Source organism: Pinus tabuliformis, chromosome X (genome assembly GCF_031772625.1).
Source record: "Pinus tabuliformis cultivar Carrire ecotype Pingquan chromosome X, CPIR1, whole genome shotgun sequence".
Taxonomy (NCBI): domain Eukaryota; kingdom Viridiplantae; phylum Streptophyta; class Pinopsida; order Pinales; family Pinaceae; genus Pinus; species Pinus tabuliformis.
Window position 1 is genome coordinate 874769775 of NC_142308.1, and position 72089 is coordinate 874841863.

Sequence of the window (72089 nt, forward strand, 5' to 3'; positions counted from 1 at the left end):
AATCTTCGTATAAAAGTAAGGTTCAATCAGTCTTGTTGAGATTAATTATATGGTGAATTTAACAACATAGTAGGGCACTCGTGATAGATATCACATATAGCAATTTTTTTTAGTAGACTTTTTTCTGAACTCTAGCCTGAGAAAAGACAAGATATGGTGAATTGTATTGAAATGAACACAGATGAAAGGTTATGAGCATTGAAATAGTAATCAGGGGGGATTACAAAAGTATATTTCAAGATAGATGAATTGAAAAGCACATGCAAAACCACATAATAACGATAACATGAAGGAGATTACAGAAGACCTAGATATAACAATGGATATGACATTTTACGGCCTTAAGTAGTAGAAAACAAAATTGAAATGTTTTTCTCTTTTAAATTAGGCAAATGGATGCCAAATATTTTGATGTTTATGCTAGTTGAGATAGTAATTGTCCAATTAGTGGTATAGTTAAGTCATCATATATAAGTCGGGGACTTGACACTAGATGCACTCGGTCTCTAGTCAGGGAATTGGAGGATCACTTCAGTTGGGACTTGTTTAAGAATAAGTGAATTGTTGAAGGTTGAAACAAAGGTCATGGAGATTGATAACTCTTTTTATATGTTGTAAAGAGATGGGGTCGTGCCAAAGGGGCACTCACTTGAATATTGGTGTTTTCACTTTGTAAAGAGACGGGGTCATGCTAAAGGGCTCGAATTTAGGTGTTTGCACATTATAAAGAGGGGAAATCACACTAGAGAGCCATCCTACCAAATTTTGGTTTCATGATATAAATTTTTGTGTTTTCACTCATTTGATAATAAATAAGGTTGCGAGTGGTTTCATGCAAAAAACCAAATTTTGATGTTGTGATATAAATTTTTGTGTTAACAGTCATTTGATAATAAATAAGGTTGCAAGTTTTTTCATGCAAAAAAATGATGTTTGGTTTAATTTTTGAAGTATTAAAGAAGATGATGAATGTGACAATACTTTACTTGGTTCTATAGTGTTGTTATGATGATCAAAGGCCTTAATTGCTTTTGGAGTCCAAGAAAATGCATATTTTGTAAGTAATGTTGTTAGAGGTGTTGGTATTCTCCCATAGTTCTTAAAAAACTTGTGATAATACCCTATCAACCCAAGAAATCCTCAAATATGCTTTATGGTTGTGGGGATTTTCCATTCCTTAATGACTTTAATTTTTCTAGGGTCTACCTTAACAACATTATGAGATACAATATGACCCAAATATTTGACCTACTGTACTCCAAAGAAACATTTGGAGGTTTTCGCATATAATTGTTTCTCCTCCACTAGTTTGAGCACCCTGTTAACATGTTGAACATGATCCTTCCAAGACTTGTTGCAAATTAGTATATCATCAAAAAATACTAACACATTTTTTTAAGGAAGGGTTTGAAAATGGAATTCATCAAACCTTGAAATGTCGAAGGTGCATTAGTAAGGCCAAAAGGCATGACCAAAAATTCATAATGACCCTCATGAGTTCTGAATGTTGTTTTAACATGACTTCAGTCTTCATTCTAATTTGATGACATCCTGAATGAAGATCCAACCTGGTGAAGTAAATTTCTCCATGTAATTAATCCAACAATTCATTAATGACAAGAATGTGAAATTTACCTTTAATAGTGAGCTTGTTGAGATCCCTATAATCCAGCCACATACTCTATGATCCATCCTTCTTGCGCATCGATATTACAGGAGTAGAGAAAGAACTTTGACTAGGTTGAATTATGCCAACCTCTAGAATTTCTGCAACCATGCGTTCAATTTCACTCTTTTGGGAATAGGGGTATCTGTAAGGTTTGATGTTTGGAGGAACACATCCTGGAATCAAATTAATATCATTATCATGATCACGAATAGGTTGGAGGGCTTTGGGAGTCTCAAATACCTTGGAATGACTGTCTAAGACTTTTCAGAGATCTAGAGAAATAGATGATTTTGATGTTTGAACCTCTAGTGAGAATAATTGTGCAATTACACCTTGTTGTTCTTTATTCAGAAGTTTTTTCATGCCATTAGAGTTGATTATCTTCTTGGTTTCCCCATGATACCCCTTAATTAAACTTCCTTTTCTTCCCAAAAAAATTTCAAGAAAGGTTCTTGAAAATTAAAAGTGATCGCCCCCAAAGATTGTAACCATTGGATTCCTAGTACAACATTAACACCATCCATTGGTATGGAAAGAATTGGACTATAAAATACATATTCCCCCATGGTTAGCTTGATATTATGGCATTTTCCAGAGAAATTTATAGTTCCTCCATTTGCCACCATCACATGAAACTTTGGTGTTGGATATAGGAGGCAATTCAATTCCTTGGATATCTTAACATGAATTATATTATGATTACAACATGAATCAATCAACACTATTACCTTTTTCATTGCAAGATATGGTCAAATACTTTTTTTCTTTATCAGGGGTTGGTTCTTGGTGTATATCCTCCTCTTTTGATATTTCTTGTTCCTTTTCTTCCTCCTCTTCACAATCTATGTAGAATAATTTCTTCTCAACACACTTATGACGTTTAGTGTATTTTCTATCACAACTATAACAAATCCCTTTTGCTCTTTCTTCCTCTAATTGTTGCGGCATAAACCATATAGGTTGTGGAAGGCTAGGAGTAGCAACACTTCCATATTTATAGTTGTGAGTGGTAGACTTCCTTGTTGCCATAATTTTGCTTTCAACTTTTCTTGCCACCATGAATGCCTTCTCCATTGAATAAGGTTCCCAAAGGCAAACTTCATGTTGTATGATATCCTTAAAAGTTCCTATGAAGACATCAATCGTATGCTGTTATGGAATATCAGTTACCCTGATATTTAATTTTTGGCATTCCTCAATGTGCTCCACCATTGAACCATTTTGTTTGAGATTTATCAATTGGCTAAAGAAGGTGTTTCTCTTTGTATCCTCATAATGTGCTATCATTTCCTTCATGAAAATTGACCAAGTGGCAAGTGGTTTATGAGAACAAAGCCATTGATACCATACAAACTGATTGGGTTCTAAATATAAAGTTGTAATGTGTACCTTTTGTGTGTGTTGCACGTCATGGAGATCAAAATATTTCTCCATCTATAGTATCCATATTACTAGATCCTTGCCATCAAACCTCCTCATATCGATCTTTGGAAAGTGGTGGTTCTTAAACCAAACATTGGAGTCGCTAAAATAATAATTCATATTCCTTTTGTACTTATCATGATTTTCATGGATTACCTTGTCACCACTGGGAAGCCTTTCTTCTAGCAACTTTTCCAAACCTTCCTTCAACTCCTCTATCTTAACATTCATCATTGCTTCCATGTCTTCTTTTAAACCATCATTCAAAACTCCCATGTACCTTTTTGTACCATCTATATTAACTCCCATGTCCATTTTTATACCATCTATCTTAACATTTAGCATGATTTCCAATTTATTTTTTGTTACTTTTTATGAGAGCGAAATTTGTTGCACTTGGTCTCGTAAATTTGATATATCATGCTGCATTTCTTCCTCTTCTTCATGCGAAATAGAATATATTTTTGGTTTCTTACTAGGTGTGTCCATTTTTTTTGTTTGTTTTGAGGCGTTTTGGAATCAAACAATGATATCTATGCTTCATTATTCCCTTTGAAACACTTCACACTGATTTTTCAAACAAAAGTTATGCAAAATTTAAAAACATGCACACCTTTTTCTTGATTTTTAGGAGCTCGATATTGAAACTGTTGTATCTCTGTAATTTCAGATCTTCAAGATCTGAAATTTTGTCTTGTGGTATCCCTTTGAGTCTTCTTTCCAAACCCACAAGTCAAACCGAGATTGGATTCTTCAAGGAATAATTATTCCCTATCTCCCACGATGAATTAAATATAGGTTGGTTCAATAGAGCGAACTTGTACGGAGTGCCATGTGTCACTATTTCAACTTTCAACCCTGAAAATGATACTTGAAAAACTACAGTCCATCTACTTTCAGTCACTTTTTATGAAATTAAAATCCGATGCTCGGAGAGAAAGTTACGATGATACCAAATGTTATGGAACCAACTCAAAGAAAAAAATAAAATATAGATCAACGACTAGTATGATAGGGGCCTAACAATGACATCCTATTTTCTTGCTCCTAATGTGGTTTACTTGACTTGGGGTCCAATGTCACTTCAATGGCCTTTTTCTAGGGCTCTATACTTCACACCCTTTATCTATTGTTCCTGAGTGATTCATCATTTCCCCTGCATGACAACATTCAAGTTACATGAGATATTCTCACAAAAATTTCAATCATAAATTTTATTTGACAAACTTGCTCCATATATAATCTATTTCTCACAAACATGAGACTCTTTTCATAGTGCTTAGCTATTTGTAGGTGGTGATATTTTCATATTTCATTGTGGGCTTACATTCCATGCCATGCACAAGGCATTCTACTTACAAATTGCATTCTTATCTAATCACAACATGTTAGTTTCTTAAGAATAAAATCCCTTTTAATATATCATTTACAAGAGCCACAAAATTTGTTTCGAAACCATCGCATAATCAATCATTTAATCATATTCACTCGCATACAAAGTAAACTAAAAGAAACATCACTAATATACATAATCACTCCATATCAAAACACTCATTTTAGAAAAATCATATGGGAATTAGAATTTTCATGTCAACAAATAAAATTGCTTGAAGCTGTGAGTTTCATATTTTAACTCTCCTTCACATACAAGGTTCAATATTCTACATTTCAAGTGTTGATTTGGGGCCTATTGACACAACAAAATATGACCTTCAAGACCTACACATCACAAAATGGATCCTTTAACTAATCTAAAAGTCCCTTGGTGCTTCTCGTTCTCTCAGCGCCTTACATGCTTATGTTGTACCTTTCATTTGAAGGTAAATCATTTGTTATTTTTTTTCAATTCTTTGATATGTATGTACAAATTACTCACTGCTCATATGCAACATTAGTTTCCTTTGAATAGAGTTCATATTTTCTTTTGAAACCAAGTTTAACATTACTTGATTAAGTAAAGATTGAGGATTCAACATAGTATTGTTGCAAGTCTTTAATCCACCAAGGGACTAGGATAAAGACACGAGGCAACGAAGTTTCTACCAGCAGAGACCCTAATGTATGCATGATAAACCAATTAGACTTCAATTACTTGTGTTGTTCGATTTGTTTTAGAATAGTTTTTCTTTCAAGCATGTGTGGTTAAAAATTTATTTATTTATTATTATTATTATTTATTTATTTATTTTTATTTATTTTATTTTTTTTGCAGTTAATAATATACATCTGTGAAAAGAAATTTGTTGTATGGGCCTTTATCAAGGCATAAAATCACACAACCTGATTTTATGCTCGTATAAACTTTTGTAGCATAGATCAAAGAAGATTAGTTCCTTTTCTGCCTTGAAAAATACATTATTAGTTCCATATTTATCTTAAAGTGTAGAAACCTTGAAATATCTTACTTATTCTTAAAATGCAAAGAATAAAATATTTAGTGATATTTTGTAAAAATATTCAAATTGTTAAGGATTCTATATAGAAAATTTTAATGATGTTTGAATTAAAATAATTATATCCTATAGAATTCAGGGTGAATCATTTTAGAGAAAAAAGGGAAATTAGAAAATCCCCTTTTTTGGGCGGGAAAAAATGAAAAACAAGTCCATGGGTGAAATTTAGCTCTTAAATTTTTTCCTTACATATCATTGGTACCAAAACCTATGATTAGGGATGTTATAGAGTTATACAATCTTGATTTCAATGGAGTCGGATTAAAACTCTCTTCTTCCACCAAATCTACACAATACTTAGGAGATTCATAGCTTGACAATGTGTTCTCCTACTATTTTGAGGCTGCAAAAAAAATGACATCATATCGCTCGAGCCTTCATCATTTTTTGCATTTTCTCATTGGGCTTTTCGATATTTTATCATGCCATTATGGGACCAACCATTTACTTTGGCCTCATTACATGAAATATTTCCATTTCCGAAAGGATCTGACCACATTTTTGGTAAATTTTTTGTTGTTGTCAATGAAATATTATCGTAAATTATGTTGAATGGTGACATAATTGTCATTTTCATGATATTTTTTTGCTTAAAAAGTGTCAAAACCGATGAAATGGTGTTCACAATTATGCCATTTTCAACAAAACTGACACACCAACCAATGTGTAAGTTTGTTAAATTGATGGCTAGTGAAGTTGTTAAATCGATGGGATGGGATGGGAGGAAGAGCACAGATCGATGGGATGGGATGTGAGAAAGAGCACAGATGATGATAAGCAGTGAGTATTAATGGATCACTCGTAAGTATTAGGGAAAGACATTTAATTTATTAATAGAATAAAGGAAAGATTTGGTAAGTTTTGGGGAATGAATTTATTAATAGATAGCAAGTGAGTGATAGGGAACGACACTATTAAAAATGGAAGGAAGGAAGATGGGTTAAGTTTTGAGGAAGAGAGAGGATTGAAGAATGCAGAGAAATTTATTTGAATTTAAATAAGTGGTGGGTTGTATGGATGGAATATTAATGGGAGTGGGTAGAAGAATAAATGTGGGAGGAGAATCGATTGACGGCAGACACAAGAAGAATAGCAATAAAGGATGAGAATGGTTGCAAAATATACTTTTGTGTGTGTTTCACATCATTGGGATCAAAATATTGCTCCATCTATAGTATCCATGTTACTGGATCCTTGCCATCAAACTTCCTGATATCGATCTTTGGAAAGTGGTGGTTCTTAAACTAAATATTGGAGTCTTTAAAATAATAATTCATATTCCTTTTGTACTCATCATGATTTTCATGGATTACCTTGTCACCACTGGGAAGCCTTTCTTCTAGCAACTTTTCCAAACCTTCCTTCAACCCCTCTATCTTGACATTCATCATTGCTTCCATGTCTGCTTTTAAACCATCATTCAAAACTCCCATGTCCCTTTTTATACCATCTATATTAACTCCCATGTCCATTTTTATACCATCTATCTTAACATTCATCATGATTTCCAATTCATTTTTTGTTACTTTTTGCGAGAGCGAAGTTTGTTGCACTTGGTCTCGCAAATTTGATATATCATGCTACATTTCTTCCTCTTCTTCATGTGCCATAGAAGAGATTTCTGGTTGCTTACTAGGTGTGTCCATTTTTTTTTTGTTTCGAAGCATTTTGGAATCAAACAATGATATATATGCTTCATTATTCCCTTTGAAACACTTCACATTGATTTTTCAAACAAAAGTTATGCAAAATTTAAAAAAATGCACACCTTTTTCTTTCTTTTTAGGAGCTCGATATTGAAACTATTGTATCTCTGTAATTTTAGATCTTCAAGATCTAAAATTTTGTCCTGTGGTATCCCTTTGAGTCTTCTTTCCAAACCCACAAGTCAAACCGAGATTGGATTCTTCAAGGAATAATTATTCCCAATCTTCCACGATGAATTAATTATAGGTTGGTTCAATAGAGCGAACTTGTACGGAGTGCCACGTGTCACTGTTTCAACCTTCAACCCTGAAAATGATACTCGAAAAACTACAGTCCATCTACTTTCAGTCACTTTTTATGAAATTAAAATCCGATGCTCGAAGAGAAAGTTACGATGATACCAAATGTTATGGAACCAACTCAAAGAACAAAAGAAAAGATAGATCAACGATTAGTATGATAGGGGCCTAACAATGACATCCTATTTGCTTGCTCCTAACGTGGTTTACTTGACTTGGGGTCCAATGTCACTTCAATGGCCTTTTTCTAGGGCTCTATACTTCACACCCTTTATCTATTGTTCCTGAGTGATTCATCATTTCACCTGCATGACAACATTCAAGTTACATGAGATATACTCACAAAAATTTCAATCATAAATTTTATTTGACAAACTTGCTTCATATATGATCTATTTCTCACAAACATGAGACTCTTTTCATAGTGCTTAGCTATTTGTAGGTTGTGATATTTTCATATTTCATTGTGGGCTTACATGCCATGCCATACACAAGGAATTCTACTTACAAATTGCATTCTTATTTAATCGCAACATGTTAGTTTCTTAAGAATAAAATCCCTTTTGATATATCATTTACAAGAGCCACAAAATTTGTTTCGAAACCATCACATAATCAATCATTTAATCATATTCACTCGCATACAAAGTAAATTAAAAGAAACATCACTAATATACATAATCACTCCATATCAACACACTCATTTTAGAAAAATCATATGGGAATTAGAATTTTCATGTCAACAAATAAAATTGCTTGAAGCTGTGAGTTTCATTTTTTAATTCTCCTTCACATACAAGGTTCAATATTCTACATTTCAAGTGTTGATTTGGGGCCTATTGACACAACAAAATATGACACCCAAGGCCTACACATCACAAAATGGATCCTTTAACTAATCTAAAAGTCCCTTGGTGCTTCTCGTTCTCTCAGCACCTTACATGCTTATGTTGTACCTTTCATTTGAAGGTAAATCATTTGTTATTTTTTTTTCAATTCTTTGATATGTATGTACAAATTACTCACTGCTCATATGCAACATTAGTTTCCTTTGAATAGAGTTCATATTTTCTTTTTAAACCAAGTTTAACATTATTTGATTGAGGAGTCAACATAGTATTGTTGCAAGTCTTTAATCCACTAAGGGACTAGGATAAAGACACGGGCCATCAGAGTTTCTATGAGTAGAGATCCTAATGTATGCATGATAAACCAATTAGACTTTAGCTACTTGTATTCTTTGATTTGTTTTAGAATAGTTTTTCTTTCAAGCATGTGTGGTTAAAATTTCTTTTTTAGTTAATAATATACATATGTGAAAAGATATTTGTTGTATGGGCCTTTATCGAGGCATCAAATCACACAACCTGATTTTATGCTTGTATAAAATTTTGTAGCATAGATCAAAGAAGATTAGTTCCTTTTCTGCCTTGAAAAATACATTATTAGTTGAGAAATTTGTTTTACAGTGCAATATTTTAAGTGTAGATAACATTTATTTTTGAAATTTTCAAGATAAGAAATTGTCAACTTGTATATGTATGTATATATATATATATATATATATATATATATATATATATATATATATATATATATATAGAGAGAGAGAGAGAGAGAGAGAGAGAGAGAGAGAGAGAGTACAATGGTGGATTTTATCTCCTCGCATTTTACTTCTTATGTAGATGTGCTTTTTATTGCCACCTCTATGCACATATAGTGAAGGATAATCTTAAGGATCCATATTTATCTTAAAGTGTAGAAACCTTGAAAAATCTTACTTATTCTTAAAATGCAAAGAATAAAATATTTAGTGATATTTTGTAAAAATATTCAAACTGTTAAGGATTCTATATAGAAAATTTTAATGATGTTTGAATTAAAATAATTATATCCTATAGAATTCAGGGGGAATCATTTTAGAGAAAAAATGGAAATTAGAAAATCCCCTTTTTTGGGGGGAAAAAATGGAAAACAATTCCGTGGGTGAAATTTAGCTCTTAAATTTTTTCCTTACATATCATTGGTACCAAAACCTATGATTAGGGATGTTATAGAGTTATACACTCTTGATTTCAATGGAGTCGGATTAAAACTCTCATCTTCCACAAAATCTACACAATACTTAGGAGATTCATAGCTTGACAATGTGTTCTCCTACTATTTTGAGGCTGCAAAACAATGACATTGTATCGCTCGAGCCTCCATCATTTTTTGCATTTTCTCAGTGGGCTTTTCAATAGTTTATCATGCAATTGTGGGACCAACCATTTACATGACACCATATGTACACAACACCACATGCACGACATGTACACATCACCAACTGCACACAACACCACTTGTACACATCACCACTTGTACAATTGTTCACATCACACCATATGTACATAGTACCAATGTAAAACATGCATGCAACACCACTTGTAAATAGAACTGCATATCTAACATGCACATAACATCATCTGTAAACAACACTGCATATCCAACATGTGCACAACACCATATTCACACAACACCACATGTCCATCATGCACACAGTACAATATGTGCACAACACCATATATCCAACATGTACATAACACCATCTATACCCAACACTAAATATGCAACATTCATACAACACTATTTGTACTAACACCCTGTACATAGCTTTGCATAAACAACACATACACACACTATATATACACAATACCGCATGCGCACAACATCACATATGAAACATGTACAACATATGCACAACAGTAGTACCACACATCGAAAACCACACTATCTCTACCAAACAACCTTGCTTCCAATTTCTTACCCATGTTTGTCCCAACATGACGCAAACAACACTGCTTTCATTTCATCGATGTATCCCTCGGCATAACATGTCCGCAACATAGACATAATATAATCACATAATATCAAATCATAACCATATGATACTGACCTTATATATTTGTCAAGACTACACTTCCCACTTGATTCTTCATAAGACCAAAAACCTCTTCATGCCATTTGCTTGCATAAGCAATCATTCCTCCACATAATAATCCATGACAACCCTATCAGACACTGACATACACACATACATATAAATATTAGCATTAAATAATCATGATTCATTATGACCCTGTCAAACACAACATGCATACATACATACATGTATACATATATAATATCAGCATAATCATGTTCAAAAAATAATTACTAGATAGCATAAGTTCCAGGTTAAGAGAAATTCCTTATTTTTTCACAACATGCACAACATTGAGAACAACAGTTCCCAACATAGCCAAGGCATATGAAGCCTCAAGTCCATTCACCTTACCTTTTCTGGTTACCTTTCTCATGACTATTCTGCCATCGTCCATTTATACCAATGGACCCAACCATTCCAACCGACTGTCATAGTCTTACCTTTCGCTATGCTTACTCATGTACCGAGCTTCATCCATGTCGTACATTACTTGTGGAGTACCACACAACTCTCCCCGAGCTCCATTAACTTTCGTCCTTCCCAACCAATTCCCATGACACTTAAAACATAAAATGTAAGACAAAAAACAAACAAGAAGAAAACCATGAAAACCAATAACAATATGACACCACAAACAAAGTGGCATGATCATGCACTATACATAATAAAGCTACAAATCAAATGCAAGAAAATCATAAAAGACTGAAAGCACAAGACTAATAATAGACACCATGACTTAATCCTTGGTTCCCAGTGCTCCCAAAGGAAAGCTCAACCAGAGCCTTCTTCAAGATTTCATGGAAACCTCTCTTGCCATGCAACTCCCTGCATCATACTGCCATAAACACACAACTGCCAGTGCATAATTAAACATAACAATACACCAGTTACCTTAATTTTTTGTGCCAAGCACGCTGCTTGCAACTGAACACATCCATGTCATCTCGCAAGGGACTCCAATTCCCTTGATGGATCCAATTGTAACTAGAGACTAGCTAATATACCTCTCAAGTACATGTTCATGAATCTAGCACATATCCACATAATGTCAGACAATGTTAAGGTTAATAAGGCTTCTTGTATGCAAAGCACTCATTTGTTTGGAATTAGGGTTTCCAAACATAGCCAAAGGAATTCTTGCCCAATTCCTTTATTTTACCTTTTTAACTTGTTGCAATCGAGGCTTACTATGCGTTGTCACATCACCCAACTGTTAGTTATATAAACACGCCAACTATTACCTTGTCACACTAATACCAAGCATGTTTCCTGCAACTTCTCACACATGTCAACCACATGTTCAAAAATATCAAGACAATCATATCTATTACTTTGAAATCAACCTTTACCAAGACTATCAATCATGTCATAATCCATAGTCAACTCGTAGTCCTTAGACACAATGCTACAACTGTCACCTACTATACTCAAGTACATATTAACTGTCTCAACACCTAGGTACTAGTACAACCATCTTAAAACAAGATCATTGGAACACATATTCATATTATGCAACTCATCAAACATTCAACCAACTTGCAAATAGACCATGTTAAATAAATCAACTAGATGACATAATAGACACCAAACACTCAACACCAAATAGACGACATAATCAAGAATTAAGCACCAAGTATGCTACATAATAAAACTAAAACCTTAGTGTACCTCAGGGTAGGCTTTCTTGTCTGCACAATCAATCTAGTTAGCAAGATATAAATTTACAACATGTCAACTCAAACATAAATAAGATCATGATATCCATCACACTAACTAACTAACAACCACGTGTGCAAAGTCATCACAAATATGTCGACTCATACCTGAACATCGTAACCAAAACCATCTGCATAGTCCAATCCAATTTAGCATGATACATATGACATCAAGATATTAATGTTATAAACCTAATCATCAAGTTAACTAACATATAACAACAATTAGTTAACATATAACATGGTCATTAACAACATATAACATGATCATCAAGTTATCTAACATAAATAACAAAAATAACAATGCATACAACCATAGGTTACTATCATTCATGACTATCCGAGACATGTGCATGTGACTATACTAATCAACTATCATCTATCATGTATGTAACCATAACATCGAAAACATGTAAAACCTAATGTATATAAACCTAATGCATATGACAATCTTTAAATTACATACCTGCATGCCCAATCATACAAACCTGTATGATGATCTGCTCTTGACTCAAGGTCCAATGCTGCAACTTCCCTTTGACGATATCCATCTCCTTCTCTATCTTAGCCAACACATTAACATCATAACAACCAATAACACCATGTTGACCTAAATTACATACCACGACTTCATAGGCATGTTTGACCTACTATTCATGCATAACTATAACCAAGACCATACATGCATAACAAATGCATATAGACATATAACACATGAGTATGAAACAATATACACATCATTATAGCTAGAGTTCAGTCATCAATGCATGACCATATGAACTACACAAACCATGACCTCATGTATGAAAATAATACCACATAAACTGCATTTGATAACATGTGAACATTGATGTGCATAACAATGCCTAATTAACCATACACACATGAAGACATACTCCACGGCAACACCTTCAACCTTCACATCGTGACATCACTACAACCATGCTCAACACCATGAAAATACAACAAGCACATGGACTACAACACAAGAAACACATATGCAACTGACATGAATGCATGACCAACACATAATCCATCCAGTTTGAGGGGTGAACCATGCTTTGATACCACTCTGTAACACCCTCATCCACATCTACCCAAGCATCCATCCAGCTGGGGTAAACATGCGATGAGAGGCCACTATGATATGATTCAACCTCCTAAGTCATGTTAAGGAAGTGGAACCGACAGAGACTCTCCATACAGACATTCAACATCTACAGGACCCTCAAGAACCAATCCAACACTTTAGACAACTTGCCTTTAGGTCCCACTGAACTTTTGGACAACTTAAGCCTCAATCGCTCTCATGCTATAGGCATGACAATGTCTAGAAACCCAAAGTCACTCGCATAGGCTTGCCTGTCAGCGTGCAAAGACTAGATTTGTCAATGCTATGCCTAGAATTTCATGACACCTCCAAAACCATAAAATAACACGGAAATTACAGTACTAAAGAAAAGGCTTGAATGAAAAACCTTAAATGGACCCCTACTAGCCATGACATGCATTTTGTCAAACATATCACAAATATGTAATCTACAACTGTAAATAACAAATTTGAGCATAGGGTCTCATACTTATGCAAGATTCGCCATGAAGCATTGTTTCCTTGTCACTTTAATTGCCATTCCAACCATTAGGTCATAGATACATTGTTCATTCATTTACAAGTAAAAACATTATGAGAGCCATACATAGTTGTTGTCATAAGACATATATATAACCAGTATAATAGGGATAGAAATATCAGTGAAATCACAACCATATACACCACATATAATCCATCATAATACTCATATAAATACCAGCAGAAATAACCTTTCATTAATGATGAAAAATCCAAACCTGGGATGGGACTTCCACGTTCCACCCGACTGTAGAATGGTTGAGCCAAATCTCTCTTCATCCATTCACTCCCGTGCCATATTCCAAGCATGAATGTGGGATCTCATAGGACACATCAATCAAAACTCATCCAGGGCTTCCAGATGCCATCCACCTCAACCCATCGAACAATGATTCCACCTCATGGTCAGACATCACAAAACCATCATCAGATTGGTCTCCATCCAAGCCTTCCAGGGCTTCTAGAGAATTTGTTCCAACCAAGGCTTCCAGGGCTAGTAACTCAACCCACAACTGTCGTTGAGATTCCAAAGCATTTGTCTAACCAAGACTCCAAGACTAGTAACTCAACCCACCATGGGCTTCCAGAGCATTTTTCAAACTAAGGATTCTAGGACTAGTAACTCAACCCAAGCTGTTACAGGGCCTCCAGAGCGTTTGTTCAACTAGGGGTTCCAGGAACTAATAACTCAACCCAAGTTAAGGAAACATGAGAACCAACCAAAAACACAACAAGGAAATAAACCCACAAACTCCATGACTATCTAGGAAATGGAAAGGCTAGGAAATCCACCTTCAATCTCGACCATCCTCCATGCCAATGAAAAATCACAACCAACAAACCACATGCATGTGCCATGCATGCCAAAACTACTGAGGAAAACATTGATGCAACTCGGTACCTACAAGAAAATCTCAGTGTAGCTGCTAATATTGATGCCTTCTTGCGCTTTCCTGCTCTTCATCTGCCTTCATGCTCCAAATATCCAAGTAAACCACACCCTCCAAGAGTGTTCCAAGAAATCTCTAAGTCTCCAAGAGTATGAGAGAGAGAATAGAATAGAAGAGAGCTCCACCAAACCCTGTCAAAAAACCTTACCAACTGATCCTTAGAAGCCTTTTTATCAATGAGTCTCTATTTTCTTAATTTCCCATTATTTTCCTTCATTTTCCTTCTCACATGCAAAATTTGACCTTTCATCTTCCTTTTCTTTTAATTTCCATTCTTTTCATAAATAAATGTGCCAAAATGCCTTTTTACGTTTCCAAAGCCTTATCCATTGCCTTTGTAAATTTCCTTAGCCATAATAAATCGAATCAACACCCACTAGGATGTTTCCCCTGCCATTCATCTAGGAATACGTGTCCCATCACCGTGGCCTTATATATATTTCACATGGAATTTTCACCAAGGATGTTACACCTGCGTTGCAGTGCACTGGTAGCCTATCTGCACCTTCACTAACCCCTATTCATACAAAAAATTTTCCTTTCATGGTTTTCTCTCTGATTAACCTTGTTCCAATTGGTCCTTCGTTTGTCCTTGAGTGTGTCTTGGTCTCTCATAAGTCTTCATGTTGTTTGAGTTTGGTTTCGAGTGCCTTTGATAAGAATTTATTTGGATTTTGCTTTGTTCTTGTCAACGAGGTCCTTAGCAAATTGATTACTTGATTGTTGGTTGCTTGAATGAATTGATGTTTCAGTCATCATTCTGAATAATTTCTTTTATCGGTGATTTGGCAATATCTTTGTTTCATCTGAAAATTAAGTGAAATAAAAAAGAAAAATCACATGAATTTTGCATTCCGTTTGCTGAATATTGTATGAGTGTTAATCACCTCTGAGTGTCATCACCTTTTTGATAATATTTTTTTCTTTCTTTCTTTTTTCTCTTCAATTAGGGTTTGTATATATAAATTGATTGTTGAATTTGAAAAGTGACTTTTACATTACCGTTAAAGTCTTTGTGGTTTATTTTTGTCAGTGATCAAGTTTCATTCTTATGTTCCTTTGCATTTGAAACACTACAAGAAAAGAAAAGAAATACAATTATTTTCATTGCATATAGGGCTTTGAGTTTGATTGGAATAGTGACGTTGAGGAGATCGATTGTTTCATAACATGTTTGTTGCAATGTTGATTGACTTCTTCTTCCCCTACTTAGTTATGTATTTCATTATTAAAAGGAAAACTAAAAAGAGTATTTTTTATCATATTAGTTGCATCATAGGTGTGTTCAGGTGACATTGCGTTTTGAGCCTTAAAATCAAAGCATAATTCAAGATAAACTCTAAAATTCACTCAATTAATATAAGGAGAATTACAAATTTAATGACACACATAAAGGTCTAGGCTAGAGACGTGTTTTTATGTCTTTAAATGTAGCAGTTGTCGTTTTTTGCCAACGTTGCATTTTGGGGGTGATATCCTATTTCATGTACATAAGTGTGTAAGCTCGTTCTCCACGTTCCTTCGCATATATCAGATGGTGCTTCATGCATGATAAGTAGATGGGAATTCTCTCATCATACAGTTATGAATTATACAACACTTCTACAGACTGCGCTTCCACATACCTTCGAGTATATTTTGGAAGTCCCCATTGGGTTGCTATTATCACCATAGGTAACTGAGTCGGCTGCCTTGTACACTTTGATACACTGAAAACAACATTCGGGGAGATTTCCTGCCCATAAGTAAATACTTAGTTCACCAAGTCTACCAATCAAGGAAACCCCTATGATGAGAATCCTGGTCCTTTTCCTTCTTTTGGAAATATTGTTGCTACTTATATGGAAACGTTGTGCCTTGCCAGATTTACCATTGGTTTGTTAGTTTGGTCGTTTTCAACCTCCTTGGTTTCGAATATCCAAACTGCTTCTCAACCATGTTCGCCTCCACCTGAATGACTTCAACCTCAAGTTGATCCTAAATTTGACCCTTTTCCTTCTTCACCTATTGTTTCTTCATCCCTTTCTTCCTCCTCACCTGGTTAAAGTCTCAATTCTAGTAACCAGGAAGCTACGAAGAAGAAGAAAAGGATGATGAAGAAGAAGCAAAATAAGCAGGGGGAACCAAGCAACCATTGCTACCAATGAAACTAGTATGGAAAAATCTTCCAATCAACCTCGTAAATTTAAATTCTCTTGAAAGTTATGTAAGGGTGTTCACCTTCTTAGAGATTTCCCTGATATTCCATAGGTGTTAGAAGTGTGGTCCACATGCTCACATTAGCCTTTATTGTCAGCCTCTGGAGATCATACTGGTGATAACCCTTCAACTAGTGATAGTAAGGTCCACGGGAAAAAGGGTAAAGTTAAGTTTCTCTGTAAGTTATGTGAAGGGAATCATCATATTAACCTTTGTCCTTATTGTTGAAAATGCAACAAGAAAATCCTAATTTAATTTTGTCCTTGAATTAAATTGTAATTCCAATTCTCATAACAACTTGTAATAGTTAACTAAGTTAATTTGAATTAGTTGGCTCAGTTAATTCGAGTTGGGAGTCTAACTAGAGTCATGTAGAGTGTTTCCTACTTTTTAGGAGCCCTAGTTGAGTTTATTTTGAGTTGTAATTATTTAATTCAGTTTAACTGAGTTAAATTCAAATAAACTAGTTCCAACCGATGGAGGAATTAATGGGAGATCCAGTAGTGGGGTGTAACCTGCAGTAGTGGAGTGTAACCAACACTGATCAACCAGTAAACTGAATATTCACTCATATTTAACTCATGCATGTCAAATCAGAGAAAGACCCAGTTGATATTGGAGTTCAGGGACAATGTACTATCAGTTGTATAATCATCTGAATTGTACATATGGTGCATGCAATTAGAGGAAGGCTTGTGAGGATTGCACAATTCATAATTGTGAGTATGGGCTAATTCCCAAAGGAAAAATGCAACGAAATAGGAGCTTGGCAGGCAATAGAATTTGCTAAGTATTGGCTTGAGCTGGTTTATGAAGCAGTGGGAAAGATTGAGATAGTGAAGAGGTTGCTCATGCTTGAGAAAAACATTGTAATCTTCTCATAATTTCTGATTAATGCAATATACAGATAGCATGGGTTTTTATCTGTGGATTTCCCTAGAAAATTATTGTGTTATGTGTGATTGAATTCTTTCTCTTTTATGCTTCGTGATTTCATTGATTGTTTATTGTTTCTGCTGATGAGTAGAGTATATTCAAGTCAATTGTTTTAGCATATTACAATCTGTAGTTTGGATCTACAAGGAATTTCTACACTTATATTGGTGAAGCCTCCAAAGTGTTGGAAAACCTTATAGATTATTAGCCTCATCTTCTGACTAGCTATCGAAAGATTTATCTCAATCCTCCACTAGTTGATGAAGTGATTGATCATAATCTGAATCCAACCAATCCAACTCTCTTTGAATGTGAATCCCATGAGTTCGTTCCCAACCAACCATTAGTTGAGAAAATGGCTGACTTGATTCCACCTTCAGTTTATCATACCCTTCTTGTAGAGAGTGAACTTCATACTGCTCGTGTTCTTCTTATTTCTTGAGATTCCAATGAACTGGGGGGAAATCCTCCCGTTCCAATGGTATAGGGGGACAATCCTCCCGTTCCCATGACACAGGGAAGAAGTTATATTATTCCCATTACACAAGGGGGGATTTATCCGATTCCCACAACTCCCCCTCCAAGTAGTATGGTCACTTCCTTTGATTGGAGTCGACTGACCAGATACCATCTTCCTCCTTACATGCCCTTCCATATCATAGTACAGGGTTATAATGTGCCTGCACTTGCATAGTCATAGACAAAGGCGTGTCTGTTTGTATTATTTCCTCAACTGCTTGGAAATATTTAGGTTCTTCATAAATTGTGTCCGTTACAAAAAATTTGTTGAACGTTAACAGAGGAATCAGTCAACCGTCAGGGATCCTTCCTTGGTGTTACACTAAAAAATGTCACCATGACTATTTGCAGTTAGTATGGCTCCATCCATGGTCATACTATCCTCCTTGGCAAGTCTCATGCCTCTGCTCTTCATGTCAAACTTCAAGAAAGAGAGAAAAGTCATTTAAAGTCAATTATCTCTAGTACGCAGATTCTCTTAGCCTTACCTGCGTGTACGCAACCCAAGTTCACAATACCTGCGTACTTGTACACTCTGTATGTAAAGGGGTGGGTGCGTACCCCTATAAAGGTCAAAAGGCGTGAGTTTCATCTTAAAAAAGTTACTTGTGGTCATTTCTAGAGTCTTCTAGAAGCTTGTTTGATGTGTATGAAGCGCCTCCAGATGGTTCATGTATCCCTACCAAAGAGGAACTTATCCCATCAAGAGGGGAGCTATCCCATCCAAAGAGCGGCTTATCCCATTGATGGTGGACCTGAATAACTTCCTCTATAGCACTATAAATACAGGCATTGGGCCAAAGGGAGGGGAGGTTGAAAGCTGAACATTCCTAAGGGTAGACGCTGCTGGAATTAGGACTTCCTTGTAGAAGCTTGTGAGGAGAGATTACCATCTTTGCTTGATTCATTTGGAAGTGGGTGAGCTGATCAGAGTAAAGGAGAACTCTTGTGGACCCTGGGAAGGACCTGCACAACACCAAGGCTCAGGTTGTAATGGTTCCTTTTGTTACCTTTTAATACAAATAAGTCCATTCTTCTCAACAATTTGTTATTTATGAGTTGTTTCATATACTCCTTGGTCTATATGTTAAATATGTTTTATTTTATGTGATATTCAGGTGCTATTTAATCGTTTGATTGTTAGTGAATGCAGGTTTCGAAGGGAAGGAGGAGCTCATCCGGATCAACGAAGCTGGACTACTACAACAGTGTTGGGTTACAGGTAGGATCTAAACACTTGATTTCTCATATTGTAAAGGCATATTTAGTGAAGGATTGCTCTTATTTGTCTTGTTTGTCACTAGAAAGTCTTAGGCTTCTAGGGAGGTCGGTTGTGTCCGCACTAACGACTCTTTCCGTATGACAAAATGGCGACTCCATTGGGGAATCCATGAATGTGTTTGAGTTCTTTTTGATTTGATATTTTGGTCTGAGAAAAATCACTTGTTTTCTGATTTTTGGCTGTCTAACTGTGCATTTGGGTGGGTTAGCTTAGAGTCAAATTAGATTTTTATTTTTCTTAGCTTTGCCAGCAGTACGCAGTCTCTGAGTTAGGCACAGTGCGTACTTGTACGCACTGCGTCTTTGTGCACAGGGCGTACCCGCGCCTGTGTCAACAGATCACTTGCGTACCCCTGTCAAATTTGAGAAAATTTCATTTTTCCTCTTTTTGCTCTTTAGATTTTGTTTTTAATTTGTTTTACTGCCCAGATCCATTGGTTTACTGTCAGAGATCTTCACCTGAACTTGTCCCGTTAGTGTCGAGGGTTTTGGTGGAATTCATAGGGATTTTGCCTTAGGGTTTGATTTTTAACTGGCCTTGTAGTGACTTTGGCGTTAGAGATTGTCAAACTTTGGATCTCCTTGGTTTTGTTCAGTCCTCTTAGGAGTCGGGCCCGTCATAGAAGTCACCCTTGTGAGAGACCTACCTTTGTGTCTTCTCTTTGCGAATCTCGAAAAGTTTGTTTGTTAAAACCTTGAATTTCATTCTTGAGAAAAAAGAACAAAAAGATTTCGATTTTGTTTTTTGATTATTTTATGATTCTGCATAAACTGATCCTTAGTTGCATTTTGGCTGAGTAAAACACCCGGGAATTATCCTTGTAGGCTTTTGTCCTCATTATTTTTTGCTTTTAGGTAAATTTCCTTTTAATTTGCTTTTGAGTGAATTTGATTTGATTGTCTTAGATTTGTTAAATTTGATTTGATAAATAATTTTACATGCTTTATTAATATAGAAAAAACACAAAAATTCTTTTGGAAAAAGTTTGCTTTGGTAGCATTTGTAGTCTTTTGGGAGAGAAAAGAAAATCTCGTGAGGTAATTAGTTGTCATGAGTTATATGTTTTGAAAAGATAAAGAAATTGTTTCTTTGATTGTCTTTGCCAAGAAAGTTGTTTTCTATAAAATTTGCATTTTCCAACTCTCTTAGCTAGGAGATTCATTGAAAAACAAAAGTAGTGTAAATCATCTTAGGTGCATTTTTGTAGTGGTTGCAAGTCGAGTCTACACACCACCAGTTTCATCTCCACTACCTTTTTGTCTTTAAGAAAAACCATAAAATTAACGCTTAAAGTAAAATTAACTTAGTAACTTTTATTTACTAGGGCTTTGAAACACCAATATAGATCAGGCTAGTGTCTTGGAGTAGGAGAATAATTAACTCTCCAAGACAACAAAACCAAACAAGTAGCTTATCTTGTGATAGAATAAATCCAATTGTTTCATTTGTACTCTGGGAAAGCTCCTCTTAAAGGAGAAGCACGAGCTCGTGTCCGAACCAGTGAGGGGATCAATCCTCCCTCGTTGGGAACGACGCCAGACACGAACGTATTACAAACGGTAAACCTCGAATTAACCATTGTCGAGGAGCCAGGGGTCACTTGTCAGTAAACCTTGGATTATTGTCAAGGAGCCAGCAAGGGGATTGAGCTTGATACTCTGCCCTTGCGTGCTGTCGGAGTGTAGACTGTTCCCCCAAGTGCATTTTTTGCTGTTGGTAACCTTAGTGACCATTATCTTTAGGATTCTACCAAGGTGAAGGTGGAGGGAAGATCCCACTGTACCTGGAGCAGACGTCGGCTAGACTCACTTGGATTTTCTGGGGGGTTCACTTCACTCGAGACGGTTAAAGTGGAGGAACTTGTGCCGGTCTATTCATTAAGCAGGTTGCCGGGGTAACTATTCCACCCGCCACTTCTGTACTGAATCCGGCGATGTTGGGTTTCATCTCCAACTAGCGTTTTTGGTCCGGAAGGCTACTGTTTGTGCTTGGTTTGACGCCCTAGATTCTTTAGGCGTGTGATTCAAATTTGTTTGGTTCTTTAGAGACTTTAGGTGGTTTGCTTTGAGATTTTACTTTGTTTGCGTGTGCAGTAGTTAAAAGTTTTTAACTGTGGCGGAATTACCGAGACAGTCCCGTCGACTTCGGGGCAAGTCTCCTGAGGTTGTTTCTGTGGCCGAATTGTTGAGGAAATCCCGTAGACTTCGGGGTGAACCTCCTCAAGACGTCCCAAGTCATTACGAAGGTTTAAAGGTCCTTGTAACTCCTAGTGGCAGTAAAGTAGGTTCACCTGAAGAAGGAGAATCGTCATTGGTAGTCCATCCAGATTACCAAGGTCTAGAAACAGGTTATAATCCTGAGGCTGTTGCAGTTTCCGAGCTTGCTGGTAGTTTTTCATCTACTAGTGATATAGGCGAAGAACCTGAAGTATCTGAACCTATTACTCCAACTTCTAGTGCACCAGATTCACCTAGGGTAGAAAGAGTCATCACCAAAAATCTTCCTACTGGTTTGATAGCTATTGAAGAACTTGCTCCAGAGGAAGAATTAGGCGTATCTATCCTTGAAGATCAACTTACTATTGATCTAAGGGAGTGTGAATCTATCTTTTACAGTCCTCCTAGAAGTACTACTTGGTACCTTTCGTTAACCAATTATTTAGACAACTCAGGGATAGGTTTTTCTCCACCTCGTACTCCTTTTCCACCTGGAGGTACTTATACTCCTGTAAATATGTCTGGTCAGTCATCTGTGTTCACTCAATCTCCTGAATCTTTCTTGTACAGCGGTCCTTCTGTTCCCACCGGGTATCAGTCACTTTCTGGTACCTTTGCGAGGGTATCTCCTCAACCCATTGATCATGGGTTATTAGCTAGAAACAATGGTAATAAACCGTTGGGTGTAGGGGACATTTACATGATGTCAGGTTCAGTTCCCAGTTCCTCACCTCAAGGTGGCCAATTACCGCCTGGGGGGAAGCCTCAATTAACGCCTGGGGGGCAACCTCAAGGTACACAAATTGCGTCTGGGGGACAACCTCAAGGACAGTATGTACCCATAGTACAATACATGCCTCAAGGTCAACCCCAGCCTCAATATGTACCCCAGGTTCAACCTCAGTATCAATATCAACCTCAAGGGTATCAACCTCAAGGGTATCAACCTCAAGGTCAAAGTCAACCCCAGTATCAGTATTTACCCCAAGGTTATCAACCTCAAGGTCAATACTCGAGTCAAGGTTATCAACCACCTCAAGGTCAGTCATATGTTCAAGGTATGGGAACTGTGCCTTTCAGTTATCAAACCTATCCTCAATCCGGTTATGGATCTCAGTATCCTCAACCTGTTACGGGTCAATACCCCGGAATGATAGTGTGGGATCCATCACAAGGTCAACAGGTGTTGCAGCCAAGTATACAGTTGTTACCTCAAACTGGACAACCCGTAGTTTTTGGTTCACCCCAGCAACCGCAACCTATCCAGTCAAATATTCAAACTTCTGTAACTTCGGTAGTTACTCAGCCGCCAATTGCACCTAGTACTCCATCTCAAACGACTGCTGCAACTACCGCAACATCTATCGCACTTACTTCTGGAGTATCGACAGCTCCGGTTTTTACTGTCTCTGCAACCACTCCTCAGACATCTTTACCATTGTCCGGATCTACGATTCAAACCACGGTCCAGATGCCTGTAGGGCAGCCTGGTTTAAGTACTGTTGTAACAAGTCAACCTCAATTTACCTATCAACAGTACCAAGGACAATACCAATTCAGTCCTGCTGTCCAACAGCCGGTTTACCAGTATCAACCGTATCTTGGGTACACTTATCAACAACCTCAACAACCCCAGTACGGTCCGGTTAATCCTGGTTTTCCAGGAGGATATAATATCCCGAATGCGATTCCTGTTCCAAGTTATCTTGGATATCCTCCTCCTGGGACTGGTCTTGTGACCCAAAGTTTTAGGGATCCTAATCGGCAATTACCGTTTATCGCAACTTTGGATTTACCAGACTTGACGCGCCTAACGAACGATCCAATACAATATCTTCCGTTCTGGCCGCCAATGCCAAATAAGTTGCCCAGTGATATACCCAAGTTCGAAGGTAAGTCTGGAGAGGATCCGTCCAATCACGTGATGACTTACCACCTCTGGTGTGCTTCAAATTCCATCTCGGATGATTCGATCTGCTTACGTCTTTTCCAACGTACGCTCATTGGTCTCGCGGCCAAGTGGTACATTGAGTTACCACGGGCCTCTTTTTACAATTTTAGTCAGTTGGCTACCTCGTTCCTAACTCATTTTCAGTTGCCGGTCAGATACGATAACGGCACGGAGCTATTAACTTCATTAAAACAGTCGACCTCCACTTATATTTCCAATCATATTCATGAATGGAGACGTCGATGGCGATTAGTGAAAGTTTTTATTCTGGGCCAAATCTTAGCTGAATGGTTTGTAAAATCATTATTACCGAAGATTACTGAAGATGTAGCTAAGGCCGGAGTAGTTACTGAGGAGCAAGTCATTGCTCAAGCCCAGTACCTTGACTTAGTTTACACTTAGTTGGGTACGTTGCACGAGAAGATCCCGGATCTTCCTAAGTCGAATCAAATCGCTGCTGATCCTTCGGAGTCTCATGCTGCTGATGGCATGATTGGTACGGTGAATACTAAAAGTAAGAAGAAATCCTCAAAGAATTCTTCTCCAATAATAACCTTACCAGACTCCCCGACAGGAGAGTCTTCTCCTGAAATTACCGCTGAAATTCACGCTGTAGAGTCATCTACGGCTAAATCAAAAAACGGTGGTAAGAAGAAAGGCAAGAAGAAGGATAAAGCAGACAAGGCTCCAAAGGAGAAAAAATAGAAGTCGGAATCTAACGACGAAAAGCGCAAACCTCGCTATCCTTGTTTAATTTGTGAAGAAGATCATTTCACAAGAGATTGCCCTCATCGGGCGGAGCTTGTGAAAATCGTTAAAGGTTCCCCAACTCCTGCTGTTTTGAAAGATCCATTTCCAAAGCAGGAGAGTAAAATGATAGGTTCTTCCTCGAATGCCAGTGAAGAACCCATATTGATGATGTCTCATGTACGGATTGCGACTCGATCACAAGATTATGGTAGTAAAAGTCCTGTTGATGGATCGAAAGAAGCAGAATCTTCTCGTTCACATCCATCAACCTCAGCTCCCGGTTCCGATCCACTACAGATCGAGAAACCTAACCCTGACTTAGTAATAAAACCACCCGCCAAGGGTGTACTTCGAAGGTCTGCTTTCAATCCACATGCGAGAGCGGCCCAAAATTACAACATTGTTGAGGATTTAGCTATTTCGCCCTTAGCAATGTCGGCTTTAGAAGTGCTGCAATCATGCCCAACACAGGGAAAATTACTTTTGTCGGCTATAGGAGCTGTTGACGTTCAGGACCTGAACCTGATAATCTTTGATCTAGAAAATAGTACACCGCGTCTCCCTCATCAGATGGCTTTCCAGATTCCAGTGATAGTAAAAAACAGGCCAATTCATCGGACTGTAATTGATGAAGGAGCTTCTATGTGTATTATGTCGATTCAGTGTTGGAGATCGCTTGGCTCTCCTTCACTGAACCAATCCCCGATGATTCTTAAGGCCTTTGATGGCCGTGGGTTCCATCCGTTTGGCATTCTACAGGATTTGCCTATAGGGGTTGAAGGAAAAACCGTTAGTCTGGATGTGGAGGTGGTTGATGCCCCTCTAGACTACAACCTTCTTTTGGGTCGCAGTTGGTCTTACGCTATGACAGCGGTCGTGTCATCGGTCTTCAGAGTTATAAAGTTTCCACACAATGGTAAGATTGTGACGATAGACCAGCTGGCTTACTTTTCATCCGACCCAGCCTCTTCAGAAAGTATCCAGCATGTCGGTAAAACGACTATCCCTTACAAAGATGTTGGTGTAGGATTAGTTAAAGATTCTGGTTTACTGGGAACTTTTCCTTTCCCTCCAATCAACGCAGACCCTTCATTCGCAACCATTCATATGATTACTTCAGACACTATTATCTATGATAATCCTTGGATTGTCCCATCTGAATCTGAGATAGACTCATTCGGTAATGCAATGCCTTTGAGTCCATATGAAATTTATTATGAGGCCGTGCAGTCTTTTTCCGACTCAAGTTCAACCCAAATCGACCAAATGAATGTGGTCCGTGAGGAATCACTTTTCACATCAACCTCAGAACGGATAACGTTTCCTGAAGTTGTGTCATCTGACGAACAACTTCGCGAAATACTAAGTGTAGACGATCTACCATGGGAAGATCTTCATCATCGATCTTCGTTTTTACCTGAGGGTGATGACTTTGAAAATGATTTTTCATCAATTTTTACAGCTGAATATGTCAAGGACCCTCAGAATCCCATGAAACATCCTGATTCAGAGTTGAATTTGGGAAACATTTCCCAAACTATTGCCATTGACATTTCAGTCAAAACCGGAGTTATTGAGAACATTCATATAGGTGCCTCGTGTACAGATGACGAAATTCAAACATACAAGGTCCTATTTCAAGTATTCCGCGACGTGTTTGCCTGGTCCTATGAGGAAATGCCAGGAATTGATCCCTATATTGTTGTTCATGAAATCAAGACCTACCTGGACGCTAAACCCGTTCGGCAACGTCTGCGTCAGATACACCCTAGGAAAGCGACTGCGATTAAAGCAGAAGTCGAGAAGCTGTTGAAAGCAGGTTTCATTTATCTGATCCCGTTAACGGATTGTGTATCGAATATTGTTCCGGTTAACAAGAAACAAGGAACAATAATAATATGCATCAACTATAGGGATATAAATCGTGCTTGTCCAAAAGACAACTATCCTACGCCCTATATCGATCAAATAATTGATGATTGTGTTGGCAGTGAAATATTTTCCTTTATGGACGGATTTTCCGGTTACAACCAAATCAATATTCTACTTGCCGATCAACCAAAAACGGCTTTCATTTGTCCCTGGGGGACATTTTCTTACTGCAAACTACCTTTTGGACTTAAGAATGCCGGAGCCACTTTCCAACAGGCAATGTCTTACGCGTTTCATGACATCAAACACATTGTGCAACCGTATCTCGATGATTTGCCTGCTCATTCTTTACATCGAGCTGATCACCTTGTCCACTTACGCGCTATTTTTATGAGGTGTCGGCATTATCGAATTCGGTTGAACCCAAATAAATGTGTCTTCTGCATAGAAGTGGGACGATTGCTAGGATTTGTCATTTCAAAAGCCGGCATCCTCGTCGATCCCTCGAAGGTCGAAGCTATCATCAAATTGCCTCCTCCTTCGAGTCTGCGCCAACTCCAAAGTTTGCAAGGGAAAGCAAACTTTTTACGTCGATTCATTCCTAACTACGCCGAGATTACAAAGGGTTTCACCCGGTTGTTGAAACAAAATGCACAATTCTCTTGGGATGAGATAGCTCAGAAGTCTTTTGATGCACTAAAGCACGCGTTGACCCATGCACCGTTGCTGCATCCTCCCAACTACAACCAGGACTACTTTTTGTATCTCGCCGCCTCCCACTCCACCATTGGAATGGTCTTAGTTCAGGAAGACGAATTCGGAACGGAACATGTGATATATTATCTTAGTAGGACATTAAATCCCACTGAGCTAAAATATTCGCATGTGGAGAAATTGGCCCTGGCAGCTGTTCAAGCTGTCCAACGTTTTCGTCATTACATTCTTCTCCGTAAAACTACAGTGATTTCGGATTGCAACCCTATGATCTATATTCTGACTAAACAATTGCTAGGGGGCAAGTACTCCAAATGGATTGTTATCCTGTAGGAGTTCGATTTGGAGTTCGAGAAGTCCAAGTCTAATAAATCCTTAGTTTTTGCTGAGTTAATGTGTGATTTCCCGCGTGCTGACACAGAAACAGTGGCAGAAGAGCCCATTGCGGACGAATCTTTGTTTCTTATCAGTATTTTAGATCCGTGGTATGGAGATATAATCGTCTATCTCCAAACCCAATCCTTTCGGCCCCGAAGCTTCAAAGTCGGAACGTCGAAAAATTTGATTCCAGTCCCAACAGTACAAAATTATTGGGGATACTCGTCCGAGGGCGGATTTAGTTTTTCGTCGTTGTTTAACTCATGAAGAGGCAGAAAGGGTTATGAATGAATGCCATTCTGGAGCATGTGGCGGTCATATGTCTGGGTATGCCACAGCTCAGAAGGTGTTGCGTGCTGGCTATTTCTGGCCGTCCATGTTTAAAGATTGTATCGTTGCGGTCCGAAAATGCCACAACTGTCAAGTGTTTGATCACAAGATGCGCGCACCACCTGCTCCTCTCCACCCTATAATTGCCGTTGGTCCTTTTGCTAAATGGGGTATAGATTTTATTACATGTAACCCTCACTCGGCCGGGGGGCATGCGTATATCATCCTTGCGGTTGATTATCTTACTAAGTGGGCCGAGGCGATGCCTACATTCGAGGCAGATGGCAAGACAGCTGCGATTTTCGTATTCAATCATATTATTGCTAGGTTTGGTGTCCCACAAGCGATAATCACTGACCATGGGCGCCATTTTCGAAACATTATGATGACAGAACTTACAAGCCAGCTTGGTTTACGCCATGATAGTTCTACTCCTTATTATCCGCAAGCAAATGGTTTGGTTGAGTCCATCAACATAGTTCTAGTTATCATGATCCGACGAATCATTGGTATTCATCGGTCGAATTGGCATAACATGTTATTTTCAGCACTTTGGGCGTACCGAACCTCAGTGAAAACATCAACAGGGTTCACTCCTTTCCAACTAGTTTATGGTTTGGAAGCAATGTTGCCCATTGAATGCGAAATCCCATCACTTCAAATGGCTATCGAATTACTCCCAGCTACTTCTAAAGAGGAGAAGCATCTGTTATACTTAGCTAAATTAGATGAGACTCGACGTGATGCTGCTTTGGCAATCGAAACTCACGCAAAAAGGATGAAAGCTCAGTATGATCGTAACGTGACCCCTCGTAATTTTTCGGAAGGAGACCTAGTGCTATTATATGATCAAGCTAACGATAAATTAGGTGCTGGAAAATTCGTTCCCATGTGGCATGGGCCCTACATTGTCAAGCGAAAGCTAGCAAAAGGGGCCTATGAGCTGGTAGATTTTGATGGGGACTCTTTGGGTAAGCCCAGAAATGGACTTTAACTAAAGAGGTATTATGCTTAAATGGTGGGTATGGAGATTCAGTTAGGTTAGTTAGGTTAATTTTTCTTTCTAGCTGGTGTGTTTTGTTAAGTTTAGACAGTGTGCTTAGCTTAGAGAGTGTGTTTTTCGTCGTTATTCTGGCTTATCTTGGTTTTACTCTTGATATTGCAGATGTTGACGCCTCTCCAAACGTACATTGGATTTGCTGATGGTGCTTGTCGTAGTACATGGAATATCTCTTCCGCAGCTTGGGTTATCTATTCGCCCTCTGACGAGTTAGTTTCTATGCATGGGGTGAGCCTCGGTCAAACAACAAACAACATTGCAGAATACAGTGCAGTGATTGAATTATTATCTGAATCTATTTCATTTGGGATTCGGAGTTTGATAGTGAGGTTAGATTCTGAACTCGTTGTATTACAGCTTAATAGAGTCTATGCCATTAGAAATCCAGTATTATTAAGATTGTTTTTGAGGGTGCGTCTCTTGGAACGTGAATTTGATTACATTGAATATTAGCATATTCCAAGGTCTTTAAATACATTAGCAGATGCAATGGCATCTCGAATGTTAAATAGACATTTGTAACAATCATAAATGTAAATTTATAAACATTTCATCACACATGTTTAACAAAATAAGCCGGTAATAATGATATATATAGATAGGAGTGTGTAAAAAATATACATCGTCCTCGATCATAGGTTGAAAAACACCTTATGATCGACAAAAATGATAAGTACAAAAAACCAAAAATGTCGCATGTGTCTACAAAAGTGACTAGCCAATCATTGGTGGTGCTCTCTATATGAGACCATTGCCCGCGCTACCCTACACAGGAACCTCCTAAAAGGTCCTGGGACTGCGACCACATAGCGCTGAAGTTGGATAGGAATATCGTCTATAGTCGTCTCTAGTATGTCCGCCATGAGACGCTCTAGGTCCTGTTCCAGCTCGGCTAAGGTCTCTGCGGCCGCATCCTGTGGGGCTAGTGCTGGTGCAACTGGTACTCTTCTCTCAAAAGCCCGGAGATTGGCCGGACGCCATGGGCCTACATCTGCATTTTGAAAAAAAAATTCTGTCAATTTTGAGACGATACATAAAAAACAAAACAAAAAAAATAGATAATTTAAAAACTTGTGAAAAATGAAGTACCTCTGTCATCCCATTGTTCTCCCTGTGGAAGAACCATGTCCGGATCATTGCGAAAATCCACTCCGGCATAAGGAAAATCCTGAATCGTAAAGACCTGGCTCTCCAACCAGTGAAAGTAACCCGCAGGAAATCGGACAACCCCCGCTCCCTCATCAGGATGCCGGGCCATTACCGAAACCGACCGCGTCAACTTAGGCTCCCGAGGAAGCCCAACTGGAACAGTAAGATGCTGGGGAAATCAGCATTGGAACTCTCTCTAGGGAAAATCTCACAACTAAAGGCCCATATCCAAAGGTCTTCAATTGTCTGTTCTTTGCCCTAGTCATTTGGCCCTTCATATTGGCCAACACAACATCGCACTAGTTGAAAATGGTGCCTCGGAAGCAATCTATAGCCATCCGCATTTGGGAACCAGTGGCTATGTGCAAAGCGGCAGCACCGCAAAGTCTGGTAACTGTAAAGGCAATTACCATAAGTTCAGGTCGGGATATGTATTTGATTTCTATCCCCTTCTCCTGGTTTTGATTGTTGCACCACTCTAGCCGGAGACTAGCAAGGGATTGGCCACCCAGCCTAGTCCCGAATAGAGACAGTTGCTCGCCCCTGTTAGGCAAGCCAGTGAGAAAATATATGTCGGAGGACTCTATCTCGAGCTGGTGTTCTCCAATGTAGAAACATTGATCCTGAATGTTCCACCTTTCAACCAGCCACTCTAAGAATGGCACCTGGGCCCTCATGCCAGGTATGGCCCAGTACTTGTAGAGACCGCATGCCTTTAAAGCATCAATGGAAGGTTGATGACCTATTGCGGCCAAATCGACATCTTCGTGCTCTCTTTCATGCCAATCTAGCATGGTGGGCAATCTACACACCAAAAAACATTGATTAGAATTCATTAAATCAAATTTTGATGGTTAGGTTTTGAGTTTGGGTTTTGAAAATCCGCTTTGTGCGGAGTACGCACCCCGCGTTCAGAAAATAGAGCGTGGGTACGCAGCTGTTCTGAAGGTGGGCTGCGTACTCCGACCATTTTCCCATATACGAAAATGTCGGGGTACGCAGGTCACCCATGGGGCACCTGCGTCCCTCGAAAAGCGGATCCTAAAACCCCAAACCCTCCAAAAAATCAAACTAAAACTTAAAATGGAATTCTAAACAGATGAAATTGAAGAGGAGGATGTTGTGAAATACCTGAAAGAGACGACGCTCGATTCCGACGGTCGGATTCTCCGCAAAGTCCACGGGAAGTTTCTTGTCAAAAGCCCTTTTCTCACCCTCAACAGTAAAATGGTAAAAATGACATGGTAAAAAGTCTTTTTATAGGTTTTTTGGATAAATGAATGCTAAGTTTGTTTATTTTTCACCATGAAGGGATATTTTTCAATGTATTTTTGCCCATCTTAAACAGGTACGAGTAATGTGTTGTTTTTGTGCAGGACAAAAGGACTTTAGGGTAAAATCATCATTTTTCACGAACCAAGACATCAGAGTCATCTTTTAAGCCCTTTTCTGACTCCTAAAACATGAAAAGATTGCCAAGCGTTTCTTTTACACTCGTTAAAACGGAATTAAAAGACGGTCCCCTTATAGCTCTTTTCTGACCGTAAAAACAGGAAAAGATCGCCAGATTTTTGTCGTTTCAAATTCGATACTGGAAATAGAACGACATGCCTCTGATCTCTTTTTACTTTTCAGGTCAAAGGCATTAATCATGAAAGTACTCCTTGGTCGCAAGATCAAGCGGTTCTCTCAGGTATTATTTTATACTTTTTCGGGCTTGGGAGACACAAATTTACGAAAAAGTTCACCTTGGAGTCTTCTTTAGTTTTTTCAGACTCTCTAAAGTTGAAAAACGCCGAGTTTCTCCTATACTGGACTCGTTAAAATTTCACAGTAAAGGACCTGTTCGATTACAAACAGGAACGGACCACTCCTTCTTAGGGTCCGAATCTAAACTAAGTTGGACTCATCCGAAGGATGAGCTTATAATCAAGCACATGTTATCCTCCTCAAGCTTGTAAAAAATAAAGACGTACTTGCCAGAAATGGTGGGGGAAAAGAGAGAAGAATGAACCTATTTGTTATCCTTTGTTACAGAAGAACCTTATCACCGCTCTTGAACACGGCACGTTTCATTCACCTGGGTTGGGAAATCCTTTGCCTTAAAGCTGATAAAACCACTCTGAAAGTCTTCAACCGTTTCTGGGTATTAACTTTGGGTCAATCGTCACCAAGCCATCTGTCGTGTCGTTATGTGTTCAAGAGGTCTCTGCAAATAAACCATTCATATGCAAAATACTTGTCATCCATTTAACCATCCCTGAGTCAGTCCTTACAGCAACATTTCTTCAACTTGAACAATGATTTCGTGTTGTGGGCTTGCCTGCAACGGGTCGCTTTCTATCGACATCAACACATTATCTAGAAAGATGACTTAGAAATCGTCAGTACCTTGAAGTCTGCATGCATCAACGGCAGGTTTCTCGCCTTTGATGACAGTTTACATCATTGACTTTCGATCAAAGGATTCCGTGACGTGTTCGACATCAACCCATTCATTCACATTTCATGGATTGTACTGGGTACTTTGAGAACCATTGACATCACTGGTGGTCTCTCTCACACTTGTTAACAGTTTACATCATTAACTGGTAATCAAGTGGTTTCTACCATGTTCGACATCAACTCATTTATTCGCATGGATAGAATCGTACCAATTCAGGAAGTAGAGATGAAGACCCTGGATCTAGTTTCCACCATCCAGGCTGCGAGGAGTTTTGTATTCATTATATAGTAGACTAACCATAAACAGATGGCTGTGTCCATACTGTGTCTACAAAAGTCTACGATTGTGATGTACTGCAAAATCATTATTGTATCAGAGCAGTAGTTAGATTGTTAGTTAAAGTTTTCAATCTGAGTATGGGAATGCCTACCTCAGCGATGATATCATCTTATATATGTATTTTGTGTTGAATATTTGCAGGTTTTGACTAGGCCCTCCGCAAGATACTCCTTGAAATGATAAAGTACTTCACCCTTCCTAGATCATATAAAACCCTAATCTACTACAGGCTTCGCACTTTAGGGGGCAATCTGTTAGACTAAAAAATGTCACCATGACTATTTGCAGTTAGTATGGCTCCATCCATGGTCATACTATCCTCCTTGGCAAGTCTCATGCCTCTGCTCTTCATGTCAAACTTCAAGAAAGAGAGAAAAGTCATTTAAAGTCAATTATCTCTGGTACGCAGATTCTCTTAGCCTTCCCTGCGTGTACGCAACCCAAGTTCACAATACCTGCGTACTTGTACGCTCTGTATGTAAAGGGGTGGGTGCGTACCCCTGTAAAGGTCAAAAGGCGCGAGTTTCATCTTAAAAAAGTTACTTGTGGTCATTTCTAGAGTCTTATAGAAGCTTGTTTGACGTGTATGAAGCGCCTCCAGATGGTTCATGTATCCCTACCAAAGAGGAACTTATCCCATCAAGAGGGGAGCTATCCCATCCAAAGAGGGGCTTATCCCATTGATGGTGGACCTGAATAACTTCCTCTAGAGCACTATAAATACAGGCATTGGGCCAAAGGGAGGGGAGGTTGAAATCTGAACATTCCTAAGGGTAGACGCTGCTGGAGTTAGGACTTCCTTGTAGAAGCTTGTGAGGAGAGATTACCATCTTTGCTTGATTCATTTGGAAGTGGGTGAGCTGATCAGAGTAAAGGAGAACTCTTGTGGACCCTGGGAAGGACCTGCACAACACCAAGGCTCAGGTTGTAATGGTTCCTTTTGTTACCTTTTAATACAAATAAGTCCATTCTTCTCAACAATTTGTTATTTATGAGTTGTTTCATATACTCCTTGGTCTATATGTTAAATATGTTTTATTTTATGTGATATTCAGGTGCTATTTAATCGTTTGATTGTTAGTGAATGCAGGTTTCGAAGGGAAGGAGGAGCTCATCCGGATCAACGAAGCTGGACTACTACAACAGCGTTGGGTTACAGGTAGGATCTAAACACTTGATTTCTCATATTGTAAAGGCATATTTAGTGAAGGATTGCTCTTATTTGTCTTGTTTTTCACTAGAAAGTCTTAGGCTTCTAGGGAGGTCGGTTGTGTCCGCACTAACGACTCTTTCTGTATGACACTTAGTTGCCTATTAATTTGGGAGGAAGTATTGTCTATATCGATGTGATGGTAGTCTAAGTCCCTTTGGATTTTAATTTACTCCTTGGGAATGACTATGTTTATTTCATGGGAGCTCTTGTCTATTCACTCTTTTGTGTGATGTGTTTCCCTAATGAAGGAAGAATCGTGACCATTGATCAACTTTCGTTCATCGGTCCTAATTTGATTCCCAATCAACCAACTTCCCTAAATAGTCCTTATATGCAAGTGTTATCATCCTCACCATAGGTAATTATGTGGAAACATGTCCCATGGAAGTACCTACTAATGAAGATGGGCCTTTTAATGTTTTCTCTTCTTTTTTTGACCTAGATCCAGTAGATAATACGATAAATCATTTACTAGGGGCATTGGAGTCTGATCTTTCCATTGGATCCTTTGATACCTACCAGGGCATTATTCTCACATATGAGGAGGACCTCTTGGAAGGCATGGCATTTTGGGGGCCATGATCTGATCCCCAAAAAAAAGTTCCTTGTCTTGTGTCAAGCTCATTAAAAAATTAAATAAGATCCAGAGCATAGTTCCTTTTCTTGTATCAATCTCCTTAAAAAATGAAACCAGGTGTCATGAGCAGAGTTCCTTTTCTTGTGTGAAACCTTTTAAACAATGAAACAAGGTTCAAAGCAAAGTTCCTTTCCTTGTGTCAATCTCGTTAAAAATGAAACAAGTTCCGATGAGCATAGTTCTTTTACTCTGTCAAGCTCGTTAAAAAATGAAACGTATCTCCCTTTCTAATTCGAGTCTTTGATTAGATCTTGTAAATTCCTAATTGAGTCTTTCACTTGATCTCGTAAATAAACCTTCATTCCATCCACCTATTAATAACCAGTATTCTACTTAGGTGAATGAAATGAAGCTTGGGAGCCACGTCCTTAGAATTAATCCATTATGCCGGGGGCATGGAAACTTAAATTTCAAGCATAGTTTTTCTCTTTTTCAAGCTTGTGTAAAAATGAAACCTATTTTAAGCATAGTTTCCCATATTTCAATCTTCTGTAAAAATGAAACCATTCTCATCCTATCTCTTATGATTGCCATTTTTATCAGCATGTTTCTACCATATGAACCTTGGTTTTCTCATTTCATCTTCACCATCTGCTTGATCAATCATATGATTTCACTTGGATATTTTTTACCCTTTCCCGAGGAACGACTGCGATGAGTGGTCTTATTAGCCAACCTCTTGATCTATACATGTTTTGAACAATTCCATCATAACCAAAACCAGTTGCTACCCTTTATACCACTCGTTCCTCTAGGAGGAGTCCTCTTTCAACTCTTTTCAGACCCCTAAAATATGAAAATATTATGGATTTAAGACATCTGTGGTTTATATCTTATGACTCAGTTACCGGAGAATCCACAGTAAAAACCATTTTCTGTCAACGTTTCAAATCCCAACCGGGATCCATCATCGGGACTTCTTGAATGCTTGATAGTAGAAGAGCTTAATTGAGGGATTTAAATAGTAATGAGGAGAGTAGATTCTAAGGATGAGATGAATGTCGGCTTTGTTTTAATAATATTAATTGTAGATTTTTGAATAATAATATTTTTTTTTAATTAATTAATATATATATATATATATATATATATATTGAATGAGTTATTTAATTGATTTAAATTATTATTATGTTAATCATTGTTATATTAATTAATTAATTTTAATATTATTAATAATCAATTAATTTTAATATAGTAATCATTATTATAAATATTTAGTAATTATTATACTAATACTTCATATAAGCATTTAATATTTAATATATGTTAGTATAATATTGTTAATTATAAAATAGTATGTGAAATATTTATTATTAGTATATATTGGTATTTAATGAATAGTAATCTTAGTATATTGTATTAATATTTAAGATATATAATATATGTTAGTATAATATTTATTATAAAATAGTATGTGAAATATTTATTATCAATATATATTGGTATTTAATGAATAGTAATATTAGTGTATCAATATTAAAATTACTTAAATTATATTTATATTAATAATAGTTATTATATTAAAATTAATTAATATTAATAATATTAAAATCAATATTAATAATTAATAATTAGTTAATAATAAATAATTAATATTAATAACTGATAATTAATATCAAGACTTAATAATTAATATTAATAATTAAAATAGTAATCATTATTATGAATTTTTTTTATTAGGACATGTTTAATTTTTATAAATAGTTTGACTAATTAATAAATTTTAACTAATACTTAATAATAACAATTTATAATAATAGTTAATGATAATAGTAATAGCTATTATCATAAGTATTATTGTAAATGTTGTAATTAAGTACTAATTATTATTATTATTATAATACTTAAATTATTATAGCATTGGTGACCTTAATTTCTCTGATTAGTGGAAGCTAGTGCTAGAGAGCCGGTACTGGTGAATAGGTGTTCGTGTTGAAGTATTGAAACTGATACACAACTGCACTCCGTGACAGGTGGTATCAGAGCAGATTCAGGGTGTTGAAGCTGCTGAACAGAGCTCATGGTTGGAGCTAGTGATCAAGAGCAGGGTTGCTCGTGACGAAGTGACAGTGGAAACAGGTACTTGCAAGTGAAGGAAGTTGGTTTCACACACAAGTGAAACAAGAATTGGTTCGGTTTGCAGGGAACTTGGTGAAGCTGGTGGATGGTCTATACTAGATCGCAAAGAAGGAAAGAGGAAGCAGAGTTGGTAGGTGAAACTCATGTTGTATCGTGTGAATCTAGCCACAATGCGACCGAGGCTTTCAATGAAAGGATATTAGAGAGAATGGAAGAATTGGAATCTTACTGGACTACGAAGATGACCCTGGTCACGAAAGAACTAGAGGAAGAATTCGATGAACTCCGAACTCGACATGAGTACAATGATCTTAAGTGTACACAACTTGAAGATGAAGTCAAGGAGATTGGAGAAGCGAGGGATCGAGGGATCGAGGTCTGGCAGAGATCTTGAACTTGCAAAAATATCTTGACGATGCAAGAGATGAGATCGTGGTGTTGAAGAAGGCTGTGAGACATAACTCAGGTGGAGGAGTGTCTCATGTGAAGGTCAAGGAACCAGATTCTTATGATGGTACAAGAAGTGCGAAGACTCTTGGTAACTTTCTCTGGGATATGGAGCAATACTTGGAGCGCTTGGGTCTGTCCGATGATGAGACAAAGGTGAAAGTGGCTGCTCAATTCTTGACGAAAGATGCTAAGATGTAGTGGCGAAGGAGGATGGATCAGATTGCCAATAGCAATGCTGGTGACATTACTTCGTGGGATGATATGAAGAAAGATTTTCAGGCTCATTTCAGTCCTTAAGATAAACATGGAAAGCAAGGATCAAGATTAAATTTATTAAGCAGACAGGGAACCTACAGACATATTAGTGGGAGTTTGCAAGTGCGGTTCTGGAACTTCCTGACATGGTGGAGAGGGATAAGGTGTTCAACTTCATTATTGGATTGAAACCTTGGGCATGCAATGAGGTGAAGAAGCAGAAGATAAAGATACTTTAAGAAGCTTTTGTTGTTGTGGATCGATTGGTGGAGCATTATGACGAAACTTCTGATGAGAAAAAGAAGAAGTTCAATAAGCTGAAACAGAATAAGAAAGATGATGCTTCGAAATTAGATGAGAAGACGAAGACGAAGAAACCATTGAAGTGTTGGATTTGTGCTGAACCACATATGGTGAAGAATTGTCCTTCTAGACCGAAATTCGCCGCTATTGCACAATCCAATACGAAGAAAGAAGAACCTTCTGTGGGGATGATGCAGATTCTTGGAGTTGTTGCTGCTACAGAAGTGGTCTCTCGAAGATATTTAGAGAGGAACGACTTGGAGTATGTTCGGATGAAGATTGGAGGTATGGAGGTACTCACTATGGTAGATAGTGGAGCTACTAATAACTTCATGAGTGAAGATGTTGCGAGAAGGATTGGGCTGAAATTTGTACCGGTGAAGGCACAAATGAAGACGGTGAATTCTCCTCCTGATTCTGTACTTGGTGTAGCTGAAAGGGTGGACAGAACACTAGGTGAGTGGACCGGGAAATTCGACTTCACTATAGTGCTGATTGATGACTATGAGGCTGTGATGGGGATGGAATTCTTGAAACAATATGATGCTATGATTGCTCCACATTTGAAGAAGCTGTACATTTATGATGGAAGGGAATATGTACCCATTGGTGTCCCAACCATTGGTGTGACAAAGCCTGATTGTAAACTATCAGTGATGCAAATGGAGGATGAGAAGCGCTTGGATGATGTGTGTAAGTGGTTGTCTACTACCGAGGCAAAGCTTATTGAACAGTCATTGGTTATCAGGACACTATTTGATAGTATCTTGTATTTGTCAAGAAGGCTAGAGGAGGTTGAGGATATTGGTGACGAGGATGTTTATGTGATACCGAATGTCTATGAGGAGGACCGGGTTGCATATCTGTGGAGGATTGAGATAGAGGATCCTGACAGATGGATTGAGCTTATTAGTGAGGGTGAGCCTTCAAGCTCTACTCCCTCTACATCTTCTTAGATGACATAGAAGATGGGGCTCATTGTTAGCTGCTCATGGCAGTGAGTCCTCAAAATAGGTTGAGCAGGTATGGCAGATGGTGCAGGAATGGCTTAGCATTAGCATCATGACATGTTGCAGATGGGATGGAGTTTCCATGGACCTGAGCATGGGAGAGATTCTTGGTGAGTCCAGGATGTGGTAGAGTCTGAGAAAGACTAGTGTAGGCATAAGGATGTGCATTCTTATGGTTTGAGCGTGACAGTTGGACTGATCACCCGACTAGTTCAAATCATGAGGTCCGAAAGTGTACAGAGAGATGTTGGCATTATGTTGGAGTATCTGATGACAGTTCACAGGATGGGACGACACATGGTGGAGACAGTTGTTTTACATATGTTGTAGGGATGTTTGCAGTGTATGGACTAGTTGAAACCATGGACCGAGGATGAGATGATTATCTTGATGAGATGATGATCTTGGTGGCAGGATGGTTACCGGGATGTTATATTGTCGAGGACGATAATGACTTCAGGTGGAGGAGGATGTAAGGACTTGTGGTCCTAGTTTCTACCACCATGTAAAGTGCGAGCGAGCCAAGGAAAACGAGCGAGCATGCGAAGTGAAAATGCGTGTGGGAGATGGTTTGTTGGCGAGTTTATACCATGGGGACGAGTTGGGCGACACACCCACGGGCCGACCAAATGTTGGCAAAGTGTTGGATGAGTTGAGGGGGCGGTCCCATGTGATGGGCGGGCCAACCCACCTCATGGGCGAGCTACACGATATGAATAGGTCGGCTCGGAAAGTTTGGCATGGGTCGGCTGGGCGAGCTAACCATGCCCACCACCCATATATATAATTGGTGTGAGTTGGGGAGAAGGCATCATCAATCAACTCAATGCATTCGATCATTAAGTTGAGCATCCAAGGAGGAGGTATGAAGAGGTGCAGGTCGAAGTGTGGAGGAGCTAGAAAAGGAGGCGTAGAGTTGCAGGTTTATGCGCCCCCGTTGGGCAAACCCACACGGAGGTCACACAAAGTTGGTGAAAAAGCCAGGTCGGACGAGTTCGGGTAGGCAGGCCACATAAAGGCACGCCCGCCGGGTGAATGGTCGGTGACACGGTTCAAGTATGATGCACGAAGGCGCACTTGCCGGTTGTGTGTGCGGGTGGAGGGCTGCATGAGGCACCCGCCTATTGGTTGTGTATGTGGGTGGACGGCTGCACAAGGCGCTCGCCCGTCGATTGAGAGTGCGGGTGGAGGGATGCATGAAGGTGCCCACCTGCCGGTCGGTAACTCGGGTGGAGGGCTACATGAAGGCACCCGCCCGTCGGTTGGTAAACTCGGGTGGAGGGTGCATGAAGGCGCCCGCCCGTGGTGAAATGAGTTCGGGTGGAGGTTGAACAAAGGGGCCCGCCCATGGTCGGAATGAACTGTGTGAGGCTGCATGGAGGTGTGCCCGATGGTTGGAAAAATGAAGAATTGGCTAGGTGTGGATTGTGAGAGTGGCCACTGTGCAAGGCATGCACGAGGTGGGTAGCTAGTGGGCAAGACACAAAGTCAGAAATTTGTCTAAGTATAAAACTTGGGGTTGCTAAGATATACTTGTATTTTATAAAAGATTGAAAATATATTGAAATTAGGCAAGACGCATATTTAGGGAGTTTCCCCTCCCTTTATACTGTTGCAATTGTGTTCTTTATGTATAATTGTTGTGGATAATGAATGTGTATGGGTGTTCATTAGTATAAAGGCTAATAATAATACTTGGTGAAGAAAAGATAAAACTAAGTATCGAATGTTAAGGCATAGTCCATGAACATAAGTATTGGTGAAAAGAAAGTGTTCGGTGGTGCCGCACCTCGCTATAAGCGGTTGAAAGACTACCGCAGGTGTAGGGGTGTGACTACCATGGGCTACCAAGAATCTCTCCCATGCTCAGGTCCATGGAAACTCCATCCCATCTGCAACATGTCATGATGCTAATGTTAAGTCATTCCTGCACCATCTGCCATACCTACGCAACCTGTTTTAAGGACTCACTACCATGAGCAACTAACAATGAGCCCCATCATCTATGTCATCTAAGAAGATGTAGAGGGAGTTGAGCCTGAACACTCACCCTCACCAATAAGCTCAATCGATCTATCAGGATCCTCTATCTCCATCCTCTGCAGATATGCAACCCGATCCTCCTCATGGACATTCGGTCTCACATAATCATCCTCGTCATCATCATCCTCAACCTCCTCTAGCCTTCTTGAAAAATCCAAGATACTATTAGATAGTGTCTTGATAACCAATGATTGTTTAGTAAGCTTTGCTCAGCAGTAGACAACCGCTTACACACATCATCCAAGTGCTTCTCGTCCTCCATCTGCATCACTGATAGTTTACAATCAGGCTTTGTCACACCAATGGTTGGGACACCAATGGGTACATCTTCCTTTCCATCGTAAATGTACAACTTCTTCAAATCTGGAACAATCATAGCATCATATTGTTTCAAGAATTCCATCCCCATCACAGCCTCATAGTCATCAATCCACATTATAGTGAAATCGACTTTCCTGGTCCACTCACCTAGTGTTGTTTCCACCCTTTCAGCTACACCAAGTACAGAATCAGGAGGAGAATTCACCATCTTCATTTGTGCCTTCACCGGTACAAATTTCAGCCCAATCCTTCTCACAACATCTTCACTCATGAAGTTATGAGTAGCTCCACTATCTACCATAATGAGTACCTCCATACCTCCAATCTTCATCCGAACATACTCCAAGTTGTTCCTCTCCGGATCTCTTCGAGAGACCACTTCTATAGTAGCAACAACTCCAAGAATCTACATCGTCCCCATAGAAGGTTCTTCTTTCTTCATATTAGATTGTGTAATAGCGGCCACTTTCGGTCTAGAAGGACAATTCTTCACCATATGTGGTTCAGCACAAATCCAACACTTCAATGGTTTCTTCGTCTTCGTCTTCTCATCTAATTTCGAAGCATCATCTTTCTTATTCTGTTTCGGCTTATTGAACTTCTTCTTTTTCTCATCAGAAGTTTCGTCATAATGCTCCACCAATCGATCCACTACAACAAAATCTTGTTCAAGTGTCTTTATCTTCTGCCTCTTCACTTCATTGCGTGCCCAAGGTTTCAATCCAATAATGAAGTTGAACACCTTGTCCCTCTCCACCATGTCAGGAAGTTCCAGAACCACACTTACAAAATCCCGCTGATATGTCTGTAGGTTCCCTGTCTGCTTAATAAATTTAATCTTCATCCTTGCTTCCCACGTTTCATCGTAAGGACTGAAATCATCCTGCAAAGCTTTCTTCATATCATCCCACAAAGTAATGTCACCAGCACTACCATTGGCAATCTGATCCATCCTCCTTCACCACCACATCTTAGCATCTTTCTTCAAGAATTGAGCAGCCACTTTCACCTTTGTCTCATAATCGGATAGACCCAAGCGCTCCAAGTATTGCTCCATATCCCAGAGAAAGTTACCAAGAGTCTTCGCACTTCTTGTACCATCATAAGATTCCCGTTCCTTGACCTTCACATGAGACACTCCTCCACCTGAGTTATGTCTCACGACCTTCTTCAACACCGTGATCTCATCTCTTGCATCATCAAGAGATTTTTGCAAGTTCAAGATCTTTGCCAGACCTTGACCCCTCGCTTCTCCAATCTCCTTGACTTCATCTTCAATTTGTGTACACTTCAGATTAGTGTACTCATGTCGAGTCTGGAGTTCATCGAATTCTTCCCTCATCTTCTCATTAACCTCTAGTTCTTTTGTGACCAGGGTCATCTTCGTAGTCCAGTAAGATTCCAATTCCTCCATTCTCTCCAATATCCTTTCAATGAGAGCCTCGGTTGCATTGTGGCTAGATTCACCCGATACAACATGAGTTTAACGTGCCATCTCTACTTCCTCTTTCCTTCTTTGTGATCTTGTATAGACCATCCACCAGCTTCACCAAGTTCCCTACAAACCAAACCAATTCTTGTTCCACTTGTATGTGAAACCAACTTCCTTCACCTGCAAGTACTTGTTTCCACTGTTACTTCGTCGCGAGAAACCCTGCTCTTGATCACCAGCTCCAACCGTGAGCTCTGTTCAGTAGCTTCAACACCCTGAATCTGCTCTGATACTTGCAGAGAACAGACATGTATGTAGGGAAAAGTTATGCAGAAATCGTGGATTAGCAGTCTGGGTTTCGTGTGTTATCACTCAGGTTGTTCCCCAAAAGTTGTGAGAAAAGGGAATACGGCCGAGGTAACCATAGACCAATCTTTTAGATGTAGGTTCTAGCCAACCCGCATCCAGAGAGGGCTCTCTCTTTAAAATTTATCTTTGTTTTTAAGGTATATTAGGCTAGTTATGAAGTACAGGGGTTTGTTTGATTTTTGGATGGTGACATTCAAAAGAACAGGGGTAAATATGAGAAGTTCAGTCCATTAGGCTAATGGAGTATATGAAGATGAATTGTTGGATATGGTTTCTTTGACAGAGGGGGTACTACAGAGCAAGGTAATCGACCATGAAACAAATTGCACGCTGGAATCAGGTGAGATGGGGTCAGGGGGTGAAGGGCAACTAAGAATCCTTCATCATGCTGACAGAGGGAAAGTGAATGAATATTGCCAGGGAGAAGTTAAGAATTCCTTGGCTATATTCAAGGAGTAAGAACCAGGGGAAACAAGAGCAGTTAAGAATTCCTGCTTATGCTAATTCTGAAGAAAACATAAAAAAATAACAGAGATTGAACACAGAGTACAGTTAAGAAAGTTCTGGGTTATTCTTTTTCCCTGTTATTCAGATGATGAACATAGATGATATATAAAAATAAAAAAACTATAAAAATGAGTTAAAAAGAGTTATTGATCCATGAAATAATTTGAGAATTCTGCAACATAGTCCTCTACTATCAATTCCATAACCAGAGAGTCCAGCAACAACGCATTCCAACAACCTTTCATTCAGAAGAGTTCTCAAAGTTACAGCGCAGCCCCAGAATTGTATCACCAACCCCTAATACTTTTCTTGGGGGGGTATTTGTACAAAATATTTACAAAATATCTCAATGAGATAATATCTAGCAATAAATTTTTTTACCTACTCTACAGGAGAAGTAAATGATCTTGGGAATAGGGAGAAATGAATGCAGAGGTAAGTGATGTTGTGCTGGCTGCTCAGTTGGTGAGATGCATTGACTGTTTGCTCAGCGAGTCGGCCGGTAGACGCTTTACTGATATTCCTCGTTGTTGGCGTTGCTTTCTCGGGTGCTTTTACTTGCGCTTTGATTAACTGCTGCCCAGCACGATTTTTATCTGCTCTTTTTCTCCACTTTATGATATCTATTGTGTTCTGGAAAAAACAAAAGTTTGAAATCCATCTAGAAAATTTCCAGCATACTTTTCCACCACTGTTCTTCTGGCAACTGATGCCTTTGCAGTTTTATCAAAGTCTCATCAACATCTGTATACTTGTAGAAGTTCGGTTGGGATGTAAAAAGATGTTGTACTTCATGCTCAATATAAAACAGATTTTCCAAATTGTTGTATAGAGATTGGCCAGATGGAAGGGTCTTCTCTGCTGGAGTACTTGATGATGATGCATTTTGTTGATCAGCAACATATTTATTTAATATGATCTGGTACTCAGCTTGTCTTATCAGGCGTTCATTGTTTCCCACTAGACTGGGCAAGCCCTTTTCTTGCAAAACTGCAAATTTATTTACAAAAGAATCTACTTCCACCTGTATGTCTTGGCTCTTCCTCTCCAAATTCTGCATCAGGGTTCTCATGGTCAGAACTCTTTTGATTGTTAGGATGGTGCCTGTCCTATCCTTGATGTCCAATGCTGCTAGTTCTTCCTTGGTTTTAGTGTTCAAAAATTGGATGAGCCTGTTGGCCTGTTCGGGCTTATGTCCCAATAAATTTCTGGCCCTTTGAATCTCCACCTAGGCTGCTGCTATCAAGTCAATCTGTTCATATATAATTTGAATGGATCTCCAGATATTGCTGATTGATTCACTGATATTAGCCCATAGAATGCCCCTGATTTCTCCCAGAGGTTTGTCTAAAGAGAGGTCATTTTCTAATGCTTTGACTTTATTCTCTAATGCCTTTACCTCCCTTGTTTTTTCTGCCACAGTCATCTTAGATTTTTCATAACTGTTAAACACACATGGACAGCACAAAAGATATGAAGGATAAATCATGCAATACAATTTTTATTAACTAATTGATTTACATTTATAGTACAATATCTGACTCTTGGGTTTCAGATCCCAAGGTCTCTTGGACTGCTTAGTCTTTTCGGCTTCCACACTAACCCTTTAGGATTAGGAGTCCAACATTCCCCCCCTTAATCCGAAGGGTTATGTATGAGTCCAAGAAGAGAGCTGTAATACAAAATGTGCAAAAATGAATGGCAGCACTAGGCTGAATGTGCTCTATGAAATGTTGGTAAAAAAGGGCGATGGTTTAAGGATGACCACCAACACTGGAACGCTTAGTGCAGTTCCCGGAACTCTTCCAAAACTGGCAAGAAACTAAAGTTTTCCGCTAGAGGAAGTGTTCTCAATTTGTGATGGTTTAAGGATGACCAACAACTCTGGAATGCTTAATGCAATTCCTGGAACTCTTCCAAAACTTGCAAGAAGCTGGAGTCTTCTGCTAGAGGAAGTGTTCTCAATCTGTGTTCACGGGCATCTTTGTCTTTGGCTACAACTCTGAAACTGGTGTGGCAGGTTGTGGCTCAGGCTCGCTTGATGTGACTTTGAAGCTTGTAGATGACCATCATTTCCCCCCCTGTCAGATACAAGGTGAGATGATGGAGAAAACTCAACTGCAAGACTGTTCAATATTCTGGAACAAGTTCTGACATGTGTTTGGAATATCTTCTTGGCTGTTGATGCCCATTGCCAAGAAGCGATCCATCCAAGATGAATCTTTGTTCTTGCAGGACGTTTGTTTTTGAAGCATCTGTGTGAAGAATGGCTGGTTTTATGACAGTGCTTACATGGATGAAGATCAAAACAATGATCTTTCAGATGGCCAACTCGATCACAGTGTTGGCATTTAACGATCTGTTGTTGTTGTTGTTGTTGTGGAAGAGGGGCAGAATCTGGAACAGCTGAAGCTGAACTGTCATGAGGAGCAGGTGAACTGTCATGAATAAATCCAGCACTTTGAAACTGAATGGGCTTGGCATAGTCTGGAATATGAAAGGACAAGTCCTTTTCATATCCAAGACCAGTTTTGTGCTTGTTGTGGACAAGCTGTTCCCAAGGTCTGATGATGGGCTTGGGAAATGCAAACTGAGTTTCTGCATCTGCATGTACAACTGCTGCTTTATTGGTTTCTGGATCTGAATGAACTTGCTGCTTATGGGAGTCTATTTCACTGTTCTGAACAAAAACAGGTTCAGAATGATGACTCCTTTGTTTTAATTCTTCTTGCTGAAGCTGAGATTCAAGCTGCAAAAAATCGATCTTTTCTTGTGCATCATGCAGGAAGGTCTGAATGTCACAAAGAGTGTCTTTGCTAACATTTACCTTCCCACCAATAGTGGAGTGTATTAGTGTATTCAGTAACTCTAATACATCATGAAATCTAGCCATTGTCTCAACAAAGAAATGAACACTCAGCAAGTCTAGACAAACCCCAGCTATTGAAGATTTCAAAAAATCAGTTTGAAAAAGGCACTCAACTAATTCCAGCTAAGAATTTAGCCAATCACTAACAGATTTTTCAATTATCAAGTTTTCACTGGTAAAACTACCAAGGCTACATATTGGCACCCTTTAGATGAGAACATCATTCACGTTTACAGTTCTCTGGTTTACACATTTTGTGCTTGAGAAATTAGTCATGCCGTCAAAGACTCAAATGTACCAAATATATCAGAATATTTACACACAATGACTGTAAGCTGAACCCGTGTACTTTATTCTTTATCACAGCAAAGTAGAACAGAATACAAATAGAATCGAAATTTCACACTGTAGAGACCAATTATAATCTTCAGAAGCTAGTCTGATTTTCTTCTAGTTGCAAAGAACCATCAACACTTCTGGTATAATATTATGCCACTGTTTGTTGCTCACAGTTCCCATTCACACTATTCAACATTGAGACTTAGTTGTTAAAAATGTCGTTGAATACCGCAATACAAGTCTTTTATGTCTGCTAATCCTGGAGTGCACTAGGCCTTCAACGTGCAGGAAGATCTTGACACATTCTCTCACTTGTCAGAGAAGATTATCTCGTACACCCGGGTATCAAATCTGGACAATGTTCAAATGACTTTCTTGCACGGCTTCTTCTTGTAGAGCTTTACGCAGTCTGGAATCGATATTTACTGTGCATATATTATTTTGCGTCGGAACACAAACCATTCATCTGGATAAAACTAAATAGGATGAGGACAATGAGGCTGGAAAACAGAATTGGACCCAAAAAACTGAAATCTTTGCCCTTCTTTGCCGCCCAGAATGTGTAACCAGTTAGTGAGAACACCACAGCTGCTGTTAATATCAATGCCTCCAGAACTATCCTTCCTTTTGTGTATGCACAGGATATGCCAACAGTGAGGCTCAGAACAACAGTAAACACTCCCAACAATGCAAGATTAATCGGATGCTTCTGATGATAGGCATAAAGAGGGCACATCAAGATTAAAGGCAAGATGGAGATGCCCAACAAGAGGCCCGGGGTTTGAACCAGGAAAAGATTGATGGGTGAATACAAAACCACGGCTGCAGCAACAATTACGGTAAAAAACAATTGTGTGCTCAATATTGAATACGCTTTCCTCAGGAAATCCCATCGCATTGCGTTGTCTTCGAGGCTGAGACTGGGATAGAGGACTCCCCCTCCGCCATAGCCCGTTTCAAGGTCGTCCGTGATGACAAAGTTTGCACATATCTTGGTAGAAACTAGATCTTTGACAGCTACAGGGAGCTCGTCCACGAGTGACAAACTTTAGTTCATAGTTTATGCAAGTATAAAAAAGGGCCAAGAACATGACCGAACGGATTGAGACACGGGGTTACAGGGCTTCACATCCAAACGAATTACCACCAAACGAATTGAAACACCGCAATGCTGCAACTAAACTCTCCTTTCAATACAACAACCAATCAAATGATCGTTTCAATACAGTAAAAAATGGCTCTTCATTAGAACGACCCTTTCGATGCTTCTCCATTCATCGCAAGCGCACACAAAGAGACTAAAGGTGTTTACAATACTAAAGGTGTTTGCATTAACTTTGCGAGAGAATTACTCGCATTTCTTTCCCGCTGTACTCGAGCTTCTTGGACAACTCGCTCGGCTAAAGCCAGTGTTCTCCAGGAAAATAACCGCTCCGAAATTTTAGAACGAGCGCCTCCTGCAGCACCGATATGATCTTGCTTCCCTATATAAAAGCCAGTGAACGGCCGCGGATCAGACTTTCTCTCCACACTCGCCGTTCCGGAGCCTATAATACGCCAAGAAGCATCGGAGCACTTCAAACGAAAAGAAAGCACTTAAAAGCATTTGATGTTATTTCCAAATGTATGATTCACCCGGTCAGATTTGAACACCAGAAGTCGCTGAGCTGTGGCCAGTGTCGCAAATTTCGCCGAATTTCTTTCTCCCGCCGAAATTAGCAAAATCATCAATCCCTACCGATTCCTCTTTGCACGACGGCGCCAGCTCAACTGTCAGGCCAGGTCATGAGGCTTTTGGATTGATAGCGGTTATGCTGCAACAGGGTCTTCTCTCCATTTCTATTTTCATAGTTTATTTTACCCGTTAGTAATGTGATGCTTTGAAAAGGATCAACACTCCCAAAGCAGACTACCTCAGTTGCTTTCTCAAACAACGTTTCCACCGTGAACAATATCGCTTACAGCGTAGGCACAGACGTACGAAATCCCAAACGCTTCAACGCTGACTCGGTCCTCGGCCTCCCTGTTTCGAATAACCCCTGCGTTCAAAACGGATGCGCAGAGAATTAACCAACGCATCTCTCATATGTCAGTCCAGCGACAGAGGTAAAAACACTCAAGTATACAACCCAGAGAATGAAACGCATGACAGAGAGGCAGCACTCAGATATGAGCAGCTCATACACAGAATTATGGGCAAAGGTGCAGGACTGACGTGCACATAACAGGCCACAGAAACACAAGTGGCTCTGATACCATGTTAAACACACATGGACATCACAAAAGATATGAAAGATAAATCATGCAATACAATTTTTATTAACTAATTGATTTACATTTATAGTACAATATCTGACTCTTGGGTTTTAGATCCCAAGGTCTCTTGGACTGCTTAGTCTTTTTGGCTTCCACACTAACCCTTTAGGATTAGGTGTCCAACAATAACTTATTTCCAGCTTGGCCAATTTTTCTTTAGTTTCTTTCAATTCTGATACTTGGAGTTTTAAATCCTCCATAGCCTTTATCAATTCTTCAGTGGTCATGGTAGTGTTGCTGCCTGCTACTGTTGTTGATGAAGTACCTGCTGTTGATGTTGGGCCGTGGAAGGGAGTGTTGTTGTAGCTATAGGAGGAGCAGTTGTAACTGTTGGAGCTATTTGAGATGGTTGGGAGGTTGACACTCCCTGCTTTTCCTGTAATGCCTTCTCCAATTCCTACTCTGTCTCATTTAACCTTTGATTAATTTTCATTAGCAGGTCCATCATGTCTTCTTCTGATTTTTCTTGCACAACCTCTGTGGTTTGTGGATGCATGGTAATTGGCAGCTTTAATTGTTTCTTGAGGGCAGCTATGTCATCCTCCTTTTTCTTCATTAATTCTTTTATTCCCTTGGCATCCTTGGGATCATGTCCCAACTCAATGATAATTTTTTCCAAGGACCTTATCCTGTTGTCCTTGGCCAAAGAAGATGCCTTTTCTAAATCCAGTTGGGTAGATGTGTTGTTTAATGAATTCTGCAACTGTTGAGCTAGCATTGCTTTGTCTGCCAATGTGGAATAGACCATCTCTCCGGTTTGCTTGTGTAACTCAATCTGGCCCATAGGGTGAATGTCTTTGGCAAGAGCTTCCAGATTTGTTCTAATATAATCAGTAGCTGACTGTGGCTGCTGCACTCTAGGCTTGAAGTGACTCAAGATCATCTTTCCTTCCTTAATGTCATATGCAGACATTAACCTTTGTTGTTTGGCGGGGGTCATCTTGAGAAATTGATCATAAAGCTATAGTCTTATTGGCTCATTCTGGGCCTTGATGTCTATGAATGTTCTTTTGATATCAGCACCCTGCTTGCTTTGTGGCCTTGAGGAGGAAACTTCCACACTATGCTGTTTCTCCAATTGCTGCCTATGAGAACTGGTGGATGTTTCTACCACTGGAGATGTCTGTGGGCTGGTTGCCCTCTCACCCCTTGGACTTTCTATGATTTCCTCACTGATTTCCTCTTCAGGTAGAGGATCTATTCTTTGCCTTTTCGCCCCTGGCTGTTCTGCTGGCCCACTTACAGGTGTGGTCTCTTCTCGGTCCCTTTTTCTGCCCTTTTCCTCATTTAGAGGAGTCTGCAATGTTGGTACGTCAGGTGCTTTGGTCTGGGCAGGAGGAATTTCCCCTTGGCCTTGCTGTTTTGATGACGTTGGCTAATCTGTCACTTCTTGTTGCTCTGTATGCAACACTTTTTTGCCTTTAGATGTTCCTGCAGCTGGTGTAGTGCTTTCTTGGGCTGGTTGCTGTGAAGTTGCAGCAGTTGATGTGCCCACTCCAGTTTGCTGAGGGAAATTGAAAGAGACCTGTCCAAAAGAGTCCAGGTCAAGAGTCTTTTCAAGATTTTTCATTGCTTGTTCCATTCTTTTTTCCTTAGTAAGTTTCTCTATCAATGTGCGCTCTACCCATTCATCTTGATTAGCATACTGCTCTATTTCAGGTATCCTACAATGATTATAGGCTGATAGCCTATTTTTTACCTTTCTATCACAGATGAATCCATTTGGGTCATAGGGTACCCACCAAAAACTTCTTTTTAATTTGAGTTGTTCACCCAATATCTTTTCAACATCTTGCCATCCTTCCTTTTTGTTAATGACGAAGGGGCCTAATTGGTTTCTTAATTTCAGCTGAGCCTTTTTCTTGGCAGCATAAAAATGAGTCAAATCTGAGCTGATAAATTGCCTGAAGTATTCAAGAGCAAAGAGTCTCATAGGCACATATTTTGGCAGTTTATAGGGGCACAGCTCACAACCATATATCCTGATCTCAGTGTGATTCTAGTAGAAGTATCAGTCACCTATCTTGTAGTTTTTAGAGAGCTGTAAAATTTTATGCATGTCACCAGAGAGCCTGGGAGGAGGAGTTCTCATTAGCAGAGAGGACACTGGATGTATAAATAGATCAATGAACTCACATTAAGTGTAGAAAGAGTTATGGACTTCGTGGAAGACTGAGGTCCAAAATATCACAGACCTCCTTTCTCCTTTACTATCCAATTTTCTGATAGGACACTGAAAACTGTCTGTTTGATAGTACAAAAACGGATGATAGATATAAGAGGTATATTTGAAGACTCCCTCTCTATCCAACTTTATGAATTGTTTATAGATTTTGTTGCTAATGAAGGTATCAAAGTCAAATTTGACAACAGGAGAATGTCCTGGAATAAACATGGACATCAAAGCTAAAATGGTCTCATCAATATATTCACTTGTTTTAAATCCCAAGACATAGGATATCATGTCAGTAATGAATTTTCCTGCTTCATTGAACCAGACTTGGAAAAAAGGAGGTGGATCTCTGGGCTGGCAATCTGGTCTCATGAATAACTTGGTAATTCGACCTATTTCTACGGTGGATAATTTAGAGCCTTCATCCACCAATTGTCCCATGGAAAGAGGAGCCAGAGGCTGACTAGGTTTGAAGTGCAACATCTCATTGATTGAGTCAAGAGTTATATGGAAAAGGATAGTTCTAGTTGGAGACATGACTGCTCTCTGAGTAGGCTCATAATTGGCATAGCATAGGCGAATGACATCTGGAAATACATTTACTGAGGCGAGATAGTATCTGGGCAGATTAGATTCCCATATCCCAAAGAGATCAACTTTGTTTAGGTGATTGTTTCTTATTTCACAGTATGCTTGGAGGTGGTTTTTGTCACCAATTAAGTCTTGTATTTGAAAATCCCTATCAGCTAGGGGCAACCCCTCCAAATCCTTGTGAGGTGCATTGAGGGGAGCAATGTTTAGGGCAACTGGAGCTTCCATTGGTTACTTCTTTGTGATTTTTTCAATCGAAATTTGGGTTTTTTGTAGCCAAATAGGTAAAATGACAACTGTGGAGGATTTCTCAGAGAATTTCGGGCTGAAGCTATTGAAACTTAGCTCACAGGGCGAAATTGCAGTGAAAAACGAAGTTTGCGGGATTTTTTGGTAAAAATGGGCAATGAAAGTGGTTATGGTGCGCCTTTTTGTAGGTAATTTGATAAATTTAACTCAAATTTGGGCATTTTTTAGTGAATTTGCAGAGGAAACTAAAAGAACAGGGTTCGGGAACAAAAATGTAGGTAAATACCTGTTTTAACCCATAGACTGTGCGATTTGCAGGTGGTGGACTGAGCTAGAAGACCGGTTTGCGGGCTTGATTTGGCCTGGTGGCAGACGGTGTGTTTAAACGCTTCTTTGGACGTGAAACAACATGCAGAGGTCACGCAGAAACAATAAGAAGAAATGAGCGAAAACGACGTTTTGATGCCTTTTTGACAAAAAATTTGATTTTGGCGGGTTTTGGCGCGTTTCGGTCGGGTGACGTTAGCATGACGGAGTGCCTTGTCATGTAGCGAGGTGACGTGGTGTTGACATAGGGATGATGTGGTTGCAACATCAGCAGATGACGCGAGGGTTATGTCAGCAAGGAGGAAGCATAGGCGGTAAGCAGTTTGGCCCCTGCACCGCCTTTGGGCCATGGTGGTATTTGAAGGGTGGGGGCAGCAAGCATAGCGGGAGCCTGCCACTTGTCCCAGGGTACGACAAGAATACCGCCATCCCTCGGGCACTAATGATCGGCACAAAAGGGCTTGCGATATTCATGTGGGCTGTCAGATGGCAGGGGCTCAATCCAACGGTGGGTGGCGTACGGGAAACGGAGGATGCTGCAGCGTGGGGACCCACCATTATATTTCAACGTTTTATAATGTTTTGTGAGTATTTTCTTTGTTACGGGGATTTGTGGGTCCAGATATTTATTTAACCAAATGTTAAATAAATCCTGATGTTTTTATGCACGGAGGGTTATTACATGGTTCCAAGAGAACCCATAATTCCCGAAATATAATGATTTATGGATATAATTGCCGGGGGTCGGGATATTTAAACTTTTTTTGGGGTTTTTATGCATTTTATATAATACGAGGGGGGTTTTATGTAGGAGCTATATAATAAAGTTACTATGTTAATATGAAAGGTAGGTTTAATCAAAACACTAAGTTTGAAAAGTGAAACTTAGGTTTAGGGAAATGAAAAAAGGGGTCCATGTCATGCATTTTGGAGACTTAGCATAATGGAAGAAAACATTTTTACACAAGAAATGTGGCATTATTATCCTAAGTAAAAACATAGTTTCACTTAATCTTTTTCATGAAATGAAGTGAACTAGGAGCACTGAGCAGATCCCAATGTCCTTGTGGGGAAGTTAGTAAATGTTCCTTGGAGAAACGAGGGGGGAAGTTAGTCATGCTTTATCTGTTTTCTAGCCACCTTGCCATGGCACTTATGATATCCATGAGATAAATCACCTTTAAGAGACACAATTTCTCACCAACCTGCTTCTGCAACATCAAAAATGCCTACCCAACTTATTACACCTAACATTTTTTCTTCCTTTTCCTTGGGTGCATTTGCACTAGCAAACCCTTACTCTCTTCTTTTCTTTTAACTGCCATCCTATCTAAGTCTGCCCTTATTTCCTCCAGGGGCTCAGACTTAACTGTTGAGCACCCTTGCTTCTCTACCTAAATACTTATCTGTCAAGCTTGAACTGTTCGGACAGAATTCACTCTTTATCTCTAAAACAAGAAATTTAAACATGGACTGGTCAAGATTATGCTATTTGGCCATCCAACAAGTGTGGCAAGAACCAACTGATTGCACATATTGAATTTCTTTGCAAAAATAGGATAGTAGTGGCATTTTGGATTAGCACACTTTCCTGGTCTTTGCTTTGGGGTTCATTTTCTTTCTTTTTTGACCATTTATTCTTTTTTCCCTTTGATCTTTCTTTTATGGCATACCCTCTTTTCATTTTTTAATTTTTTTGATTTTTTCAAAATATGGAACCTTTGCAACATGGAAATGATGAACATATTTGGCATTTCATCAGTCAATCATGAAATATGACACCTATTGGTATAGGAGCATAACATCGTGGACTTGATGGTTCATGGCAAGACCATTCAAGCTTTGGTGGACACGGGGGCCACTCATAACTTCATGATGACACAGTTGGAAAAAGAGGTTGGACTGATGATCTTCCCATCGAATGTGGAAGTCAAGGCGGTGAACTCTAGAGCTAAAGTGGCGGGTTTGGCACATGAAGTGCCTGTGTAGATAAAAGACTGTAAGGGTTAGTTGGACTTCACTGTGATGGAGATGAACGACTTCGATATGATATTGGGGCAAGATTTCTTGAAGGGAAACAAGGCAATTGTTGTCCCCTTCTGTGATGAGGTGGTGTTGGTTGGACAGTCACAAACTTGGACTTTTCCCACTCATAGGAAAAGGCGGGAAGTCAAGGTGCAGCATGTTCTTGCACTGAGTTTGGAGAAGGCTATGAAGGAGTCAGATATGGAGACATCTGCGATGATGTTCAAGGGAGTCGAAGGTGATGGAGTGGGGACGCCTGTTCCAACCGCGATTTCTGAGGTACTGGCCAAATCTGCAGATTTGATGCCTGATGAACTACCAAAGAAACTTCCACGAAGGCGTGCAGTGGACCATAGCATTGAGCTTGCGCTGGGAAGCAACCTCCGGCTAAAGCACCTTATCAGTTGTCAGGACCTGAGTTGGAGGAATTGAAATGACAATTAAAGGAGTTAACTGATGCAGGTTTCATCAGACCTTCAAGGTCCCCCTATGGAGATCCGGTATTGTTCCAGCAAAAGAAGGATTCGAATGAACTACGAATATGCTGTGATTACCGTGCACTGAACAAGCAGATGGTAAGGAACAGGTATCCTTTGTCATTGGTTGTTGATTGCTTTGACAAGCTTGTGAAAGCCTGAGTGTTTTCCAAGCTGGACTTGAGGCATGGATATTATCAGGTGCGGATAGCTGAAGGAGACGAGAAGAAGACCACGATAGTAACGAGGTATGGTAGTTTTGAATTCCTTGTTATGCCATTCGGGTTGTGCAATGCTCCTGCTACGTTTTGCACTTTGATGAATGATGTTCTACGACCATACTTGGATTCGTTCGTAGTAGTATACTTGGACAATATAGTGGTGTACAGTGACAACATGGAGGATCATAAGAAGCACTTGGCGATGGTGTTTGAGGCACTGAAGGAAAATCAATTGTACTTGAAGAAGTCTAAGTGTGTGTTCGCTCAGACTGAGATTCTGTTCCTTGGACATATAGTGGGTCAAGGGTACATACGGATGGAGCCGAGCAGAGTGAAGGCGATCGAGGACTGGGTTGAACTGAAGAATGTCCATGAGATGAGGGTGCTTTTGGGCATGACCAAATACCAGCGGATGTTTGTAGAGGGGTACTCCAAGGTAACATCATCACTGACAGACCTGTTGAAGAAAGACATAACATCGTGGACTTGATGGTTCATGGCAAGACCATTCAAGCTCTGGTGGAAACGGGGGCCACTCATAACTTCATGACGACACGGTTGGTAAAAGAGGTTGGACTGATGATCTTCCCATCGAATGTGGAAATCAAGGCGGTGAACTCTAGAGCTAAAGTGGTGGGTTTGGCACACGAAGTGCCTATGTAGATAAAATACTGGAAGGGTCAGTTGGACTTCACTGTGATGGAGATGAACGACTTCGATATGATATTGGGGCAAGATTTATTGAAGGGAAACAAGGAAATTGTTGTCCCCTTCTGTGATGAGGTGGTGTTGGTTGGACAATCACAAACTTTGACTTTGCCCACTCATAGGCAGAGGCGGGAAGTCAAGGTGTAGCATGTTTCTGCGCTGAGTTTGGAGAAGGCTATGAAGGAGTCAAATATGGAGACATATGCGGTGATGTTCAAGGGAGTCGAAGGTGATGGAGTGGGGACGCCTGTTCCAACCGAGATTTCTGAGGTACTGGCCAAATATGCAGATTTGATGCCTGATGAACTACCAAAGAAACTTCCACCAAGGCGTGCAAGTGGACCATAGCATTGAGCTTGAGCTGGGAAGCAACCTCCGGCTAAAGCACCTTATCGGTTGTCAGGACCTGAGTTGGAGGAATTGAAATGACAGTTAAAGGAGTTAACTGATGCAGGTTTCATCAGACCTTCAAGGTCCCCTTATGGAGATCCGGTATTGTTACAGCGAAAGAAGTATTCGAATGAACTATGGATGTGCTGTGATTACCGTGCACTGAACAAGCAGATGGTAATGAACAGGTATCCTTTGTCATTGGTTCTTGATTGATTTGACAAGCTTGCGAAAGCCCAAGTGTTTTCCAAGCTGGAATTGAGGCATGGGTATTATCAGGTGCGAATAGCTGAAGGAGACGAGAAGAAGACCGCGATAGTAACGAGGTATGGTAGTTTTGAATTCCTTGTTATGCCATTTGGGTTGTGCAATGCTCCTGCTATGTTTTGCACTTTGATGAATGATGTTCTACGACCATACTTGGATTCATTTGTAGTAGTATACTTGGACGATATAGTGGTGTATAGTGAAAACATGTAGGATAATAAGAAGCACTTGGTGATGGTGTTCGAGGCACTGAAGGAAAATCAGTTGTACTTGAAGAAGTCTAAGTGTGTGTTCACTCAGATTGAGATTCTGTTCCTTGGACATATAGTGGGTCAAGGGTACATACGGATGGATCCGAGCAGAGTGAAGGCGATCGAGGACTGGGTTGAACTGAAGAATGTCCATGAGATGAGGGTGCTTTTGGGCATGACCAACTACCAACTATAGAGGGGTACTCCAAGGTAACATCATCACTGACATACCTATTGAAGAAAGACAAGAGATGGAGTTGGACGGATAAATGTCAGGTGGCATTTGATGACTTGAAGAAGAGGATGGTTACAACACTGATACTGAAATTGCCAGACTTTGAGCGACCGTTTGAGGTACACACAGATGCTTCAGATTTTGCCATAGGAGGGGTTCTTATACAAGATGGGCATCCAGTGGCGTATGAGAGTAGGAAGTTGCAGGATAGAGAATGGAGGTATCCAGTCCATGAGAAGGAGATGACTGCGATCATTCTCTGTCTTCATGTGTGGAGGCATTACCTGATTAGGAAGCTATTTGTTGTCAAGACGGACAACGTTGCAGGAAGTTATTTTGCATCACAACCGAAGCTTTTTTCAAAGAAAGCTCGTTGGAAGGACTTCTTCACAGAGTTCGACATGACTATTGAGTATATACTGGGAAGACACAATGCGGTAGCAGATTCCTTTAGCAGGAAGGGATAGCTTGCAGCATTGGAAGGGGAAGACCGGGCATCTAGGAGTAGGAGTCGAGTTCAGATGTCGGAAGAGATGCAGAATAAGCTCAAGGAAAGTGTTGAGACTGATACTCAGGTGCAGAATATAGTGAAGCAGATAAAGGAGGGGAAGACATGAAAGTTCTTTCTACGAGATGGATTCTTGTTCTTTGGAAACTGACTCTATGTTCCAAAGTCATCTGGGCTCAGGAGGCACCTTTTGAAGGAGTGCCACGACTCACCGTGGGCTGGCCACCCAGGGCAGCGTCGTTCTTTGGCATTGTTGGAGAGAGGATTCTTTTGGGAGAAGATGCAAGAGGATGTAGAGGAGTATGTACATACGTGCATCATTTGTCAGCAGAAAAATCAGATAATCGGAGGCAAGGAGGTCTGTTGCAGCCTTTACCAATTCCTGAGAGACCATGGATGAGTGTCTCGATGGACTTCATCACTCAGCTACCACAGGTTCAGGGGTATAATGGGATAATGGTCGTGGTTGATCATTTTTCCAAGTATGTTGTCTTTGTTCCAACAAATATGCCTTGTGGAGCCGAGCGGACTGTGGAGTTGTTCTTCAAGAACATAGTAAAGTATTGGGGGATGCCATTAAGCATCGTGTCGGAACAAGATCCGTGTTTTACAGGCAGATTTTGGACTACATTGTTCAAGTTAGTCAGGACAAAGTTGTTGATGAGTTCGAGTTACCATCCATAGACAGATGGACAGACCAAGAGGATCAACACATTGCTAGAGGACTACTTGAGACATTGTGTGATGGCTGATTCGAAGAATTGGCCTAAACTCTTGGATGTTGCTCAGTTTAGCTACAACATTCAAAAGAGTTCTGCGACGGGGTACAGTCCATTTGAGTTGGTGAATGGATAGATGCCAATCACACCACATATCGTAGTGACAGGAGGCTTGTTGAGGAGTCCTCATGCAAAGAAATTCATGAAGGCTTGGGATGAGACCTTGGAGCTGGCACGGTTGCGCTTACACGAAGCAACAAGGAGAATGAAGAAATGGGTAGATAAGGGAAGACGAGATGTACACTTTAGTGTGGGAGATATGGTGTTTTTCAGGATTACTGGAGAGCAGTTTCAACCACCTAAGGGGACTGCAAGCAAACTGACATGGAAGTATGAGGGACCATTCCGAGTGAAGAAGAGAGTGGGGGAAGTTGCTTATGAGTTGGAGCTTCCACATCATATGAACATGAAGCATCTAGTTTTTCACATGAGTCAGTTGAAGAGATGCAGACTTGATGCTGATCATCTAGAGAGAGCTGAACCACTGATAGGACTAGCCAGGATTGTGGACAAGCTGAATCTAGAGTTGGAAAAGATTCCAAGTTTCTGGACTACAGGGATTGGCTGCCACATGAAATGGGAATTTCTTGTCAGATGGAAGAATGCAGTGGAGGAGGAAAGCTGGTAAACGAGGACTCATTTTGGATATGGAAGTGGAAGATTGCGAAGTATGATAGGAAGCTATTGAGGAGAGCTGGATTGTCAAGGGTGACAATGATTTCAGGTGGGGGAGAATGTAACTCCCTGCGGCTGGCGATTCGCCCGGGCGCGACCACCGATCGACCGAAGTAGCACGCATGAGAGAAAGGTGACCAAGGGTGATACATAACTTGTGGACGAGTTGGTTGCCTCACTTATATGCAGGCGAGTTGGAGACTTGCACCGTGGGCCGATCAAGTGATGTTGGCAAACGAGCGAGTTGAGGTGGGGCGATGCAAGGACCTGTGGTCCAAATTTCTACCACCGTGCAAAGTGCGAGCGAGCCAAGGCAAATGAGCGAGTGTGCAAAGTATAAATTCACATGGGAGATGGGTTGTTTGGGGAGTTTATACCGTGGGGATGAGTTGGGCAAGTCACCCATGGGCCAACCGAACATTGTCAAAGTGTTGGACGAGTTGAGGGGGCAGTCCCATGTGATGGGTGGGCCGACCCACCTCATGGGCGAGCTACATGATATGAACAGGTTGGCTGGGCGAGTTTGGCATGGGTCGGTCTGGCAAGCTAACCATGCTCATCGCCCGTATATATAGTTGGTGCGAGTTGGGGAGAAATCATCAATCAACTCAACGCATTCGATCATCAAGTCGAGCATCCAAGGAGGAGGTGCGAAGAGGTGCAAGTCGAAGTGTGGAGGAGCTATCAAAGGAGGTGCAAAGTTGTAGGTTTATGCGCCCACCCGTAGGGCAGGCTGACATGGAGGTTGCACGAAGTTGGAGAATGAGTCGGGTCAGATGAGTTCGGGTAGGCAGGTCGCACGAAGGCGCGCCCGCCGGGTGAACAATTGGTGACACGGATAGGCAAGCCACGAAGGCGCCCAACGGTTATGTATGCGGGTGGAGGGACGCACGAGGCGCCCACGCGCCGGTTGTGTATGTGGGTGGAGGGTTGAACGAGGTGCCCACCTGTCGGTTGAGAGCGTGGATGGAGAGCTGCATGAAGGCGCCCGCTCGTCGGTTGGTAAACTCGGGTGGAGGGCGCACGAAGGCACCCGCCCATGGTGAAACAAGCTGGGGTGAAGGGTGAATGAAGGCGCCCGCCCATGGTTGGAACGAACCGTGTGAGGCTGCACAGAGGTGTGCCTGACGGTTGGAAAAACGAAGAATTTGCTATGTGTGGATCATGAGAGTGGCCACCGTGCAAGGCGTGCACGAGGTGGGTAGCACGTGGGCAAGACACGAAGTCGGAAATTTGTCTAAGTATAAAACTTGGGGTTGCCAAGGCATACTTGTATTTTTATAAAAGATTGAAAATATATTGAAATCAGGCAAGGCTCATATTCAAGGAGTTTCCCCTCCCTTTCTATTGTTGCAATTGTGTTAGTTATGTGTAATTGCTGCGGATAATGAATGTGTATGGGTGTTCATTAGTATAAAGGTTAATAATAATACTCGGTGAAGAAAAGATAAAAGTAAGTATCGAATGTTAAGGCGTAGTCCATGAACATAAGTATCGGTGAAAAGAAAGTGGTCGGTGGTCTCGCACCTTGCTGAAAGCGGTTAAAAGGCTACCGCATGTGTAGGTCCGTGACAGTTGGTATCAGAGCCAGTGCTAGAGAGCCGGTACTGGTGAACAGGTGTTCGTGCCGAAGTATTGAAGCTGATACACAACTGCACTCCGTGATAGTTGGTATCAGAGCAGATTCAGGGTGTTGAAGCTGTTGAACAGAGCTCACAGTTGGAGCTGGTTTGTGACAAAGTGACAGTGGAAACAGTTACTTGTAGGTGGAGGAAGTTGGTTTCACATACAAGTGAAACAAGAACTAGTTTGGTTTTGTAGGAACTTGGTGAAGCTGGTGAATGTGGAGAAGGTTGAAATGGTGAAGGTGGTAGATGAACCTATGGCAGGTGAATCTAGCCATACTACAGGTGAAGCTCTCCGGTACAAAGTCTCGGAAAAGATGAGTAGATGGAGTTCTGACTGGGTTTCGATGAAGGCCGAGAATATGAAGATTCTGGAAAGTTGTTTGAAGCTGAGGAAGGAACTTGAAGAACTCAAGTGTCAATACCGAAGTACGATGAATGATTAACTCAGGGAACTTGACAAGGAGATCCAACGGAATGGTCTTGATCTTCAAGAGCTCTTGGATGAAAGAGCCCGGTTGAGGAAGAAAAGTGCCATGGTGGAAACTGAATTCAAGCAACTTGAGGAGGAGATAAAGAAGAAGCTTCTAGGAAAGAAGGTTGTTGTAATTGTGCAGGATGAGCTCGACTATATTAATAGGCTGGGACTCACTACCGTAACAATCCAGAGGATGTTTAGAATATTAGTTCTATGAAGGTAGTCAATGGGCACTTGGTTGGTTCACTTAAGCAGAATGTGACGGGGGACAAGCTTGAAGGAAGTCAAGCTAAGCCAGGGTCAAATTGCTTAGAAGAGCCAAGCAAGGAAGTGAAGTACCTAAGGAGGAATGTCAAATTGGAGCACAAGCCAGTGGACACTTCTGAGGGCGAGTTTTTGAAGAAGGTTACTGATGTGAGACACAAGATAAAGCCAAAAAAAGGAGGTGATGCCTTGAAGCTGAGTTTTGTGTAGGTAACCGTGAAGGGCAAGAGATTTGCAGCTTTGGTGGATACGAGGGCTACTCATAGCTTCTTAAGTAAGAAGGCAGCAAAGTCTTTTTGGAAAAAAGATGAGATGGAGAAAGAGTGGAGTGCTTTCAAAGCAGTCAACTCTACCATGAAGGCTGTTACTGGTGTGATGGAAGACACTCAGGTGAGAGTGGGATCATGGATTGGAAATTTGGACTTGAGGATCATGGACATGGATGATCATTCTATGGTGTTAGGGCAAGGTTTCATGAAGCTTGCACAAGCCATACCAATGGTGGACCGGGACATTCTCTTGACCACAGCTGAAGGAAGACTATGTTGGTTCCAATGAATAGAAGGAGTTGCTTGGGGTATAGACCGAGGATGAATTCTATGACTCTGTATCCCAAATATCCGAATGTGAAGCATGAGGATGTGGAGCAAAGAGGACTTGGGAGTATGACTCAAACAATGAAGGAAGGGAAGTTGATTGACTTCGTTGCAAAAGCGAGGAAGAAGGAAGGAAGTGAGAGGTCAATCTCACGAATCTTGAAACACTTGGCAGAGACATCTTCTATTGATGATCTTGACAATGGAGTTGTAGATGAAGGGGGTCCAAGTACTACTTCATAAGCAGTGGTTGGAGAGGATTATGCAGGTAGAGATCCGGGTGGCATAGTGGATTTTTGCAGTTATGCTATGGGCATATATGACTTTCAGTTGACAAAAGGAAAGCTTGGAGAGCTTGGATGTACATGTGAGGAGGTTGAGGTTGTGCATAGATACTTGAGGACACAACACCAATCTGATACATGGGTGGATGAGAGTCAGGGAGGAAACTTCCTGGCCCTCCTTTCTCAGTAGATAACCTTGGAGATGGGTTGGTTCAGGGACCTTGATTGGGAGGGGCTGTACCACCTTGACAAGGGGCCTTGAAGGAGGCTTCTTTATGACAAATTTGTAGACTTGGATGTGGAGGACTAGATGTTGGGATGAGTCTACTTGATTGGGCATCATGGATAACTAGAGTCATGGACATCAAGTTGGAGACATGGAGCATGAGGTTATGTAGGGACATTATGCAGGAGCATGTATAGAGGTGTCACTCATGGACATTCTATGGAGTGCCGGGGCAAGGATGTTGTGTATATGTTGATGTGACATGGAGATGTTTTGTATGAGCCGATGGAGAGATTGTATACTCCTTGTACAACAAGACCGTGGACTGAAAGGACATGTTGTAGATGGGATGGATTTTCCATGGACCTGAGCATGGGTTTTGGAGCAGATTCTTGATGAATCAGAGATTTAGCAGAAATCAAGGAAAGACTGATGGTGGCATAAGGATGTGCATTCTTGTGGTTTGGACGTATGGTTAGATTAGCTACCCAACTAGTTCGAGTCATGAGGGGTACTAGTGTGAAGATAGATGTTAGTATCAGGGGAGTATCTTGGCAGGCAGACTACAGGGAGGGACGACACATGGTGGAATCAGTCATTTTACATATGTTGCAGGGATGTTTGTGATATATGGACTAGTTGGTATCATGGATAATACTGTTCGGATATGAAAATCTTGGTGACAGTTGCTCACCGAGGTGGTATATATTGTCAAGGACGATAATGAATTCAAGTGGAGGAGGATGTAAGGACCTGTGATCCGAATTTCTACCACCGTGAAAAGTGCGAGCGAGCCAAGGAAAATGAGCGAGCGTGTGAAGTAGAAATGTGCATGGGAGATGGGTTGTTGGCGAGTTTATACCATGGGGACGAGTTGGGCGAGTCACCCACGGGCCGATCGAACGTTGGCAAACTTAGGTGGAGGGTGATACCATGGGCTACCAAAAATCTCTCCCATGCTCAGGTCCATGGAAACTCCATCCCATCTACAACATGTCATGATTCTAATTCCAAGCCATTCCTGCACCATCTGTCATACCTGCTCAACCTGTTTTAAGGACTCACTGCAATGAGCAACTAACAATGAGCCCCATCTTCTATGTCATCTAAGAAGATGTAGAGGGAGTAGAGCCTGAATGCTCACCCTCACTAATAAGCTGAATCCATCTATCAGGATCCTCTAACTGCTTAGAAAAGCCAAGCAAGGAAGTGAAGTACCTTAGGAGGAATGTCAAATTGGAGCACAAGCCAGTGGACACTTTTGAGGCCGATTTTTTGAAGAAGGTTGCTGATGTGAGACACGAGATAAAGCCGACAAAAGGAGGTGATGCCTTGAAGCTGATTTTTGTGCAGGTAACAATGAAGGGCAAGAGATTTGCAGCTTTGGTGGATACGGGGGCTACTCATAGCTTCTTAAATAAGAAGGTAGTAAAGCCTTTTGGGAAAAAAGATGAGATGGAGAAAGAGTGGAGTGCTTTCAAAGCAGTCAACTCTACCATGAAGGTTGTTACTGGTGTGATGGAGAACACTTGGGTGAGAGTGGGATACCACCTATCATGCCCCTAAACCTGTGGTAGTCTTTCAACTGCTTATAGCGAGGTGTGGCACCATCGAACACTTTCTTTTCACCAATACTTATGTTCATGGACTACGCCTTAACATTCGATAATTAGTTTTATTTTTCTTCACCAAGTATTATTATTAGCATTTATACTATTGAACACCCATACACATTCATTATCCACAGCACACAATTGCAATAGTATAAAGGGAAGGGCAACTCCCTAAATATGAGTCTTGCTCGATTTCAATATATTTTCAATATTTTATAAAAATACAAGTATACCTTGGCAACCCCAAGTTTTATACTTAGACAAATTTCCGACTTTGTGTCTTGCCCATGAGCTTCCCACCTCGTGCATGCCTTGCATGGTGGCCACTCTCACAATCCACAGTTAGCCAATTCTTCGTTTTTCCAACCGTCGGGAACACCTCCGTGCAGCCTCACACAGTTCGTTCCAACAACGGGTGAGCGCCTTTGTCACCCTCCACTCGAGCTCGTTTCACCACGAACGGGTGCCTTCGTGCACCCTCCACCCAAGTTTACCAACTGACGGGCGGGCGCCTTCATGCAGCCCTCCACTCAAGTTACTGACCAGCGGGCGGGCGCCTTCGTGCAGCCCTCCACCTGCACTCTCAACCAATGGGTGGGCGCCTCATGCAGCCCTCCACCCGCATACACAACCGACGGGCGAGCACCTCGTGCAGCCCTCCACCTGCACGCACAACCAACGGGTGTGCCTTCGTGTGGCCTGCCTACCCATGTCACCAACCATCTGGCGGGTGCGCCTTCGTGCGGCCTGCCTACACGAACTCATCCGACCCGGCTCGTTCACCAACTTCGTGCGACCTCTGTGTGGGTCTGCCTGGCGAGTGGGCACATAAACCTGTAGCTCTGTGCCTCCATCACTAGCTCCTCCACACTTTGACCTTCACCTCTTCGAACCTCCTCCTTGGATGCTCGACTTGATGATCGAATGCGTTGAGTTGATTGATAATGCCTTCTCCCCAACTCGCACCAACTATATATACGAGTGGTGGGAATGGTTAGCTTTCCCGACCGACCCATGCCAAACTCGCCCAGCCGACCTGTTCATTTCGTGTAGCTCACCCATGAGGTGGTTTGACCCGCCCATCACACGGGACTGCCCCCCTAAACTCGTCCAACACTTTGCCAACGTCTGGTCAGCCCGTGTGATGGCGGTACCTGTGTCCTGAAGTCATAGAGTCTTGTCACGCCCCTACACCTGCGTTATGCTTTCAACCGCTTATAGCGAGGTGCGACACCACCGAACACTTTCTTTTCACCAATACTTATGTTCATGGACTATGCCTTAACATTCAATACTTAGTTTTATTTTTCTTCACCAAGTATTATTATTAGCCTTTATACTAATGAACACCCATACACATTCATTATCCACAACAATTATACATAAAGAACACAATTGCAACAGTATAAAGGGAGGGGCAACTCCCTTAATATTAGTCTTTCCCGATTTCAATATATTTTCAATATTTTATAAAAATACAAGTATACCTTGGCAACCCCAAGTTTTATACTTAGACAAATTTTTGACTTCGTGTCTTGCCCATGAGCTACCCACCTCAAGCACACCTTGCACGGTGGCCACTCTCATAATCCACACTTAGCCAATTCTTCACTTTTCCAACTTTCGGGCACACCTCGGTGTAGCCTCACATGGTTCATTTCAACCACGGGTGGGCACCTTCATTCACCCTCCACCTGAGCTCATTTCACCAGGGGCGGGCGCCTTCGTGCACTCTCCATCCGAGTTTACCAACTGACGGGCGGGCGCCTTCGTGCAGCCCTCAACTTGAGTTATCGACCGGCAGGCGGGTGCCTTCTTGTAGCCCTCCACCTGCACTCTCAACCGATGGGTAGGTGCCTCGTGCAGCCCTCCACCCGCATACACAATCGACGAGTGGGAGCCTCGTGCAGCCCTCCACCTGCACACACAACCGACGGGTGCACATTTGTGCGACCTGCCTACCCGTGTCACCAATCGTTAACCCGGCGGGCACGCCTTCGCACGGCCTATCTACCTGAACTCGTCTGACCCAACTAATTCATCAACTTCGTGCGACCTCCATGTTGGTCTGCCTGGTGGGTGGGTGCATAAACTTGCAGCTCTGCACCTCCTTCGCTAGCTCCTCCACACTTCGACCTGCACCTTTTCACACCTCCTCCTTGGATGCTCGACTTGATGATCGAATGTGTTGAGTTGATATATGATGCCTTCTCCCCAACTCGCACCAACTATATATACGGGCGGTGCGCATGGTTAGCTTGCCTGGCCGACCCATGCCAAACTCGCCTAGCCAACCTGTTCATATCGTGTAGCTCGCCCATGAGGTGGGTCGGCCCACCCATCACATGAGATTGCCCCCTCAACTCGTCCAACACTTTGCCAATGTTCGGTTGGCCTGTGGGTGACTTTCCCAACTCGTCCCCATGGTATAAACTCGCCAAAAAACCATCTCCCATGCGCATTTTCACTTCGCACGCCCGCTCATTTGCCTTGGCTCGCTCGCACTTCGCACGGTGGTAGAAACTCGGACCGCAGGTCCTTACATCCTCCTCCACCTGAAGTGATTGTTGTCCTCGACAATGTAACATCCCAGTAACCATCCTACCACCAAGATCATAATCTCATCAAGCTAATCATTTCATCCTCAGTCCATGGTATCACCCAGTCCATACACTGCAAACATCCCTGCAACATATGTAAAACAAATGTCTCCACCATGTGTCGTCCCATCTTGTGAACTGTCGTCAAATACTCCAACATAATGCCAACATATCTCTGCACACTTCCGGACCTTATGATTCGAACTAGTCGGGTGATCAGTCCAACTATCACGCTCAAACCATAAGAATTCACATCCTTATGCCTACACCAATCTTTCTCAGACTTTGCCACATCCTGGACTCACCAAGAACCTCTCCCATGCTCAGGTCCATGGAAACTCCATCCCATCTGCAACATGTCATGATGCTAATGCAAAGCCATTCCTGCACCATCTGTCTTACCTGCTCAACCTATTTTAAGGACTCACTGCCATGAGAAGCTAACAATGAACCCCATCTTCTATGTCATCTAAGAAGATGTAGAGGGAGTAGAGCCTGAAGGCTCACCTTCACTAATAAGCTCAATCCATCTGTCAGGATCCTCTATCTCCATCCTCCGTAGATATGCAACCCAATCCTCCTCATGGACATTCGGTCTCACATAAACATCCTCGTCATCATCATCCTCAACCTCCTCTAGCCTTCTTGACAAATACAAGATACAATCAGGCTTTGTCACACCAATGTTTGGGACACCAATGGGTACATCTTCCCTTCCATCGTAAATGTACAGCTTCTTCAAATGTGGAACAATCATAGCATCATATTGTTTCAAGAATTCCATCCCCATCACAGCCTCATAGTCATCAATCCACACTATAGTGAAGTCAACTTTCCAGTCCACTCACCTAGTGTTGTGTACACCCTTTCAGCTATACGAAGTACAGAATCAGGAGGAGAATTCACCGTCTTCATTTGTGCCTTCACCGATACAAATTTGAGCCCAATCCTTATCACAACATCTTCACTCATGAAGTTATGAGTAGCTCCACTATCTACCATAGTGAGTACCTCCATCCCTCTAATCTTCATCCGAACATACTCGAAGCTGTTCCTCTCCGGATCTCTTCGAGAGACCACTTCTGTAGCAGCACCAGCTCCAAGAATCTGCATCATCCCCACAAAAGTTCTTCTTTCTTTGTATTAGATTGTGCAATAGCGGCCACTTTCAGTCTAGAAGGATAATTCTTCACCATATGTGGTTCAACACAAATCCAACACTTCAATGGTTTCTTCGTCTTCGTCTTCTCATCCGATTTCGAAGCATCATCTTTCTTCTTCTCTTTCGGCTTATCGAAATTCTTCTTTTTCTCATCAAAAGTTTTGTCATAATGCTCCACCAATCGATCCACAACAGCAAAAGCTTGTTCAAGTGTCTTTATCTTCTGCCTCTTCAATTCATTGTGTGCCCAAGGTTTCAATCCAATAATGACGTTGAACACCTTGTTCCTCTCCGCCATGTCAGGAAGTTCCAAAACCGCACTTGCAAACTCCTGCTGATATGTCTGTAGGTTCCCTGTCTGCTTAATAAATTTAATCTTCATTCTTGCTTCCCACGTTTCATCCTGAGGACTAAAATGAGCCTGCAAAACTTTCTTCATATCATCCCACAAAGTAATGTCTCCAGCACTGCCATTGGCAATCTGATCCATCCTCCTTCGCCACCACATCTTAGCATCTTTCATCAAGAATTGAGCAACCACTTTCACCTTTGTCTCATCATCGGATGGTCCCAAGCACTCCAAGTATTGCTCAATATCCCAGAGAAAGTTACCAAGAGTCTTCACACTTCTTGTACCATCATAAGATTCTGGTTCCTTGACCTTCACATGAGACACTCCTCCACCTGAGTTATGTCTCACAACCTTCTTCAACACCGCGATCTCATCTCTTGCATCGTCAAGAGATTTCTGCAAGTTCAAGATCTATGCCAGACCTCGATCCCTCACTTCTCCAATCTCCTTGACTTCATCTTCAAGTTGTGTAAACTTAAGATCAGTGTACTCATGTCGAGTCTGGAGTTCATCGAATTCTTCCCTCATCTTCTCATTAACCTCTAGTTCTTTCGTGACCAGGGTCATCTTTGTAGTCCAGTAAGATTCCAATTCCTCCATTCTCTCTAATATCCTTTCAATGAAAGCCTCAGTCGCATTGTGGCTAGATTCCCCCGATACAACATGAGTTTCACCTGCCATCTCTGCTTCCTCTTTCCTTCTTTGCGATCTAGTATAGACCATCCACCAGCTTCACCAAGTTCCCTGCAAACCAAACCAGTTCTTGTTTCACTTGTATGTGCAACCAACTTCCTTCACCTACAAGTACCTGTTTCCACTGTCACTTCGTCACGAGCAACCTTGCTCTTGATCACTAGCTGTAACCGTGAGCTCTGTTCAGCAGCTTCAACACCCTAAATCTGCTCTGATACCACCTGTCACGGAGTGTAGTTGTGTATCAACTTCAATACTTCAACACGAACAACTGTTCACGACTACCAGCTCTCCAACTTCCCCTAATCAGAGAAATTAAGATCACCAATGCTATAATAATTTAAGTATAATAATAATTAGTACTTAATTACAACATTTACAATAATAATTATGATAATAGCTATTACTATTATCATTAACTATTATTATAAATTGTTATTATTAAGTATTAATTAAAATCTATTAATTAGTCAAATTATTTATAAAAATTAAACATGTCCTAATAAAAAATTTCATAATAATGATTACTATTTTAATTATTAATATTAATTATTTATTATTAGCTAATTATTAATTATTAATATTGATTTTTAATATTATTAATATAAATATAATTTAAGTAATTTTAATATTAATACACTAATATTACTATTCATTAAATACCAATATATATTAATAATAAATATTTCACATACTATTTTATAATTAATAATATTATACTAACATATATTAAATATTAAATGCTTATATGGAGTATTAGTATAATAATTACTAAATATTTATAATAATGATTACTATATTAAAATTAATTAATTATTAATATTATTAAAATTAATTAATTAATATAATAATGATTAACATAATAATAATTTATAATAATTTAAATCAATTAAATAACTCATTAAAAAAATAAAATAAATAAATAAATAAAATAAAATAAAATATAAAAAATTATTATTCAAAAATCTACAATTAATATTATTAAAACAAAGCCGAAATTCATCTCATCCTTAAAATCTACTCTCCTCATTACTATTTAAATCCCTCAATTAAGCTCTTCTACTATCAAGCATTCAAGAAGTCCTGATGATGGATCCCGGTTGGGATTTGAAACGGTGACGGAAAATGGTTTTTATTGTGAAAATATTGTTGAGCACTTGTCTTTTCGAACTTATTAAAACTAAACGAAAAGGCGTCAACTCAGTATAAGTTTAACCCTTTTCCAGACTGAGATAGACTACTTATGAAAAAGGAATACCTTAGTCGAACATGCCTAAGAGGTTATCCTAAGTATTGTTTTCTGAAAAAGGAATACCTTAGTCGAACATGCCTAAGAGGTTATCCTAAGTATTGTTTTCTGCCTTTTCATACTCAAGAGACTATCTACAAAAAGGAACCTTTGGAGTTTTCTTCTCTGCCTCTTTTTCATACTCTCTAAACATGAAAAAGGAGCCGAGTTACACCTTAGATGAACTTGTAAAAACATCAAACAATGGTGGACTCATTGAAAATGACAAGATCAAACCACTCCTTCTTAGGGTTCATTAAAGGTACTTAGAGGGATTCATCCGAAGGATGAGCTTACAAATTAAGCACATGTTATCCTCCTCAAGCTTGTTAAAAAATAAAGAGGTACTGACTAGCAACGGTTTGGGAACTTAGAAAATGGGATACTCCACCTATTGTGGTAGCGATTTTCTCTTGAACACAACACTATTCACTTCATCTCCATGGCTCTTGGGTTGGGAAATTTGTTTGTCTTTTGGTTCATCACACCATTTTAAAGACTCCGCTTTCAGTCTTGGATTAATTATGCCAACTCCTTTCAGTGTCATCGATTTGTTCAAGAGAAGTCCTTCATCTAATCTCAGCTAGGATACTCTTAAGACTACAACATCATTTTGTCTCAAATCTTGATACCTGTTTCATGTCGTTGATGGGGGATACATCAAGGCCTTCCTATGATGGGTCGCTTCTTGTTGACATCAGTTCATTACTAGGAATTTGACTTAGAATCTCTTCATTAGTACCTTGGAGCTTTCATACATCAATGACAGGTGTCCTCGTTCTTGGCGACAAGTTTTCATCATTGGCCTTCGATCAACAGATTTTGTATGGTGTTCGACTTCAACTCATTCATTCACACCATATAGATTGTATTATTGTACCTTGAGAGCCATTAATATCATCATTTATTTCTCTCACATATGTTAAAAACTTACATCAATGGTCGATAATGTGATGATTTTACCATGTTTGACTTCAGCTCCTTTATTAACATGGTTAGACCCTTACATTGGATGATCAATTGAACGAGATAGAAGGCCCTAGATATAATTCCATCATTTCGGGTTGTGTTATTAGGATTGATGAAAGATTACAAAGAATGATGTCTATGATTACACAGTCATTCAATCATCGGTCCACACTTTTTCATCAATCGACATGATTTTTTATCATTGTACATGTAATGTTAGCTTATGTATTGAGCATGGATATGCCTCCCTCATCATAGATATCATGATAAAATGTACTGTAATAGATAATGATCTCAACCAATTGTTCTTGATCCAGACTTGTCACAAGGTAAAGCACTTGAGTCATCAACAAATGTTTCCGAATTTGCGCTTTAGGGGGCAATTTCTTATAGGTGATTTTGTCACATTTGATCAATAGACCTACAAAATGGATCAATCAACATCCATGAACACCTTTTCATCGTCCCTACACAAATCCCTAAGAATGAACATTCGAAATCCCTGAGTTTATGAGTTTGACTGCTTCAAAATAGTATTTTTAAGGCCCAATGCACCTTGGCCCTTTAGGGACCTATGTTCAGTAGTAGGTTGCTCCATTATGCACCTGCACTGATCAAAAACAAGTTGTCCCTTGTTGGGGGGGGTGCTAATTCTAGAAATTTAGGAAAATTAAAAATAATCTTGAAGATTCCTCTTCCAGAATCTTCCAAGAGTTGTTTCAACCATTTACCTTGGATAAGAACTTCGAATCCTATTTAATTCTACCTTGGAGATTTCACCTCTTATCCCATGAGCTCATCCTCCCATAAAGAGTGGATCTCAAGCCTAGATTAGTAAATGGATAAGCATTCCTAAACCACCACAGTCTCCTATAAATTTACAACGATCTGGAACGTCAGGGTTGGACTTTGGAGACCTATCATGCCCTCATGATATTGCCTTGAATATAAGAGAATCATCATCTCCATG